Raw genomic sequence first — 72,089 nt, 5'->3', positions numbered from 1 at the left:
TCTTTTAAGATTTACAATGCTTCTAATAAAGCTATTATCACAACTGTGATTTTCTCTTAAGTTTAAGCTTAATCTCACTAAGATATTACAACAGCAATGTAGTGAGTTTGATGATGAAGTTTGAGAGCTTTTGAATTTGACAGCATTTCTGTATATTTGCGCAAGTGTTGTATTTTGCTTCTCATCAGAACTTCATATATATAGGCACTTGAGAAGATGACCGTTGGGAGCATTTAATGCTTTGCGTAATCCGTACAGCATTGCATTTAATGTTTCACTCTTTTGTCAACTACCTCGAGCCTTGCTTTCGCTGTGTCTATGACGTTGCCTTTAATAGCTTCTAACGTTCCTTTTGTCAGTCAGCGTAGCCTGCCATCTTGTACTTTCTTCTGAGCTGATGTTTGTGTAAACAAAGTTTGAATATCATCAGAGTCAAACAGCTTGGTGTAGAGCATCTTCTTGTCTTCTAACCTTGAAGTGCTTATGAGCGTGATACCATGAGAACTTCAGTGCTTCTGCTTCTGATCTCAAGTTCATCTGATGCTTCCATAGACCTATGTTCTGCTTGACCATCTTCTGATGTCTTACCAGACCATGTTCTGATGTTACATGCTGAACCTTCTGAGTCAGTGCTTCTTACGCTGATTTTGTGCATACTCTTTATATAATTCTTGAAATGGAAATTGCATAGTATTAGAGTACCATATTATCTCATACAAAATTAATATGCTCGTTATCATCAAAACTAAGAATATTGATCAGAACAAATCTTGTTCTAACAATCTCCCCCTTTTTGATGATGACAAAAACATACATAAATGATATGAATTTGCAATCAGAATTTCAGACGGCTAAAGACAATTACACAGCTATAGCATAAGCATATAGACATTGTGTGTGAATATGTCTCCCCCTGAGATTAACAATCTCCCCCCGAGATAAATAATCTCCCCCTGAAATAAATACTGGAAGAAATTTATAAATAAAGGACTTCCCTGAGTATTTTCCATTTTAGTTGAGACGATCACATATGCTTAGATCTTCAGAACATTCATAGCTTCTAATTCTTGCTTCCATAGGACAGCTTCAGAGCTTGAATTTCTTCTTGAATCATTGCATGCTAGATTGTATCAGAACATTGTTGAATGTACCAGAGCATCATCAGAGCATCTCTACATCCTGAAATGTTACAGAACAAACTGAACGACAAAAGTCAGAGCATGAATGAATCAGAACATAAAATATGTATCAGAACATATAATATGTATCAGAACTTCATATTTATAGGCACTTGAGAAAAATGTGAAGAATGGGATTCAGAACAGGTGTAGAAAGAGATGGTGGAGGAGGATTTGGTATGGTAAAGGTGTTTTGTGGTTCAGAAGGAGGAGTGAAAACATGCATGGAAGTGTTGGCAGTCCTTGAAGAGCGGAGAGATTCTCTTATGCGCTGCTGTTGATATTCTGGAGTGTTAACCTTGTCAGGATCATAGGTAACCCTCTGCTTCTTGGCTTGCTTGGCCTCATCTTCTTGAGCCTTTCTTTTTAACCTTGCTTCTTCAGATCCTTCTTCTGAAGATCAGCCAAAGAAGAAAGCACTCTTCCACGAATCCACGCCGGATCAACAGAAGATTGAGTCCTAACAGAAGCTTCCAAGTAATGCTTGACAGCCTTGTGAAGTTCTGCTTGGAACAATGTAGCAAAGCCTTCAACAGGAATTCTTCTAGACAGAATGTCTGGGAAGCCTGCAGGATCAGAAGTTACCTCCCTGATAAGATCCAATCTAAGCAGATCAACACCATTGATGACAGAACCATGAGTAACTCCAAAGAATTGGGACGTTCCAGTAGTCCTTAGAGAATCCATCAAATCACTTTCGATCAGAATATCTGAGATCATTCTAGCGAAAGGAATAGTATCTCTTGGCAGATGAGGACACTACGCACGTTCTTCATCTCTTGATTCAGTAATAGACATCTTCGAATTCTGAAAAAGAATGTTGGAGATGTTGAGTTCAACTCTTCTTCCAATGCACAAGAGAGTGTATTTGTGATCAGGACTGATGTAGGAGGAGGAGAATAATTTCCTTCTGTGATGGAGAGAACCCAGAATAATTTCATCCCACACTTGATAAAACGCCCTCAATGTACCGGTTTTATGAGATTCAAGACCAGTAGCAAATGAGATTTGTTTTTCAACCTGTAGCCAGTTAACTCTACCAGGAAGAGGACCAGTGCATCCTTCTTCATCATCCAAGTTGTATAACTTCCTTATCAACTTCTCAGTGACCACAACTTCATGCCCTAACACGAAGTCTTTCACAAGATCCGGATAAATTGGTCCAACTAATCTGTTAAGATAGTTTGACCATCCTTGTGCTAAGATTCTCACATCAGGGTTAAAACCATAAGCTTTTTGATTTTCAAAGTCCAAAGCGGACTCACAAAGAACTTCCAAATCTTCAGTTGGAATGGTGCATGTCTTTAACGGAGCATACCCATGCTTTCTAAGAAGCATTTGTGTGGAAGTGATTTTTGCTGGGCTAGAAGAGCTTGATGAAGAATACATGACGAAATGCTTGGTTACAGATTAAAGCTAGGGTTTGTGCGATGAATGCAAAGAGAGAGAGAGACAGAGGAATAAAGAGAGAGCAAAAAAGATGAAATGAAGATGAAGCGGGTTATTTAAACGGTTGAATAAAAGAAAATAATATAAAAAAATGTTTAAATGAAATGATTACAGAAAACATGACATCAATTTGCATTTAATGAGATATGACGTTAGGAGAGATAAAGTGACAAAATGAAATGATATGCACAGTTACCTAGGGTGGCGTCTCCTCAACTGCACGCATGCTTGTCCAAAAATAGTGAACACGTGTTCATTTTCTGGAAAGACTGGTTATAGCTGTTTTGCTTTAAAAGAACTTCTGAATCAACTTAGATAATGAAACGTTAGTAATAACAAAATCAGAACTTCTAATTGATCATTATCTTAACTTCTTATAAACACTTAGTCTTGACACATTTCAGAAGATAACCATACATAAGATATTCTCATCTTCTCATTCTGGGCATAAATCCATACTGATATTCTTCAGAATGAACTTAAACCTATCTTCAGCAAGGGGTTTTATAAAGATACCAGCCCATTGATGGTCTGTATCCACAAAGTTCAAAGAGAGAACACCCTTCTGAACATAGTCCCTAATAAAATGATGTTTAATCTCAATATGTTTAGCTTTGGAATGTAAGATAGGATTCTTAGATAAACATATGGCAGAAGTATTATCACAGAAGATAGGAATGTTACTCTCATATATTTGATAATCTTTTAGCTGACTCTTCATCCAGAGCATTTGTGTGCTACACCCAGCAGCAACATATTCTGCTTCTGTTGTTGAGAGGGCTATGGTAGCTTGCTTCTTGCTGTACCATGAGATCAAATGACTTCCAAGAAATTGACAACTTCCACAAGTACTCTTCCTTTCAATTCTATCTCCAGCATAGTCAGCATCACAGCATCTTACGAAGTTGTATTCTTTAGATCTTCTGTAGACTAAACCAACACTAGTAGTACCTTTCAGATACCTCAAAATTCTCTTAATAGCAGTTAAGTGAGATTCTCTAGGATCTGATTGGAATCTAGCACACAAAAAAACACTGAAAAGAATCTCAGGTCTAGAAGCAGTTTTATATATAAGAGATCCAATCATACCTCTCTACAACTTCTGATCTACCTTCTTACTTACCTCATCCTTACCTAGAACACACGTTGGATGCAAAGGAGTTTTGGCTTCTTTGCTTTCACAAAGATTAAACTTCTTCAGAAATTCTTTCACATACTTCGTTTGATGAACATAAGTTCCATCAGAAGTTTGATTGATTTGAATCCCAAGAAAATACTTGAGTTCACCCATCATACTCATTTCAAATTCAGCCTGCATAGACTTAGCAAACTCCTTTCCAAGTGAAGCATTAGATGTTCCAAAAATAATATCATCAACATAAATTTGACAAATTAAAATGTCCTTCTTAGACGTTTTACAGAAAAGGGTCGTATCCACTTATCCTCTAGTGAAACCATTATCCAGAAGGAAAGAACTTAATCTTTCGTACCAAGCTCTAGGAGCTTGCTTCAATCCATACAATGATTTCTTAAGTTTGAAAACATGTCCTGGAGACTTAGAGTCTTCAAAACCAGGAGGTTGATGGACATAGACTTCTTCATCTATATAACCATTTAAGAAGGCACCTTTAACATCCATCTGATACAGAGTGATGTTATGCTGAGTGGCAAAAGAAATTAAAATGCGAATAGATTCTAACCTGACCACTGGTGCAAAGGTTATTGTATAGTCAATCCCTTCTTACCGACTATATCCCTGAGCCACCAGTCTGGCTTTGTTTCTTACCACTTCTCCCTTCTCACTAAGCTTGTTTCTGAACATCCACTTTGTACCAATGATGTTGAATCCTTTTGGTCTAGGAACCAAATCCCATACATCATTCCTTGTAAACTGATTCAGTTCTTCTTGCATGGCAATTATCCAGTCTGGATCTTCTAGAGCTTGATCAACAGAAGTTGGCTCAATCAAAGAAACAAGACCTAATTGACATTCTGCGTTGTTCTTAAGGAATGCTCTTGTTCTTATAGGATCATCTTTCTTTCCAAGGATCACATCTTCTGAATGAGCTGAGGTGAGTCTAGAAGATCTTCTGACTGTTGGCTCTTCAGAAATTCTGAGATTCTCTAAAGATGCAGCAACTTGATCTTCTGATCCTTTGCTTTTGAGACTTTCAGCTTCTGGAACTTTGCTTCTTGGTTCTCCAGCTTCTGATATATCAATATCTATATCTGAAAAATTCTCAAACTGCTTTGGCTTTTCAAGACCAAGCATATCATCAAATCTGATATTGATTGATTCTTCTACAACCAATGTTTCAGTATTGTATACTCTGTAGCCTTTAGAGTGTTGAGAATATCCAAGAAGAAAGCATTTTTGTGCCTTAGAATCAAACTTACCAAGATGATCTTTAGTATTCAGAATAAAACACACACATCCAAAAGGATGAAAATATGAAATGTTGGGCTTTCTGTTCTTCCACAATTCATAAGGAGTCTTATTTAGAATAGGTCTTATAGAGATTTTATTCTGAATATAACATGCAGTGTTTATTGCTTCTGCCCAGAAGTGCTTAGCCATATTGGTCTCATTGATCATTGTTCTGGCCATTTCTTGCAGAGTCCTATTCTTTCGCTCTACAACTCCATTTTGCTGTGGAGTTCTAGGACAAGAGAAATCATGGGCAATACCATTTTCTTTGAAGAACTCCTCGAAGAATATGTTCTCAAATTCGCCACCATGATCACTTGTGACCTTTATGATTTTGCACTCCTTCTCAGATTGGATCTGAGTGCAGAATTCAAAGAACACTGAATGAGACTCATCCTTGTGTTTTAAGAACTTTACCCATGTCCAGCGGCTATAATCATCTACGATGACTAATCCATATTTCTTCCCTCTGACAGATGCTGTTTTGACTGGTCCAAATAGATCAATGTGCAGAAGTTCTAACGGCCTTGAGGAAGAGACAACATTCTTATATTTGAATGCAGGTTTGGAGAAATTGCCCTTTTGACATGTTTCACAAAGAGCATCTGATTTGTATTTCAAATTTGGGAGTCCTCTGACCAGATTTAGTTTGTTAATCTAAGAATTCTTTCTCAAACTAGCATGTCCTAATCTTCTGTGCCAGACCCATTGCTCTTCAGAAACAGACATAAGACAAGTCACCTTCTGCTTCTCAAGATCAGAAAGATCAATCTTATAAATGTTGTTCTTTCTCTTGCCTGTAAATAGGATTGAGCCATCCTTCTGACTTACAGCCTTGCAAGACTTTTGATTGAAGATTATATCATAACCATTGTCACTTAATTGACTTATGGACAATAAGTTACGCGTTAATACTTCTACAAGAAGTGCATTAGTTATGGAAGGAGAGTTACCAATACTTATGGTTCCAGAGCCAATAATCTTGCCCTTCTGTTCTCCTTCAAACTTGACTTCTCCACCAGACTTAAGCACTAGGTCTTGGAACATAGACCTTCTTCCCGTCACGTGTGGCGAGCACCCAGAGTCCAAGTACCATGACATTTTATGTTTTGTCTTCTTTGTTGCTAAGGATATCTGCAACAGAAATTATCTTCTCCTTAGGTACCCACAGTTTCTTGGGTCCTTTCTTGTTAGTTTTCCTCAAGTTCAGATTGAACTTGGGTTTAGCATGATAAGTAACAGGAGGAACAACATGATATTCTTTAGGTTTGGCAACATGATATTTTTTTGGTTGTGTCACATGCTTCTTGGTGTGTGTAGTGTTAAAGCTTTTGGCATGTGAAGTGAGCCTAATATCATGTGAGTGGCCATATTTGAACTGATCATACAATGGCTTGTATGTGATTTTCAAATCATCAATAGGTTCAAATTTATGTGAGGTATCACCCTCATAGCCAAAACCAAACCTTTTGTTTCCAGAAACACCATATATCATAGAAGCAAGATGGCTTCTGCCAATACTTCTAGATAGAAACTTTCTGAAGCTCGAGTCATATTCTTTCAGAATATGATTGAGACTAGGAATGGATTTTTCTGATTCAGAAGGAGATCCAATATCTTTGGATAATTTTAAAACTTTTTCCTTCAGTTCAGAGTTTTCCACTTCCAGCTTCTTAGTTTCAAATTCAAATTGCTTTTTCAGCTTTTTGTATTTGATACTAAGATGAGCCTTGAGTTCCAGAAGTTCAGTCAAACGGGAAACTAACTCTTCTCTAGATAGTTTAGAAAATACCTCTTCAGAATCTGAATCTGATGTAGATTCTGATCCATCATCCACTGTGGCCATCAGTGCAAAGTTAGCTTGCTCGCCTTCAGAGTCTGATTCTGATTCTGATTCAGAATCGTCCCATGTTGCCATAAGACCCTTCTTCTTATGAAACTTCTTCTTGGGATTCTCCTTCTGAAGTTTTGGACATTCATTCTTGAAGTGTCCATGCTCATTGCACTCATAGCAGATGACCTTCTTCTTGTCAGATCTTCTGCCACTAGAAGATTCTCCTCTTTCGAGCTTCTTTGAACTTCTGAAGCTCTTGAACTTCCTTTGCTTGCTCTTCCAGAGTTGGTTTACCCTTCTGGAGATCATGGACAGTTCATCTTCTTCTTCTGATTCTGATTCTTCAGAATCTACTTCTTCAGCCTGAAAAGCGTTAGTGCATTTTTTAAAATTAGATTTTAATGCAATAGACTTACCTTTCTTCTGAGGCTCATTTGCATCCTGCTCTATCTCATGGCTTCTCAAGGCACTGATTAGCTCTTCCAAAGAAACCTCATTCAGATTCTTTGCAATCTTGAATGCAGTCACCATTGGACCCCATCTTCTGGGCAAGCTTCTGATGATCTTCTTTACATGATCAGCCTTGGTGTAGCCTTTGTCCAGAACTCTTAATCCAGCAGTTAGCGTCTGAAATCTTGAGAACATCTTCTCAATGTTTTCATCGTCCTCCATCTTGAAAGCTTCATATTTCTGGATTAGAGCAAGAGCTTTAGTCTCCTTGACTTGAGCATTTCCTTCATGGGTCATCTTCAATGAATCATATATATCATAGGCAGTTTCCCTGTTAGATATCTTCTCATACTCAGCATGAGAGATAGCATTCAGCAAAACAGTCCTACATTTATGATGATTTTTGAAAAGCTTCTTTTGATCATCATTCATTTCTTGTCTAGTAAGCCTTACGCCAGTAGCTTTCACTGGATGTTTGTAACCATCCATCAGAAGATCCCATAATTCACCATCTAGACCAAAGAAGTAACTTTCAAGTTTATCTTTCCAATATTCAAAGTTTTCACCATCAAATACTGGTGGTCTAATATAACCATTGTTACAATTTCCATTGTATTGCTCAGCAGAGCCAGATGTAGATGTAGGGCTAGGATCTTCACCAGCCATCTTTTACTGCAGCGTTTTTCTCTTCCTGAATCTTTTCTAAACACGGTTAAGTGCTTGCACCTTAGAACCGGCGCTCTGATGCCAATTGAAGGATAGAAAAATACTTAAAAAGGGGGGGTTGAATAAGTGTAGCTTTAAAACTTGTAAGATAAAAACAATTTGCACAATGATTTTTATCCTGGTTCGTTGTTAACTAAACTATTCCAGTCTACCCCCTTGGAGTGATTTACCTCACCTGAGGATTTAATCCACTAATCACACAAGATTACAATGGTTTTCCACTTAGACAACTGCTAAGTCTTCTAGAGTATACTGATCACAACCTGATCACTCTAGGAACAATCTGCTTAGATACCCTCTAAGACTTTCTAGAGTATACTGATCAACAACCTGATCACTCTAGTTCTTACAACTTAATGTAAAAAATTCTTTTAAGAGTTACAATGCTTCTAATCAAGCTATTATCACAACTGTGATTTTCTCTTAAGTTTAAGCTTAATCTCACTAAGATATTATAACAGCAATGTAGTGAGTTTGATGATGAAGTTTGAGAGCTTTTGAATTTGACATCTTTTTTGTATATTTGCGCAAGTGTTGTATTTTGCTTCTCATCAGAACTTCATATATATAGGCACTTGAGAAGATGACCGTTGGGAGCATTTAATGCTTTGCGTAATCCGTACAGCATTGCATTTAATGTTTCACTCTTTTGTCAACTACCTCGAGCCTTGTTTTCGCTGTGTCTACTGACGTTGCCTTTAATAGCTTCTAATGTTACTTTTTTCAGTCAGCGTAGCCTACCATCTTGTACTTGATTTTGATCTGATGTTTGTGTAAACAACGTTTAAATATCATCAGAGTCAAACAGCTTGGTGCAAAGCATCTTCTTGTCTTCTGATCTTGAAGTGCTTCTGAGCGTGATACCATGAGAACTTCAGTGCTTCTACTTCTGATCTCAAGTTCTTCTGATACTTCCATAGACCCATGTTCTGATTCTGCTTGACCATCTTCTGATGTCTTTCCAGACCATGTTCTGATGTTGCATGCTGAACTTTCTGAGTCAGTGCTTCTTGCACTGATTTTGTGCATACTCTTTATATAATTCCTGAAATGGAAATTGCATAGTATTAGAGTACCACATTATCTCATACAAAATTCATATGCTTGTTACCATCAAAACTAAGAATATTGATCAGAACAAATCTTGTTCTAACAACCCCAATGTTCAAGTAAATCCATTACCGCAGAATAACGAAGCCTCGGTAAACCCGGTGGATGAACACCCCAACATCATTCAAATCTTCGACATCTGTCAAATAGAGGAAAATCTTGTCAGGATGCATGCCCGACAAAGTGGTTACGGCCACATACCACCTCATAATTACTTCACATGTGAAATCTGTCCCAAGGACAATAAGGGTTGCGTTGTAGTACTGTAGCGGTGAAATTGGTGAGACAATGGGAAATACTTAGCTCATTTTTAAATAGAGTGGCCACGGCGCTTTATTTTTACCAAAAGGAATGGGTGAAAGAGTGAATAAAACCCACAGGAGTTTTTAAAATCAAAACTAATAAACTTATCAGAGATCTGACTACGGAGGGTTTGTTATACAAGGGGAAGGTTTTAAGCACCCCTCTTATCCATGGTACTCCATGGTAACCCCTTTGAAAATGTTATTGTATTTTTTTATACATACCTTTTGATAGTGAGCTCGATAAGACATCGCATCTTAAGCCTACATACCCCTTAAGTGTAAATAGGCAAGTCAGAGCTTCTATAGTTTCTCTTAAAAGGAAAAAAATGGCCAAAGTGGCCAAAATCTTTTTGGGTGTGAGCTTTAAAGTACTCACAAGTTTTTTTTAAAAGAGGGTTAAGCTTTAAAATACTTAACTAGTTTAAAAGGGGATTAGGCTTTAAAATACCTAAAAAAGGTTAAGCTTTAAAATACTTAATAATTTTAATAACAAGGGACCAACCTTTAAAATACAAGGTCAATGGGTTAGGAGAAGTTTCACCGGGAATAATTCTTCTATTAACACCAAGGTTTTAAAATAAAGAGACCTAGATTTAACAATACAAAGGTCAATGGACTAAGAATAGTTTCACCGAGAATAATTCTACTCTTAGAACCAAGGTTTAAAAACAAAGAGTTTGGTTAAGCTTTAACAATACAAAACCATTAAAAGACAATGTAAAAAGATTTAACAATACTTTAAACACAAGATAAAAGAGATTGGAAAGGGAGTTTGAGTACCCTGACAATTTTAGTCAATATCATTCCCATCCTTTTGCACAAATACAACAAACTTAAGCAATCAACAATGGACACCTCAAGTGTGTGTGTGGGATATCATGTGACACAAGAACAAACAATTGAATATGATAATCAATAAATAAGAGAGATGGATGTATCTAAACCCTTGGATTAAAACTCATGTATGAATGATGAATGATTGATATGATAAATAAACATAGGGATAAATAAACAACACATAAGATAAATTAATAAGATAATGGTTAAAATAACAATTAAGTACAAGACAAGGATTAGATCAACAAGAATGTATAAGATAACAAACTTAATTAATCATGGATAAACAAATATCAACATGTTTCTTTTCTTTTTGGGTTAGGGTTTTAAACCTAGGTTTTTTGAATTAGGGTTTCAAATTAGGGTTTCACTTAAACACCTAAACCTAATTGATTTTAATTGTTAAATACCTATTTCTTTAAGAGAAATGGTCAAAGGGTACATGAAGAAGTCAAAGACATCCTATTCTAACCCTAAACAAATATTTACAAACATTCATAAAGGTCTATAAAAGGAATAATCAAAACAAAACTATTTTTTAGTTGATTTTTAAGCATAAAAGACATGTTTTTGAATTAATTTTTAAATAAGGAAATAATAAATATTTTTGTGATTTTTTAACATAATGTGAAAATAAATAAAATAAATAAATCACACAAAAAAGAAGGGTTTAAAAAAGATTAATCTACTAATTTTAACGATTTTCTGAAGTTGTGAAGAAAACCAAATAAATTAGTGATAAAAAAAAGTTTTGGTCCCAAAGGGACTTAAACTCAGGACATCTAACACCCACCACAAAACACCCACCATCAGGCTGGCGCGTGTGAGTTGATAAAGATATGCATGCATTTCAAAATATGTGAAGTTTGGTTGTAGATGCGAAAAATGCAAATCAAATCAAAAAGTCTTGGGCGAGGGGGATTCGAACCCCACACTTTGGGCACACGCGCAACACACAAACACTTAACCAATTCAGCTATAACGATGTAGTCATAAGTGATACGCTTTCATAACATTATATTTTAAAACAAGCCCTAATAAGAATTTTTCCAAAAAAACTTCATCTTCTTTACTCAGCAACGTGAAGAACAACAACATATAACCATGGTGCCAAATTCAAACTTCATCAAATCTTAATCATTTTTAACAATTCAAGATTCTAAACTGATCAGCATGAACACGTGATTCTAACCACATACTTAGCATTTACTTAAATTCATTCAAACTCACGAATTTCTGAGAAACAAGGATGAACCCTAAAAATCATTTTCAAAATTAAATTCTATAAACACACAATCAAGCCCCAAAACCTTAAGGCTTTTATTCCCTACATGATTTCAAGTAGAATGGTAACAAGTTTCAATCAAAACAGAGCTTAAACAGATATGCCAAAGTTTGAGTTTGATACCTCTGAAAATGGAGATCGTGACTTGTGTTAGAGCTGTTACAAGACTGCTTCAACTATCTGGAAAGCTTCAGTAATGTCCAAGGAAGCTTTCTGGGAACTTGGAATGGATTGATAACCTCTTCTTCTTCAAACCTGATACCACCTACAAACAAAAAAAAAATATGTCTAGAACTCCATGTTCTAGATGTTACAGATCCAAAACAGATGTTTTAATAGCTTCTATATGTGATATAGAATATATCCAACATAAAAAATCAAGAAACGCACGAGCCAATTTCAAAATGACAACTTTGGTTCAAAGGTGTTCTTTAATGGAATTTTGAAGAGTGATTTTCTGTTTGAGGCTTTTGGCAAATGTTTGGGGGTTATGGATAGTTTCTATATGTGATATAGAAACTATTGGAAAGGCTAATTTGGTATTGTCATACCCCAAAATTTTCCCATACCATTTCTCTTATTCAAGCTCGTACCAAAGTGCAATGCTCAAAGACACACTCTCCTAAACAATGGCTCAAGGAGCTAGGGTGTTGATTTCTCTAAAGAAAATCAATGAATCAAAGTCTCCAAAGGATTTCATATGGCCTATGATGTTTCAAACTATCTCCATGACAAAATTCAGGTTTCAATTCCAAGGATTGACCATTCAATTGCTCAGAAAGTCAACAATCGACTAGTTATACCTAAAAGTCAATTATGGTCAAAGTACTGTTAAAACTCCTGATTTTTTGTCAACAACCTTATTTTGAAGTATCATTCATCATTTGATCAAGGATTGATCATGATTCATCAAGAAAAGATCAGAAATCAACAAAACCTAAAGTTTCTAAATTAGGGTTTTCTAGAAGAAAGTCAACTAAACTTTGATCAGCCATAACTCCCACATGGAACATCAAAAATTTCCCATCCAAAGCTCATTTTGAAGGAAATTGAATTCTCTACAATTTTGTCTCTCACAAGCCAAGTCTAAAAATGCATCATTTGAGAGATATGGATCAAAAGATTATAGGTCCTTTTTGAAAGTCAACCAAAAGCAGTTTTTTGTTAAAGCCAATATCATCAAGATAAAATCATCAAAGGAAAAAAAAATCTTTCAAAGTGGGTTGCAGAAGACATCTTGAGGTTTCCAAAAATTCCTAGAAATCTTCCATACCTTAAATATTGAGGGAGATATGCCTTGTCAAAGTTGGACAATTTTAAAGGAAAAAATGTGAAATAAAAGGCTTCCAAATGATTTTTTTTGCAAATAGGCCCATGACTTTAAGAGTCAATCTTGCTATACAAGTCATCTAGAAGTCCCAATCTGAATGCCACGAATTTTTAATCATTATTTGATTTTTTTTAGTGAATTTTATTCATTAAAAAATGGATGGAAATCAAAGATTTGGAAAAATTGTGAAGAGATTTGATTTAATTTTGATTATCAACCAATTCCAATCATCATTTATGGCATATTTTCAGTTCAAATTCGTGCATAGGGTAATTGGAAGAGATTGAAGCAATTTGAGCCAAATTTGGAAGTCTTAAAACCATATTTCAATCAAATCTCCAATGTTTGATTCAAGAAGATTTAAGCCAATTTTGATAATCTAATACCTTGCACTATAAGTACAGAAGGTATTCATAAGGTTTAGAGAACAAGGTTCGGCCTCCAAGCTCCCCCCAAAAGCTTCAAAATGTCAAGAAAAATTGAGATTCGAATTCCAAGATAAAAGCCAATTCAAGGTATTGTGGAGGCTCAACCGTATTCCTAGACATTTTCTGAAGCTGTCTGGATCATCCCCGAGGTTTCACACATTCAGAATCGACTCCCATACGCTACGATTTTCCAGTTTTCATTTGAATCTGATTCTATGAATTCCTGCATTGCTAATCAATTTCGTTTGCATATTAGTGTTTAATAGGATGTTCTTAACATATGTGCATCATTCGATTGAATTTTAGAGGCTAGAGTTTACTTATGCCATTGTTAGGGTTCATGGATATCGAATTAGGGATTTCGTGTAGAGGTAATTGCAGGTCAAATTAAGGAGCTCGTTGAAATCGCAGGGTGTCGATTAGTCGATCTGGGTTTTTGGTTAGTGTTTATCAGTGGAGCAGGAATTGCTATGAATATGTACTTAACCCCTAGGTACATGGTTCGATTCCTGCGGGAGGCAAAAACAATATTTCCTGGGCAGCCGATAAGCGGACCTAGGGGGGATTATTGATTAAGCCGGTAACATGCTCGGTTGGCCGACACGGTTGATGCGTGCAGCGGATATCGGGGTGTTACAGTCTGCACCAATTTGTTTTTTGCAATTATTTCCTTATGTTTTCTCACTTGTAGATCCTATATATGTGGTGCGTGCACCCTTATCATGAGCCTTCGCCTCCCCATCACAGGATCTCGTCTAACATAAATCCAAAAGACCAGAAGTGCTAGTCCACCATGCACCTTCAGGAGCCTACCACACCAAATCGCAAGCTAAGATTTCTAGTTTTTTTCATTTTTATTTATTTGATAACTATTATCTATTTACTTGTTTTTTGTTTTGTTTATTTATTTAATAAAACTTCTTCTATTTTTTCTTTTTCTTATATAAAATCATAATAATTTCTTTTTTTTCATTTTATAAAATTATAATCATTTTATTTTTGATAACATTTATTTTATAACTAAATGATTAATTTCATTTAATTATAAATAATAATTTTGATTTGATTTAAGTGATTAAATTAATTTAATTTTTTAAATATTTAATTAGGTTAATATCTTTTAAATTAATCAAATTACTTATTAGGTTAGATAATTTAATCGAAAACCTATTTTTTCCGATTTAATTAATTAGGTTGAAAACCAATAATTAATTCACTTGTTTTTTATTTATTTTATTAACCATGGTTAACTTGTGCCCTAAATTAGGGTTTGCGAGGTTTATCGTTAGATCATTCATGCAATAAAAATTCTTTTCTTTGTGCAAATTTTCAGGGTTACCTCAGGATCCTTCAGACACGCGCCATACCAATCGAAAAACTAAGTTCTAATTCTTTTCTTATTTAAATATCATTTTTACTTTTACTTTTGCCTTATGGGTTAAATTAGGGTTGGCTTCAACCGTCAATGAATTACTCCTACACTCACCCCTCTTTTTTTACCTTCATTGATTTTCAGGGTTAACTGACTAATTAAAGCTCAAACCTTCGGTAACCCTAAACTCGTTTTTTTATTATTTAATTTCCCTTATATTATTACTTGTGTTTGACCCATTGTTTTATGGGGTCATATTATTGCTTTTCCCCCCTCCCCATGGCTATATTTTGTAACTGCTCCTGGTTTGTATTGTGTGGCCTTGAAGGCACTTAAACTGTTATGCATTATATTATAACTGCGTGGTTAGTAATTTAGGGAGTGAAAACCTCGAACTGAATTTAGAATAACTAATTTATAAGATAATATTATTTGAATTGAATCATGTGATTGTGCACCCACACACCTTTTATGGTAACCCCTTTTGTTGCCTGTTGCTTGTTACCTTGTTGCCTTTTCAGTGCAGAATAGTCAAGTCCCTCGAATACGAGGACGCCTCAGCAAATGTTGCCTTCAGTTCATTCTCATTACTAAAGATCATACGTCCCTACGATGCTCCCTTCGATTATATGATCTCGTCCTTTGAGGTTGCCTACAAATGATGTGATAGTCTCTTTCGATTGCTGAGGTGTCCTCTTGGTTGCCTAATAATGACTATTCTTATGCTTCCCTTAGACTACCTGCCCTCTCTATGGCAAGGACAGTCTTATGGCGAACAATAATTTCGACGACCCTTCAACCTCCAAATAAAAGGACTTCCTACCCTCCTATGGTATGGATAGCCTTGAAAGGCTAAAAGAACTCTTTTACAATGTTAAAGTAATTAGCTCCTAATTGCTTGCTCAGGATTAAATTCTTTTTCTACTCTTTTCTCAAAAACCTTCAAAAAGCTACGCTTATTTACAAGCTAAAGTCTTATTTCATTTCTACACTTTTGAAAACTAAAGAGCAAAGCAATTAAGAGCCCATGGAAAACCATGGATGCAAAGGGTGCCTTACACCTTCCCTTTGTATAAATTACCCCCTGAACTCAAAATTTCTTTTAAAGGTTTTTTTTGTTCTTATAACCTTTCTATTAATTTGGATAAAATAAAAGTCGGTGGCGACTCTTGCTTACCGCGACATTTCTTTAAAGTCAGTTCATCGTATTACATGTATGAAAGTGTTTGGTTTGGATTTTGGCTAGTGGTGAGCTTAAATAAAACTTTAATAGAGGTAAAAATGTGATTTTTGGTTAGGGGAACTTTGAGAGGTTGAGGAAGGTATGGAAAAATACTAAATGATGTTTAGAAGTTGTCTAAACCTTTGGTTGACACCCAGAACTTGTGGAACTTAAAATCACTATGAAAATGCAAAGATTGAAAAATGAGAATTTCAAGTGAGGTAGTGTGTAACGCCCTAAATTTAATTAATTATTTAATTAAATTGATCAAGGATTTTTTCGTTGGAATTAGTTGAAGTCGAGGTTTATCGATATTATTCTAAAGGTTTAGTTGGATTAATGTGTTGATTTGAGCAGTTAAGTTGTGATCAGATTAGTCAGAGAAATACAATTGCGAGTTGGTATTATTTTCGTTATGGATCAATTGTAGTTGTAGAATATTATTGGAAATATTATTCGTTATATTATGTGATTATTTATTTATGTGTGTTATTTGGCTTAATTGAGTAATTTGAGGAATATTATGAATTGGGCCTAAGTGGTAGAACATGTCAATAGATGGATTATGGGTTAAGCCCATTAGTGAGAATAAGTAATAAGAATTAGGGTTTTAGAGATTTAGTCTCATAACTCTTTTTATGGAGAAAGAAGATAAAGAAGAGAAAGAAGAGAATAAGAAAGGAAGCTTGGGCATGAAGGGGAAGAACTCCATTCAAGAAGGTGAAGCTTTTTCTAAGGTAAGGGTGGGGTTCTTACTCTCTAAGGGTTGGCATGATGATGGGTGTGGTATAGGTTAGGCTTCATAGTTGAAATCCATGAATGTGTGAAGATTCCCAATATTGATGATGATGATGAATGTTGAAATTAATGAATGATTTGCTGAGATTTTGATGAGTTTTTAGAGGTTTATGTGAGTGAGCAAGGTTATGATTGGTGTATCATCTTTAACCTTTCAATTTCATAGTTTTGTATTGTTAGGGTTTATGATGAAATTGCATGAATTTGTGGTTAAAAACATGTTTTAAATGATGATTGATGATGAATGATGTTAGATGTTGTGATTATATGTGTTTAATTGATGTTTGGAATGAGTTTTGGATGTTGTGATTATATGTGTTTAATTGTTCCACCAATGCGCTCTGTTATTTTTCTGCATAATCGCGCGTCCGCTAAGCGGGCTCTGGCTTGCTAAGCGGGTGCTGCTAAATTTGGAAAATTCACGAGCTAGCTAAGCGGAGCTCTAGCCCGCTTGAAGCGCACTGGTGGGCCGCTAAGCGGAGCTCAGCAAAGGTTCGCTACTGTCCCTAGCCGCTTGAAGCCGCTAAGCGGACCTGTTTGTGCAAAACTTGTTCAAACTTTGAAATGACGTATCTTTTGACCTATAACTCCGTTTTATGCGTCGTTCGAAGCGTTGGGAAGCTAATGAAATTATTTGTATGATAGAAGTAGAATGGTTAGCACATGATGAATTAATTATGATTATATTAACATGTAATTATGTATATGTGCGTCATAACTTGATAATTTGTGAATAGCATTGTGATGGCATGTTATGTGGTGTAATATTTATGATGTGTGTGAATGAATATGTGTTATTTGAATGTTCTTATGGAGAATGATTACTTTATGACTTAATCATGATGTGGTTGTTTTAATAACATGTATGTATGTATATATGTATGTATGTATGTATGTATGTATGTATGTATGTATGTATGTATGTATGTATGTATGTATGTATGTATGTATGTATGTGAATATGTGTTATGGCTTGATGAAATGTGAATAACATGTGTTGAAATGATACATTATAATTTATTCATATTGTATACCATAATGAATTGATGAGGATGTGCACAAATGTATTGGCAATTGTTTACTACATGTATAATGAGATGTTGAATTGGTGAATACTATGAGTATAATTTATATGTGAGTGATAACATGTTACTTTAATCGTATTTATGCAAATGTGAATTGGTGTTGATTGATAACAATATTGTCGGCATGATATGTGACGTGATATTCATGATGAGTGTGAATGATTATATGCTGTTTATTTTTGAAAAATAAAGATGGCTCGCTAAGCGGAGCCAGTCCGCTAAACGGAGCCTGGTTTGTATTTCGCTACTGTTTTAGTCCACTTGAAGTGGGGTTATTGAAATTGTATTTCCATAAGCGCGCTTGAAGGTCGCTAAGCAGACCTTGCTGTGTAAAACTTGTTTAAACTTTGACATGATGTATCTTTTGAACCGTAACTTTTTTTTAAATGCCGTTTGAACTTCCATGAAGCTCTAACTGATGTTTATCCATTGTATATGCTTTGAATATTCTTGGATATCTTTATGAACCCTTTCCTTGAATTTAATTGCTTTATGTTATGAATGTTTTTGTGATGTGAAGTATTGTTGTATGATGTGTGCATTATAGCGACGTGATTGTGAAGTGATGCATTCTTATGAATGATGATGATTTTGTTGTAGTTGAATTTCGACATTATATTGATAATGTTCTATGGTGATTTCGACGATGTTGTGACATATTGTTTATGTGGTATTTGTGGATGTGCATCATTGAGTCGCATCCATTGCATAATGCATGCCTGAAACTTATGGCAAACACGACGGCCTGAAAACTATGGCAAACACGACTTCCTTAATGGTAAATAGCGACGATGTGCCTAATGGAAAATTTTGAGACGTGGGAGTTTTACTCTAAATGGTACCAAATGCAATTTCATAAGTTTGAGTCACATTCTAGTTAGGGATGTCAATGGGGCGGGGCGGGGACGGGGGATACATTCTCATCACAATCCCCGCCTTCGAATTTATTCCCCATCCCCGCTTCGGGTCCCCACTACGAGGGAATTTTCTCTCCCATCCTTGTCCCCGCGGATCCCCAAGGTTCATGGGGAGATCCATAAACATGATTTTTTATTTATTATTTTAAATCAAATTAATAGTAAAAGCTTTAAAAACTAACCACAAAAAATTTAAAAATTATTCCTTTATGATAAATATATTGCTTTAACAATATTTAATCTATAATATTGAGTGTCATGACCACAAAAATTTCAAACTAAAAAAATATTGAAATAATAATTTAGATCCCACTCTTTTACTAACAATACATATATATTTTAAATTTGTGTATAAGATTAATTATATGAAATGAAAAACAAACTTACATAATAATTTAAAATTATACATAAATTAAGGACATTATGCTATTTTAGGCGGGGCGGGGGATATTTACGCCACCCCCGTCCCCGAAGTGCCTTCGGGGAGACTTTGTTCCCCATCCCCGTCCCCGTGGGGAGAAAATTCCCTGTCTTTGGGGCCCCAAACGGGGAATCCCCACGGGGATCCCCACTAACGGAGGCAAGTTGACATCCCTAATTCTAGTTGCATTTGAATTGCATTTGATTTGTGTTTGTATTGTTGAGATGATGAGATGTTTGTTGTGACGTGATGATGAGATGTTTTTCGTGATGTGTTGGAATCTTACTTGTGAATTGCATATATTGTCATGGTTGATTGTTGACATTGTTGCCATTTCATAAGTTGATCATGTGATTTAAATTATTGAGACGATGATATGTTGTTGTCATTTAATGATAGTATAATTGTGAATTTAAATATGTTGTCTTAATTTATTAATGACATTGTTGCCGTTTTGAAAGTCGTATTATATTGTTAAGTTATTTTGCGATGAAAATTGTTGTAAGATGTTATGTGATGCGAAGTGGTGAAATTATGTATGATCCATATCTCCTATAATATTTATCATGCATTCTTTTATATTGTAAGATATCTCACCCCTTTGCTGATATTTCCCCTACCATGGGAAATGGGAAGGTATTCAAGATTAGTCGTGGATGTTCGAGGTTATTGATGTGAAGTCTTTTGTTGCTTTACGGCAAGTCGAGTTGGTGTCCATTGCTCTGATACGTAGAACTCGGGGGGATTAGTCGTTATTATTTAATTGTTGTATTCCATGTTGACATTTGTTTTTAAGTTGAATTGAAAGATGTTTATAAGTTAAGTTGCAAGTGGTGAATGAAGTTTTATTCTGAATACTATGTATCTTTATTAAATGCAATATAAGTATGTTTGTTTGGTTAAGTCAAAATGTGACATCCCGTCGTTTGATGAATATTTTTAAATGCACTCTGATTTTCGCTTATAATTGCAGGGTAGATTTGTGGTGTTACATAGTGAATTAGAGAATTTTGGTATATTTTATCAAGGGAGTGATACCCTCTACTTATAGGCAATAATTAGGGTTTGTGGAGGGAAAAATCTCAGAAGTTTGAAGCTCACATGTGATCTTGTACCATCTTGCTTCTTTGTGAAGTTATGTCAAAATTGGAGTTCCAATGGCAAGTTACAAACTCAAGCATGCTTCCATGACTTTATTCTGAGTTGTAGAGGCTTGCTTGTGATGTTTAACTTACTTTTGGTGCTGAGGAGACATGGGAGAGGCTCAAGGAGAGTGGAATTTATGCATAAAGCCTCTTTATCAAAATGGAAGTGTGATCTTTATGCCATTAATGGAATGATCACTTGGATAATGTCTTAAACACTTGGATTATAGCTCAAAAGCAAGTCTAATCTTCTGATTATGGTGCTTTGAACAAGTTATATGGGCTGCAAGAAAGGAATCTTTGCATTGTAAATGATTTTGGTTCATAACTTCTTCATTTTCATTCTTGAATTCAAGTGTTCATGGTGCCTTATTCACAAAATCATAACTCATTGATCAAGTCACATATTTTCATGCTAGTGGTCTCTTTGGAAATCCCTTGCTACATACTTAAATTCACTTGCTGAAAGTTTCCTCAAACTCTTTTTGGATCATGGAGAAAAAAAGGCAATAAAGTTAGGAAAAAACTAGGTGAAAACACCCAGAAATTTTCCAAGTTTTTTGAACATAAACTTTCTTAATCGAAAATCTCTCAAAGTAATCACTTTTAGCCAAAAGTTGCATTGTGATAAGTTGTTTTTTTTTCAAGATCTACAACTTTCATGTTTGGAGATTTTTGAGTTTGTAGGCAAAATTTGATGTTCTCAAAATTAGGTCAAAATTCACTTAAAACCCTAATTTTGACTTTTGTTGACTTTTTGATTCTTGATGAATTCTTTGAATTTTCTTTGATCAAATGTCTTCAATATCCATATGATGATGATTTGGATCCTTAAAAGTCCATAGTTGACTATTTTCCTCAAAAGTCAAAGGTTGACTTGCATAGTTATTTTTTTCAAATGAACTGCAGTTTTGTGATTTTCATATGAATCAAGATCTCATCTTCAAATGAATGATATGAATGAACTATAATGTTGTTTTGGATGCCCTTGAATCATAGTTTGAGCCTTGGAACAATGTTCTGATTAAAAGTCAACCCTCTAGTGAAATTAGGTCAAAAACCCTAATTGGAGCTTCTAATGAATATGAAGGTGATTGATCTTGCTTTGAACCATCTTTGGACCTTGATATTGATTAGAGAATCCTTTGAATCATAGAAGGATGTTTAATTCCTTTGTGGTCCTCAAAACCCTAATTTGCCTAGCCTCTTCCTGATCCACTCTTGTCTTAGGGCACAAGCAACAAACAACAATCTTTTTTATATTTTTGTTAGCAAATGATAAATGCATGACGATTATGATGATAATGATGATCCTAATTTTTAAGATATTATGGGATCTCAGTGGTCAAAACTTGGGGTACAAGAGGTACAAGCTTTCTCACAAGTGTAAGTTTAAGAGTGCGCCTAAGAGGGGGTGAATTAGAATTTTGAAAAGTTATCTGGTTTTAGAATACTTATTCTTATTTTTCTGGTTTGGTGCAAGAGTTTATACACATGTTTCTTTCTTTTTTGGTTTTTGATTTGCGATGAAAGTGGTAAATGGAGAAAAGTAAAGAACAAAATGATATATCCTAGTTCCCCTTACAATTCGAGAGTACTCCAGTCCCCTTTCAACATGAAAAAGATTTCACTATTGTTAGAACTTTGTACAAGCATATACCAAGACTCCTCCTACAATATTCTAACCACAAAACCACCAAGAACAATCCTCTTGGATTTTCACTAAGTAAACTTAAGAGAACAATCCTCCTTTAATGACTTTCATGCTTCCAACAATCCTGGACAACAAGGTACAATCAAACAAGTAGAACAAGAAAACAATCCTTTCCTTTCTACTTTCTTGTTTCCAACAATCCTGGACAACAAGCAATTATAAACCAAATATGGAATTTATTTAAGTAAAGAAGTTTATGAACATATATCAATCACTAGGATTGATCTTCTCTTTCAAGCAAGACAATTTACAATGATATAATAGTGCTCAGGTGTGTATGTATGAATGAGAAACAATTCTGAATTGGTATGGAACAATGTGCAGAAAAAGTTTCAATGAAAGTTCAAGTATGAAACACCTGTATGAAAATATATGACCAAAAAGGTGGTAAATTGTAATGAAAGAGGTGAGTTTTTGAAATATGATATACATGGTATTTATAGATGACTCTACACCCTTAACAATGGTTGCATTTTGATGGAACAATGCAATGGTTAAATGTTTGAAATATAATTTCGGTTGGATTTAAAACAAGTTGAAAAAGTCCCACTGGCAGTGGTAACGGGTTACTTGAAATGAGGTAACCGATTACCATGTAATGTTACTTTCTGGAATTTGAAAATATTTCCCAGGTAACCGGTTAATTGGTTGAGGTAACCGGTTACTTCACCTAAAATTTGCCAAAAAAAAAGAAAACAGTAGCGCTGCAAAGTTGAGGTAACCGGTTACTTGCTTTCTGGTAACCGGTTACTCTAAAGCTAAAAGGTGAAAAATATGTGAAAATGGCTTGGAAACAAAAGCAAAGATATTTCTTGATAGCGTAATGCATATGTATGAAAAGGTGAACTATTTTGAGCACTAAAATATCAATGTTTAAGTTTTAGCTTTTACCAAATATTTGAAGATCAATCACAAGGCTAATCATCATAAAAGTTGCAATGTTGATCCATAGCTAATTTGATATTTTTGCTCATCCTTTATTGATGTATACTCACTGTCACACCCCAAAATTTTCCCATACCATTTCTCTTATTCAAATTCAAAGTCAAGGCACATGGCTCAAAGACACCCCTCCTAAACAAGGTTCAAGGAATTAGAGTTTTGTTGTTTTAAGAAAAAATCAATGGATCAAAAGATTCCAATTCATCTCATATGTCTTATGATGTTTTAAACTATCTCCATGACAAAATTCAGGCCTAAATTCAAAGGATTGGTCACTCAGTTGCTCAGAAAGTCAATAGTCGACTGATTTGACCTAAAAGTCAACTATGGTCAAAGTACAGTCAAAACTCATGATTTTTTGTCAACATATTTATATTGAAGTATCATTCCCCATTTGATCAAGAATTGATCATGGTTCATCAAGAAAAGATCAGAAATCAACAATTCCAAAAGTTTCTAAATTAGGGTTTTCATAGGAGAAAGTCAACTGAACTTTGACCAGCCATAACTCCCACATGGAACATCAGAAATTTTCCATCCAAATCTCATTTTGAAGGATATTGAATTCTCTACAATTTTGTCTCTCACATTCCAAGTCTAAAAATGCATCATTTGAGACATATGGATCAAAACATTATAGGTTCTTTTCCAAAGTCAACCAAAGGTCATCTTTTTCAAAAGAGCACACAAGGAGCATGGAAAATTATTTTGACATGGGACCAAAAACACTGGTTAGAGGACTCTTCAAGATTTCCAAAAAGTTATAGAACTCCTCCATATCCTAAAATTGAGGGAGATATGCCTTTTCAAAGTTGGATAAATTTGAGAAGGAAAATGTGAAACAAAAGGCTTCAAATTGATTTTTCTTGCAAAGGAGCCCAACTTTTTATGGCCCAATCTTGATCCACAAGTCATCCAAGGCCTCAAATCTAATTGCCACGAAACTATTATGAATATTTGATTTTGTGTGAATTTTTTTCATTTAAATCATATATTTAATCAATATTTGAAGAAAAATTGAAAAGATTGGATTTTCTTTTAATCTCAATCATAATCAGTTATCAATAATATCCCATAAATCAACCTCTTTTTATTTTATGATTTTATTTCTTTAGTTATTGATTTTTATTCATTTAAAAATCAATTTAAATTCAAATAAATCATAATGAAAGGAGAAAGATCATATGAAACATTTTGTCAATATCTAATCAAACTTATACTGATTCACAAGGCAAAACAATACGTGAGAATATTTGGAAAAGAGATTGGCTTGAACAAAATTGGAAAGTTTGCATTTGATTTTCAATCAATTGCCAATATCCAAAATCAACAAGATTTGGTTCAAGTTTATTGACCTTGAGCCTTCTCCATATATATTCATGGGAATTCATACGCAAGAGAGAATTTTTTTTCGCAGCCAAGAACCACAGTGCAACTCTTGAAATTTCAAGAAAAAAGGAGAGATCGAATTCAAAGGTAGAGGCTAATTCAAGGAGTTTTATGGATCCCAACGCATTCCTGGTGTCTTATTGAAGCTATCCCTATCGTTATTCGCAATCCAAGCCGTCAGAATCGCTTCCATACATCTTACGGTTTGCACCATTTTTTTGTTTTCGATTTGGATTATATATGCATCATAAATCATATTTGAATCCATGGTTGTGTTTAGAATCTTGTTTAAGAGCTATCTGTGCCATTTAATTCGAGTTTGACTGCAGATTACAGGATCCACCATGGCTAGGTTTTAGAGATTCTGATTAGGGGTTTTTAATACGAGCAAAATTGGTGAAAACTAAGGCCTCTATCATGTTTACAAGACAATTTCGGACCGAACCATGGTTGTTTTTGGGATTTATTCGCTGTGTGTTATGAGTTTTGGTTTTGCAGGAATTGGCTATGGATGAGTTTTGTAGCAAAACTGCGTCTGAATCGTAGCAGGAAACCAGAGTCTGAAGAAGGAAGAAGGGTCCCTGGGCGCGTTGCTGTTTTTTTTTTAAAAGTTTATTGAATAAGTTATTTTATATTATACTTATGGTGAAACTAGTTGACAGCGAAGAACCAGTGGCTGAATGGAAAGGCAGTGTTTCAAAGTTTACACGTGCAAGGGACCGAGTTCGATTCTAACGGTTCCCTTAGGCTATGTTTGGGAGTTTGGAGGGAAGGGGAGGGGAGGGCGTTAAAAAATAAGAAGAATTGGGTGAAAAGAATAAAAGGATTTTGAGTAGGAGGGTTTTGGAGGGTTTGGTTTTATTCATAACACCAAAAACCCCATAAAATGGGGGAACTCAAAAATTGTATTGAAGGAGGGTTTTGGAGGGTTTTGAAGGGCTTATATAAATTTTCCAAATATCTTTTAGGTTGTTATACTATTTTGAAAATTAAAAATTTTGTAATGATTATGACTCTTTTATCATTCTAAACAAAATCATTTTTTCAAAAAATGTCAAATATTTCTCTATATTTTCTTAAAAATTCGTTTTCGGAAGCCTTCCCCTCCCCTCCCCTCCAAACTCCCAAACATAGCCTTAATTTTTTTTAAGTTTTCTTGCTTACGGATCCGGTATGACACTCAAGCGCAAGACTACCTACCATGCGTCTTCAGCGTGGGCCTCGGGATCTCACCAAGAATTGATCTAACGAACACCAAGTTGCAGGCACATCGTATAGGCCTCCAGGCTGGCCATACCGAAGCAAAAGCTAAGGATTTTACAAATTTTTTTATTTTTTAATTAATTACACAACTTGTTTTTTATTTTATTTTATTATATATTGTTTGTATATATATAAGTCTTTTAAAAACTCTTATAAAAAAAAAACAAAACTCTTCTTAAAGCATAATAAATAAATAAAATATATTTATTTGTTTTAATTATTATTAAATAATTTTATTGTTTTAAATTAATTTAATTTGTTTAAATTATTTTTTTAATTTTTATTAATTGATGGAAATAAATATTAGGGTTAGGTTATTTTAATCGAAATTTTATTTTCACCAATTTAATTAATTAGGTTGAAAAACCAATAATTAATTAAATTGATATTATTTATTCTATTAAACTTAGACAATTTGTGCCTTGATCAGGGTTTACGAGGATCATTCCTACACTGAATTGTTTTCCTTCCTTGTGTACATTTTTCAGGGTTAGTACTAGGGTTTCCTCCGACTACGCGCCATATCAGATCAAAAGCCAAGTCCTGATTCTATACTTATTTAAATATTTATTATTTTACCTCTTTTATTTAAAATTAGGGTTTACCTTCAAGTGATAATGAACTCCGCCTACACTCACCCTTCTGTTTCTTTTTTCTTTTCAAATTTTCAGGGTTAACCAGCCGGTCAAAGCTCGATTAGTCGGTAACCCTAAAAGTTGTTCTCTTTTATTTTAATTATTATTTGTGTCAGACCTACTGCTCTATTGAAATTTTATTATTGTCCTTTTCGCCCATCCCCATGGCTGATTATGCAACTGTTCCCTGGTTGTATTGTATGGCCTTGAAGGCACTTAACACTGTATATAAACTGCATGGTTAGTAATCCTAGGGAGTGATAACCCTGAACTGAATTAGAATCGCCTAATATGATCTCGTCCCTCGAAGTTGCCTACGAAGTGCTGAGGTATCCTCTGGTTGCCTAACGAAGATGGCTATTCTGATCCTTCCCTTAGACTACTTGTCTCTCTATGGCTTGGGACAGTCTTATGGCGAACGATAACTCGACGACCCTTCAACCTCCAAGTTAAAGGACTTCCTTACCCTCCTATGGTATGGATAGCCCTGAAAGGCTAAAAGTACATTTTTCATCTAACCAGGTAATTTGCCTCTAATTGCCTTGCTCTGGCTTAAATCTTTTTCTCACACTTTTTTCATAAACCTTCAAAAAGGCTACGCTCATTTACGAGCTAAAGTCCGTATTATCTTCTTCTACATTTCTACACCTTTGGTTTTAAAAAAAGAGCAAAGCAATTAAGAGCCCATGGATAACCATGGATGCAAAGGGTGCCTTACACCTTCCCTTTGCATAAATTACCCCCCGAACTCAGTTTTTATTTAAAAGGTTTTTCCTGTTCTTTTAGCCTTTCTGATATTTGGATAAAATAAAAGTCGGTGGCGACTCATGCTATCCGCAACATTTCAAATAAAGTCAGTTCACCATATTACAGAACTGGCGACTCTGTTGGGGATTTTTTCGAATAAAAGAGGGGTTACCTTAAAAGCTTAGGATTCACTTTAAAATGTTTTCTATTGTTTGCTTTGCTTGCTTTATTTTTTAGGGTTGTTTTGGGAAAAGTGAAGGACGAATCCTACACCTGGATTCAAGTACACCTAAGATAGGAAGTGGCATAGTCATGGCGACCTCCTTCATATATGTGGAGGATTGGTCAATATGAGAGTTCACGCTTAAGTTAGGCTTTTATAGGTGTTCACATGCCTCTTTTGCATGAGAGAGGTTCGTGTGGATATCTGTAGGTGAGTCGGAGCTTAAGGACCTTTAGTTACCTTTAACCCATCTTGACTTTTAGGAACGTAGTGGGGGGACTACTCTTGATGTATGTTGAGAGCATAGTCGCTACCCGATACTACAACTCAGATAGGTTCTTTCTCAAAGTATCATTGCATGGTATGTATGTATCATGTTCGAGGGTGCTTTAGGAGGGCTGAAAATTCTGGGTAACTCGGTAGAACCCGTTGCTGATATCATCTTTATCCTTAGAAATACCTTTGGGGAAGGGTATCCCACATGATCTAAACTCCATGCAAGCCAAGCCTAAGGAAATTGTGTGACTTGTGTGACTTGTTTGTGTTTGCTACTAACCTTTGTTTCCCAGTAGGTTTTGTTAAAAGGCTTGTTTGCCCTTACTATCTCACATTGTGCAATATGAATTGCATTTGCATGACATCATGACATCATAAGCATAACATGATTTAACTAACCTTTTCAAGGATCTTAGGGATTTAAGGCGGATAATTTCAGGTGATCTTATCAAGGACGGAATTCCTATCTAGGGGCAAGAGGATTTACTTTCCTCTGGCCATTCGTCTTCCAAATCAAAGACACCGTACCTATCAAGGGGCAAAAGGATTTATTTTCCTTTGGCCGTATGCCTTCCAATTCAAAGACACAGTACCTATCAAGGGGAAAGAGGATTTATTTTCCTCTAGCCACATACTTTCAAATTCAGAGGTATCCCGAATCAGAGGCGATGACCCACTCGATATGGTGAGCTTGATTCTTAAAGAAGGACGCTTAGAAACGAAAGCCAAGGATCTTCAGACGAAGCTGTGACTGATTAAATTTTTAAGGTTGCTAACTTCATTAAAGATCATTGAAAACATTGCATCTGCATTCATAACATCGCATAACAGGTTTATTACAATAGGTCCCTCATCCTTTCTCGCTGTTTATTTCAGCATCATGGATCTCAAGCAATCAGTCAAAAATCTTCAGGCTCAGAACAACCAGTTCCAAGAGATGATCCTTAACTTGGCCAAAGGGCAAGAAGAATTAAAGACACTTCTGATCAAGAAAGAGAAGAGTCAACATAAGCTTCAAGGTAGTAAAGATAATCGGAAATCCAAACCTAAGCGATCATTTACTCCACTGCACATGCCGCTGTCTCAAGTTCTGCAACAACTACTCAATTAGAACTTAATAACTCTATTTCCTCCATATTCATTTCCTGCTAATCCTACTCCTGGATACAAGTACCATGCGAGATGTGCTTATCATTCGAATAGTCCTGGTCATGATATAGAAGATTGTTGGCAATTGAAGCACAAGATTCAAGACTTAATTGATGAAAAGATCATTGGTTTCAACTCACCCGAGAAACCTCCTATGGCTAATGTTGTGCACAACTCGAAAGGTCGTAATGAACGCAACCTATCCGTTGGGGCAGTTCTACAACAACAAAGGAAGTCAGACACTCCTAAGCGTCAATTCACCCAGATCAATATGTCATTGGCTCAAGCATTACAACATTTGCTGAAGGCAAACTTGATTACTGTAAGGGATCCTCCGGTGAAGCCCAACACTTTCGCTCCTGGCTATAAACCCAATGCGAGGTGCGCATATCATTCCAATAGCCCTGGACATGATACGAATGATTGTTGGTCATTGAAGAATAAGATCCAAGATATGATTGATGCTCGGGAAATCGAATTCAACACTCCCAAGACCCCCGTAGTGATCACTACTCCCATGCCTAATCACGACAAGACTGATTAATGTCTAGAAGGATGGACTTTAAGATCATTAGTTTTACTTTCAGTTGCAATTTCTTTTTCTATTTATTTAAACATTCGACTTATGATAGACATTATCTGTTTTAATAATCATCATTAGTGCATTGCATATGTTTATCTTGAATAAATTATTTCGCTATCACTCATTTTAAATTATGTCTTTACTTTGGATATGTTTTGTGATATTCAACTCCTGCTAAGCTGTAAGCCTTGTAAGGGAGGATGACGAAAACGATACCGCAACCTCATATAGTATGCTTTTGAACGGACTATGCTGACTATGTGTCGCGGGGAAAAATCGTATATTTTTTTCGGGATGAGACACCTGATGCCTTCTTTGGGCTCGAGTGCTCAAAAAAATGATTTTTCTTTTGTTTCGACCAAACTTTTTATTGTTTCCAAAGTAGGAAAAGGAAAAAAGCTGCAATAACCTTAAAAAGTGGGGAGAGATTCCGGGTAAGAGGGTTGGTTATACGAAGGGAAGGTATTAGCACCCAACGTATCTATAGTACTCTATAGGCTTCTTTTTTTTGTGTTTGTTTCATTCTATGTTACGGTGGAGGTTCTGTTGTGAGATAGGTGGGACCTAGGGTGTTTGTTTGATTATGCTCGCAAAGATCATCGCGATCCTCTGCATACATATCCCTTAGAGGGAATCAGAGCATCTGTAGCTCGGGGTCTACGGGTGCTAAGGTTTGAATGGTTTGAGGGAGAAGTTTTGCTCGCCAAGGATACGACCTTGTGCCTACGTATTCTCAAAGGGATGTTGAGAAAGTCAGAGCAATCGTAGTTCCCACTTATGCTAGTGGAAGCAAAGGATAAGAGACAAATGTCATCTAAATGTTCGATGTATCTAATCTATATCATCACATACATCTGTTTGATTTTGTTTGAAAATCTTTTCATTATAAGCCCTGGGCCATGCCACTTATGGCGCTTAGAATGATAAAGATGTTTTTTAGCCAGCCTTGTGGCAAAAACTTTCAATGAAGTCAACCTTGTGACAAAAAGTTTTGATTAATCAGCCAGCCTTGTGGCAAAAGTTTCAACGAAGTCAGCCTTGTGACAAAAACTTTGATTAATCAGCCAATATGGTGGCAAAAAGTTTGATTGATTAGCCAGTCTTGTGGCAAAAAAAGTTAAGTTGATTGATTGATTGATTGTTTGTGATGATATAGAAAAGATACTCCTATCATAGAGATGATAAATGTCTAATCTCCTAGGGTATTTGTTTTGGATATTGGGGATGCTTATAAGAAGTCCGTGGGTCCTTGTACGAAGCCCAAGAGGAGGCTATCCGAGGGTCCTTGCATTGTAAGCCCAAGAGGAGGCTATGGGAGGGACAATCCAGGGTCCTTGCATTGTAAGCCCAAGAGGAGGCTATAGGAGGGTCACTCGTTTGTACAAAGCCCAAGGGGAGGCATGGTATAGTTGGTTTGAGCTCTTAGAGCGATTTCACCGGGAAACCATACTCTATGTCCTAACCTAAACTAGGGAGATTCTTTGCACGAAGCCCAATAGGAGGCTATGGGGAACCTAGTGTTGTACTAAGTTGAACAAACGTATATAACACAATCACAAGTATGAACAAGTACGAACAAATATGAACAAGTACATGAACAAATATGAACAGTTATATGAACAGTTATATATGACAAAGTGTGTGTATATAATGGAGTTTATGAAGGAAATATACCTGTGAGCATGATCCATTTGTATACACGGGGCTCGGGACTTATACTCGGGGAGAGACCCACTTGAGTTTACTCAAAAGCTATGTAAACAGGTATTTACAAAAAGGGCTCGGGACTTATACCTACATGGAGGCCCATGGTATTTTTGGGAAGATTTAAAGAAAAACCTTCATTTTTGATTAGTTATTCAAGGTTAAAAAACAAATTGATTGAGATATGTACAAAAGGCGTACAATGAAATACCTAATTTCATGTACTGGAATGGGACTTATACCTATGTGGAGGCCCATGTTTTATTTTATAAAACATGGTTGATTATTTTATTAACAGACGCGTCGTTTGAAAAACCGTTTGAAAGTTTGTTTTGAAAGAAAGTTTATTTATTTTGAATAAAAAGACTGTGTAAAAAGAAAAAGGAGTGGGTCTTATACTCTCTAATATTCGAGAGGCCCCACATCGTTTTGAAAATCGATTGATCAATTACAAAGATTTAATCAAAAGTTTCCTTTGAAATCAAAAAAGAAATGGTTTATCGTTTTTTTGAAAAGAATCGCGATCGCTTGTTTTAAAATGGTTTGAATTTGAAAGAAATCAACTTAATTAATATAAAAACAAATTTTATGCTTAATTAAGACCTAAGCGATTAGGGTTTGATCACAAAAAATATTTACAAGTGATTAAGTTTGAAAAATCAAATGAAAAAACAATATTTAAAGTATTTAAAAATATTTAAAAACAAGTCATTTTAAACCTATTTAAAAATGTATCAAATAAATATTTTTTGATGATTTTTTGGTATTCATAAAATACATATATAAAATAAGAAGTGTGTAAAAAATGAATAAAAAATGAGTTAATTTGATTGGTTAAATAATTGAGTGAAGTTTGTAAAAAAAATGAAGAAAAATAGTGTCAAAAAAAATGGTTTGGTCCTGCCAGGGTTTGAACTCACGCCCTCTCTCTCACCAACCAAAACACTTGCCAACTGAGCCACGCTTGTGGCTTGTAATACATACGCTTCCATTTAATTATATTTTGAAATTGATATTTGAAACTTCTGAACCAAAAAACGCGCCAAGAACACAATCCCAACTGAAATTTGAAAATCTCTAAAACTGTGTTGTTTTGATCAAGTGATGGGTCTATCTCACTCGGTTTTTCACGAAGAACATGATGGTACCCTCACAATTCATTTATTTTTACTCTAAGGTGATCAATTTTGGGATGAACCTGAAGAACCCTAATTCTGAATTTGAACATGAAATCGCGTATGATTGATGAATTATGAAATTGACTGAGGGCTAATGATCAGTGATAGTGCAGAAACAAGATGGCAAAGCAATATTTCATTCATGATGCATGATTCATAGAGTTTGAAGTTCAAGTGTTCTTACCTCAAAAACGACAAAACTGGAGATTTGATTCTTCAATATAGGTGTTACAGATGCTTTGTATCGATCTGGATAGCTTCAATGATGATTATTGAAGGTGTCTGGATGCTTGGAACTTCCAAAATTCATCTGAGCATGGCCATGGTACCCGATCTGCAGAAGCTTCAAGAGTGAATCGAATTTGATGATGGAGATGTTTCAGGTCATGTGTGAGTGTTTGGATAGTTCACATATGGTATATGGAATGTGTTTGGATGATTAGCTTGAGCAGAATTGGCCTGGAATTGATTTTGGCATGATGAGGCTAAGGTTATGCATATTTGGGAAGTGAGGTAGTGATTCTGAGTTTTTGATGTTTTTGGAAGGTTTCAAAGGTTCAAACAACTTCCATATGGTATTTGGGAAGTGTTAGAAGCATCACTTTGCTTAGAAATTCAAAGGTTTAGAGATTGAGAATTTTACCTCTTTTGAAAACTATGAAACTTGCATTCTAAGAAAGAAAGAGAAAACCTATGTTTATGAGGTTTTGGTGTGAATTTGAATGAAGTTTGGACCTCTATTTATAGGCCAAGGATTCTGAACTCAGAGCTTTGCAAGTTGATCAAGGAATGGTGATTTGGCATTTGGAGATAAAATGGAATCTTTACATTTAATGCAAAATGGTTAAAGTGACTTAACCATGGTTATTTATTTAGCTTCTTATCCTCTTCCATTCTGATCTTCTAATCAGAAAATATCATTCAATTATTGCTTCTATGCATCATAGCTTGGATTATAGGTCATGTAGTCTTGAAACTTAGTGAAAAATGGTGAAAATTCAAGTGAAAAGTTCACTAATGTCAAAATTCAAAACCATGGCTACACTCCATATTTTTTCATGCTCTTGGACATTTTGGAAAGCTCATGTTATGTACTTCAAAACCCTAGTTGGAAGTTTCTTCAAGACCTTTAAGGAAATAGGTGAAAAAGATCCATGAACTTTGAGAAAAATGAGATTTTAAGTGAAATTTTCAAAAGAGGCCAACTTTGAAGCTCCATATCTCTTAAATGGTTGATCTTATGGAAAAAAATTATATGTGTCAAAGTTGTTTATTGGATCAAAATCTACAACTTTCATGTTGGAAGTTTTTTTCAGTTTGTAGGTGAAATTTTGAGAAATTTCCTTCCAAAGTTTGGAAAAAACCATTGAAAAACACTTAGAAAATTTTCTAAGTATGAAAGTCAAACTTTTGACTTTTTGATTCTTGATTGATTTTCTTGATTTTTCTTGATCAAATGACTTCATATATCATATATTGATGATTCAAAACTTCAAAAGTCATGGTTGACCAAAATTCCCCAAAAGTCAATGGTGATCTTGTACAGTTGACTTTTTCAGACGAATCGCGTTTCTGGAGATTTCAAATGAAACAGGCTATCCTCACCAAATGAATGGTATGAATGGATCATATTGAAGCATTAGAGGATATTGAGCCATGGTTTGAGTTGTGGCACCATGTCCTGATTAAAAAGTCAGTTATTCAGTGAATTAGGTCAAAAACCCTAATTGTCGACCTGATGAAATTGATGACTGTGGATCTTGAATTGAGATGCAATTTCCACTGGATATTGTCATAGGGATCATTTGAAGATGATTGAAACCTTTGATTGACTTCCTGGGGATTTTTAGGGTTTCCCAAATGTGATCCCTGATTTTGGTCCCTGATAGTTCAAAACCCTAATCTGATGATTTGAAATTTCACTGTTGATCAATCCTTGTGTAGGAGATGTCTTGAGCCAATGGATTAGGTCAAAATGATGCACTTGAGGTCTTGAGGTCATGTCCCAAGTCATTAGGTCAAATCCTGAGCAGAAGTCAGGAGTATGCTATCTTCAGTCAAAACCCTAATTTGGTTGATTCAGTGCCTTTGAGCTTGTTGAAATGAATCTCTGAGGACCAAATGTTGATTGTTGATGAAGATGATTCCTTTGAGATGAAGGGAAGACAAAACCCTAATTGATTGTTGCTTGTACTGATGAGTGATTTCTTGTTTAAATCCTGCTGAGTCACAGGTAACAAACACAAGCTATGCAATTTGTTAGAGATGCAAATGATGCATATGCAGATGATATGAGGTGGTATCTTAGGTCAAAAATTGGGGTATGACACTATGTACAGGCATTGTTTCAATTCCTAAACAGTGGAGATATAAGGATGTTAATCCCTTTCCAACCCCTTTGAGCCTAAGGTGTAGGAGTTTTCTTCCTTGAACAATTTGAGACCTTTGATCATAAGCTGGGGTAGGGTAGTTACTCAGTTAACTCAGTCATGCCAGTACGCTTTTACACAAATAATGATGGTTTCCTGTAATCATTCAGTCAGGCAGTCAACATCTATCAAAAGAACAAGCTATTAAGTCAAAACCTATGAAGGAGACTTATATGAAATTAAAAACATCCCGCTGACTGTAATCTCAAAATAAACAGTTCAGGCAAAAGTTAGGGATAACAAAGTAAAAAAAGAGGTCACTACAAATCCTCGACCAAAGCAAAAAGAATTACAAAGAAGGATGACTGACTGTCCAAAAAAAAACTTCTGGTGCTTTAACCATCATCGACATCAATGTTACAACTTCAAGCTTTGTTAAAAAGGCTTAAACGCAGAATTAACTGAGCATAGGATCGAAGAACATCACGAAGATTGGGATGGGTACAAATAAATTTTTGAGCCATTATCCTTTGTTTCTTAAACCGTGAACCAAGCCACGTTACAACCCTTGAAAGTCCTAACTGAAGCATGGTTAGTTCGAAAGCATACTGTCACCAAAAAGGTATATTGACTCCTTAAGGTTTACCAAAAATGCTGCGTTGATATCCTATTTTTACAAAAACCACGTTTTATAGACATCACGCTTTTACATCTCCTATTTTAATGTTTTTTTAAAAACTCAAGACAGACATATGCATTGCATCTCATGAACTCATTATTAAAGATATTCTGCTACATAATTTCAAGTGTTAGCATCAGAAAGAATCTGCACATGGTACAACTAATGACTAAAAGTCATCCCGACAGACGAAACTATAACGGATTCAGTTGACTAGAAGTCAATGAATACAAGGGGCATGACATGCTTTATCCAGTCAATACTGGGGCAATCAGGTCAAGATTCAAAGAATCTCTCAAGAGCACCAAACAATCAGGGGCATGCACCCGAGTGGGTTCGAAGCTATTTCCCGATCAGCCAGGGGCATCACCCTAAGTTTATGAGTACTAGGGACATCACCCATAGTATATGTCCAAAGATCCTCACAAGGCGAACCTCTTCAAACTCCCTACTAGCTGGGGTAAAGCTATACAAAGCATATTCGACACTCGCTGGTGTGTCCCAATCAATACAAGTCCAGAAATGACAGTTAATATAATACTGGGGGAAACGTTCGAGACATCCATGCCTTCCCACAAAGCCGGTTTCATAGGATGATCTCCCCATAGAGTAATCATTAAGAAGATATCTTCAAATGTTCTCGTCCCAACAAAGACTTAGCTCCTCAACAGAGTTTACATCTTCAACACTGCCGGTTCCCCGACACTTTTTCTTTCTCCAAACAGGGTTATTCACCTCTCTTATCCCTAGTCAGGGTATAACAAGATCAACCAGTCAAATGGCTATCATCCCCAAGCAGAAATCATAAATACCTAGCTGAGCATCTTCAAAACAAGATCAGACGTCAAAATCAAAACAATATATTTTCTCAATCAAGAAAAATCACTAATATACTCCAGATAGCATAAATCATGTTCATACATCATATATCATAGTAAATTCATACGTATTGCATATGCATAACACTCTCATTCATGTCGAAAATAAACATTATAATACATGCATCACGACATTGCATAAAACTAATGTTCCTTTTCCAGTCTATTTCTACAATCAAATGAACATTGTCTTCTAGATATAGTGCAGAGATAATCAAGTCAACAATTTAATTCTAACACTCATTCAAGACAGAGATTTAGTTCTGACGCTTAATTTTGGATATCTTCCAAAGATAGTTCAGAAATAATCAAGATAGAGATTTAGTTCTGACACTTAATTTTGGATATCTTCCAAAGATAGTTCAGAGATAATCAAGACCAAGATTTAATTCTGATACTTAGTTCTGGATATTCTCCAGAGATAGTTCAGAGATATTCAAGACAGAGATTTAGTTCTGACACTTAATTTTGGATACCTTCCTAAGATAGTTCAGAGATAATCAAGACAGAGATTTAGTTCTGATACTTAGTTCCGGATATTCTCCAGAGATAGTTCAGAGATAATCAAGACAGAGATTTAGTTCTGATACTTAGTTTCGGATATTCTCCAGAGATAGTTCAGAGATAATCAAGACAGAGATTTAGTTCTGATACTTAGTTCCGGATATTCTCCAGAGATAGTTCAGAGATAATCAAGACAGAGATTAGGTTCTGATACTTAGTTCCGAATATTCTCCAGAGATAGTTTAGAGATAATCAAGACAGAGATTTAGTTCTGATACTTAGTTCTGGATATTTTCCAGAGATAGTTCAGAGATAATCAAGACAGAGATTTAGTTCTGACACTTAATTTTGGATATCTTCCAAAGATAGTTCAGAGATAATCAAGACAGATATTTAGTTCTGACACTTAATTTTGGGTATCTTCCAAAGATAGTTCAGAGATAATCAAGACAGAGATTTAGTTCTGATACTTAGTTCCGGATATTCTCCAGAGATAGTTCAGAGATAATCAAGATAGAGATTTAGTTCTAACACTTAATTTTGGATATCTTCCAAAGATAGTTCAGAGATAATCAAGACAGAGATCGAATTCAAAGTTAGAGGCTAATTCAAGGAGTTTTATGGATCCCAACGCATTCCTGGTGTCTTAGTGAAGCTATCCCTATCGTCATTCGCAATCCAAGCCGTCAGAGTCGCTTCCATACATCTTACTTTTTGCACCATTTTTTTTGTTTTCGATTTGGATTATATATGCATCATAAATCATATTTGAATCCATGGTGTTAGAACAAGATTTTTTCTGATCAATATTCTTAGTTTTGATGATAACACGGATATGAATTTTGTGTGAGATAATGTGGTACTCTAATACACTGCAATTTCCCTTTCAGGAAATATATAAAGAGTATGCACAATTCAGCGCAAGAAGCACTGACTCAGAAGGTTCAGCATGCAACATCAGAACATGGTCTGGCAAGACATCAGAAGATGGTCAAAGTAGAATCAGAACATGGGTCTATAGAAGCATCAGAAGAACTTGAGTTCAGAAGCAGAAGCACTGAAGTTCTCATGGTATCACGCTCAGAAGCACTTCAAGGTCCGAAGACAAGAAGATGCTCTGCACCAAGCTGTTTGACTCTGATGATATTCAAACGTTATATACACAAACATCAGATCAGAAGCAAGTACAAGATGGCAGGCTACGCTGACTGACAAAAGGAACGTTAGAAGCTATTAAAGGCAACGTCAGTAGACACAGCGTAAACAAGGCTCGAGGTAGTTGACAAAAGAGTGAAACATTAAATGCAATGCTGTACGGAATACGCAACGCATTAAATGCTCCCAACGGTCATCTTCTTAAGTGCCTATAAGTATGAAGTTCTGATGAGAAGCAAGGTTACCGAATCTGTGAATACTAACTTGCTGAAACGCTGGTCAAATCAAAGCTCACAAACTTCATCTTCATCAAAGCTCACTACATTGCTGTTGTAATATATTAGTGAGATTAAGCTTAAACTTTAAGAGAAATATCACTGTTGTGATTATAGCTTTTCAGAAGCATTGTAATACTCTTAGAATTGATTACATTAATTTGTAAGTAACTAGAGTGATCAAGTGTGATCAGGATACTCTAGGAAGTCTTAGCTTGTGTCTAAGCAGTTGTAACTAGAGTGATCACATGATGGTCAGGATACTCTAGAAAGTCTTAGCTTGTGTCTTAGCATTTGTTCCTAGAGTGATCAGGTTGTGATCAGGATACTCTAGAAGACTTATTCGTGGGCTAAGTGGAAAACCATTGTAATCTGTTGAGATTAGTGGATTAAATCCTCAGGTGAGGTAAATCACTCCAAGGGGGTGGACTGGAGTAGTTTAGTTAACAACGAACCAGGATAAAAATAACTATGCAATTTGTTTTTATCGTTCAAGTTTTTAGACTACACTTATTTAAACCCCCCCTTTCTAAGTGTTTTTCTATCCTTCACATGGTTGTGTTTAGAATCTTGTTTAAGAGCTATCTGTGCCATTTAATTCGAGTTTGACTGCAGATTATAGGATCCACCATGGCTAGGTTTTAGAGCTTCCGATTAGGGGTTTTTAATACGAGCAAAATTGGTGAAAACTAAGGCCTCTATCATGTTTACAAGACAATTTCGGACCGAACCATGGTTGTTTTTAGGATTTATTCGTTGTGTGTTATGAGTTTTGGTTTTGCAGGAATTGGCTATGGATGAGTTTTGTAGCAAAACCGCGTCTGAATCCTAGCAGGAAACCAGAGTCTGAAGGAGGAAGAAGGGTCCCTGGGCGCGTTGCTTGTTTTTTTTTAAATTTTATTGAATAAGTTTTTTTTATATTATACTTATGGTGAAACTAGTTGACAGCGAAGAACCAGTGGCTGAATGGAAAGGCAGCGTTTCAAAGCTTACATGTGCAAGGGACCGAGTTCGATTCTCACGGTTGCCTTTATTTTTTTTAAGTTTTCTTGCATACGGATCCGGTATGACACTCAAGCGCAAGACTACCATGCATCTTCAGCGTGGGCCTCAGGATCTCACCAAGAATTGATCTAACGAACACCAAGTTGCAGGCATATCGTATAGGCCACACCGAAGCAAAAGCTAAGGATTTTACAATTTTTTTTATTTTTTAATTAATTACACAACTTGTTTTTTATTTTATTTTATTATATATTGTTTGTATATATAAGTCTTTTAAAAATTCTTATAAAAAAAAAAACAAAACTCTTCTTAAAGCATAATAAATAAATAAAATATATTTATTTGTTTTAATTATTATTAAATAATTTTATTGTTTTAAATTAATTTAATTTGTTTAAATTATTTTTTTAATTTTTATTAATTGATGGAAATAAATATTAGGGTTAGGTTATTTTAATCGAAATTTTATTTTCACCAATTTAATTAATTAGGTTGAAAAACCAATAATTAATTAAATTGATATTATTTATTCTATTAAACTTAGACAATTTGTGCCTTGATCAGGGTTTACGAGGATCATTCCTACACTGAATTGTTTTCCTTCCTTGTGTACATTTTTCAGGGTTAGTACTAGGGTTTCCTCCGACTACGCGCCATATCAGATCAAAAGCCAAGTCCTGATTCTATACTTATTTAAATATTTATTATTTTACCTCTTTTATTTAAAATTAGGGTTTACCTTCAAGTGATAATGAATTCCGCCTACACTCACCCTTCTGTTTCTTTTTTCTTTTCTAATTTTCAGGGTTAACCAGCCGGTCAAAGCTCGATTAGTCGGTAACCCTAAAACTTGTTCTCTTTTATTTTAATTATTATTTGTGTCAGACCTACTGCTCTATTGAAATTTTATTATTGTCCTTTTCTCCTATCCCCATGGCTGATTATGCAGCTGTTCCCTGGTTGTATTGTGTGGCCTTGAAGGCACTTAGCACTGTATATAAACTGCATGGTTAGTAATCCTAGGGAGTGATAACCCTCAACTGAATTAGAATCGCCTAATTACTAGATAATATAACTGAATCTGATCACGTGATTGTTGCACCCACACACCTTTAATGGTAACCCCTCTTGTTACCTGTTGCTTGTTGCCTTGAGTTTTTAATGCAGAATAGCCAAGTCCCTCGAATACGAGGATACCTCAGCAATGTTGCCCTTAATTCATTCAAAGATCATAAGTCCCTAATGATGCTGCCTTCGATTCACTAATATGATCTCGTCACTCGAAGTTGCCTACGAAGTACTGAGGTATCCTTTGGTTGCCTAACGAAGATGGCTATTCTGATCCTTCCCTTAGACTACCTGTCTCTCTATGGCATGAGACAGTCTTATGGCGAGCGATAACTCGAAGACCCTTCAACCTCCAAATCAAAGGACTTCCTTACCCTCCTATGGTATGGATAGCCCTGAATTGCCGCTAGATGGCTATTCTGATCCTTCCCTACCTGGCTAAAAGAACATTTTTCATCTAACCAGGTAATTTGCCCCTAATTACCTTGCTCTGGCTTAAATCTTTTTCTCACACTTTTTTCATAAACCTTCAAAAAGGCTAAAGTCCGTATTATCTTCTTCTACATTTCTAAACCTTTGGTTTTCAAAAAAGAGCAAAGAAATTAAGAGCCCATGGATAACCATGGATGCAAAGGGTGCCTTACACCTTCCCTTTGCATAAATTACCCCCCGAACTCAATTTTTATTTAAAAGGTTTTACCTGTTCTTTTAGCCTTTCTGATATTTGGATAAAATAAAAGTCGGTGGCGACTCATGCTATCCGCAACATTTCAAATAAAGTCAGTTCACTGTATTACATTCACAATAGTTGTCTTCATCAAAACATAGTGTTATAGAGGCTTGCCTTCACAACAAGAAAAAATGGATTTGGGTTGGATCCATCACACCCAAGTAAGGGATGTCAACATGGTTCAAGGATTCCCAGGTGAATACAAAATCTATAGAGTGGAAGATCTTGAGGGATTAGTAGTCAGATTCCATAAAACATTAAATGGGCTTGCTTACTTTAGGACTAACTTTCACCCGTACAGTAGATGCAGAATATGTCGAAGAGATCCACGAGGATGTCCACGTGTCCGAAATGACACTCAGAAACTAATGGATGACAAAACAATAACAGTTCTCGAAGACAGGGACACTATGCTAGAAAACACAGTTAATAGCTCTTTTTTTTGGCCCTTAATATCTATTTAAAACACTATTAAAGCTGCTCCTATTATAGGATGGCTACTTTTAATAGCGTTTAAAAAGCTCTATTAATGTCAAGTTTTTAATAGCATATTCTCCAAAAGCGCTATTATAGATTCATTCCCCATAACACTTTCTTTTTGTGTAAACTAATAGCGACGCTATCATATGTATTTCTTTAAAATAGAAATTATGAAACAAATTTATATGTTAAAGAAGAATTTAATTAATTATTTTAATTATACAGCTTATACGTAAAAAGAGAAATCATAGCTATTAAAAAGTCACATGCATAGCAATATATATGTAACAATCTTATATGTTATCATATGATCTCTATGATAAAGAAGTTTGATTTCCAACTTTCTCTTAGCATCAATCCTATTATCATATACTTCCATAACCTTTTTTATGCGACAACTTCTTCTATCTCCAATTTTGTTGCACACCTACACATAAAATAAAACTGATTTCTTATTAAAACATGAACGAAAAATCAAATTGAAAATGAATTTGACAAACTATTTAGTACCTTAATGGGACTAATATGTTTAACTTCTTCATCTTGTTCCTTAATTGGAATACGTTGTTTCTATTCTTCATCTTTTTTATTAACAACTACTACCTCCTTGACAACTTCAATAAGTTTAAAATACTTAAAATTAAAATATTGAAGTGGTTAACAAATATGTGTAGATATAAATACCTAACAGGGAAAAGGCCTTACTTCAACATGTTGTCCAAGTAAAACATGAGTTGAAGGCTTTGCAACACTTATGATTGGGTTGCTCTTAACTTCAGCAAACTAGATGAATCACTGCCATAAAATGTTATGTTGCTGGTTTGTTTATTGACATCGCTTGCTCTTACGATTTTGAAATCAAAACATGTTGTCAAACTTCCCTTAAAAACATGAGAACAAATAACAGTATAGCCCACAATGATAAAACAAACAAAAGTGACATGATAAATATTATTTTGTTTATAGTCCTTAAAAATATACAAATTATTACTATTGGTCTTTGATGTTTTGTTTTAGTCACTAAAATTTATTCTATTGGAATTAATCCCTGTAATATGTAAAAGTTATGATTTTTGTCCTTCAAAATAAAGAAAACATAATATTACATATCAATTTCAATATAAACATATTTTATAGAGATTAAAACTAAACAACAAGGTAAAAAAATAAATTGTAGTATATTTGCAATGACTAAACATATATTTCAAAATGGGACATCACTATATAACCTCCTACTAATAAGCCAAAAAATTCAAAATCACTACCTAATGAACAGTCAAGCAATGTTCATGTCTCAAATGAGTTGATTATGAGGCACTACCAAAAACACAACACAACAATGATGTTGCTTTACTAGAAACACAACATATTATTGAAATGGTTATATTTGAAACATAACAAGCAATGAGGTGGTCATTTTAGAGGCACATACCATTAGTGATGTGGTCATGACTGAAACCATGACTGGAAATGAGTTGGCCACTTCCACAATGATTTCCCACAATCACAATCACCTTTCTCATCCTGAAACTCACTCTCATAATCATCAATTTTCTGATTTCCATATAATTCCTAAAGATAATTTCCCTTAACATGAATCTCTACCCAATTGTGATCCACTGCCATGTTATGAACAAACTTGAAGACAGAAACATCAGAAGCATCAAACTTGTACATCATCATCATCTTGCTCAATATGATATAGTTCCCAGCACCCATTTGGACCATTATGAGATATTGTGCAACCATCAACTAACCAATTTTGAGACACTATCCCCTAGACAACTAGCTAATTCTCAAATGTTGCATCATTATGAGCTGGAAAATGGTGAGATACTACATGAAAATCAGCTTGTTAATTCTCAAGAACACTATGGAATTTTCAAATAGAGTGATATACCTGTCATACCCTAATTTTTGACCCCCCCTGAGATGTCACATCCTAGGCGTCAAATTCAAAAATGTTTCTTGATCGGTTTGGAAGCCGTGATCAAGATTTTATTCATTCACTCATTCTTTGCGAAATAATTCATGCTCATGGAGGTTTTCAATTTAAATGCGCCTTTTCCAATTTGTGCAATTCAAGAGGATTGTTTGGAATTTATTTCATGACTTTTTGCCTATGGATTCATCATAATGAAGAAGATTGGCTCATGTGAATTATTTGGTCATTCACGGGATTTTCATCAAAATTGCAAGAAATAATTTTAGTCCATTTTGAAAGAATTGTTTCAAGTATGGTTCATGACCATGGATTCAAGGATTTTAATTCAATATCATTCCAAAAATCCGCAATGGCAAAGAACATGTTTCAAGGCCTAAAATTCAAAGGATTTCCTATCATTTTTCTATTCAAAAGGAATTGAATTTCTAAATTCAAATTCATTCAAGAATATTCAAAACTTTATGTTTGAATAACAATTTCATTCAAAGTTCCAAAAGGAAATTCAAGCATTACAAGTGAAGTTCTTTTGCATGAACCAAGTTCTAAATTCCAAATGAATTACAAGATACAACATTCAAATTCTACACAATTTTTCAAGAAATGCATGAACCAAAATTACATTGATATTAAGTTCAAGAATTACATCAAAAGAAAAATACAAAGTTTTCTTGAATTTATTCTTCAATCTCCAAGCTTCCATTCTTCAAGACCAAGTTTCTTTATTCTTCCTTCAAGAATCCTCATGCAACATGAAAAAGAAACAAAAAGGGTGGAATTAGCAAAAGTCTCACAAAAATAATTCAAGGGGGCCCAAAAGCCCAAATCAAAGTCAAAAGTCAAAGAAAGTCAAAGAAAGTCAAAGAGAGATTTTTATGTCATAAATTTCTACAACTTAGAGATATCATAAAATGACATGAAAATTTTCTCACATGGCTTATGTCATAAAGGAATCTTTTGGCTTATGTCATGTGGAATCTTTTTGCTTGTGTCACAATGGATATTCCTTTCTTACAAGAATCACAAACTTGACTACCAAGTTACATAATACCTAACATATCCTAATTTTTGCCTATAAATAGAAGGGCTCTCCATAGTATTTGTGACACCAAAGCAACTTAAATTCTTGCTTTCTCTCTTCTCTCTATTGCTCATATATTGTTCAATAGACCTCTTGGCAAGAAGAAATTCTCAAGCCAAGAGATTCTCTATTGGAGGTGAGCATTCTAGTTACAAAGTAAGGAAGAAGGAAAAGGTAGTTCTTCATACCTTTCTTGAAGATCTTCATCTTCAAGCTTCCAACAACTTGAAGTTCCATCTTCAAGGCACTCCCATAAGTCCAAAGAGGTGTTGTGGCATCACCTTCATCAAAAGCCTACAACAATTTCAAAGAAAGAGAGGTTGTTAGTAACAACAATTCAAAGTTGTTTCATCATCAACAACCACACGGTTTCAATTCAACAAACCGCAAGGAGGGAGAAAAGAGAGCAACTCACAGTTTTGTTCATCTTCATATCACCTTCAATCAAACTGCAGCAACAACATAATCACTTTAACACAAAAATTCAGCAACAACAACAGTTGCAATAACAACATCACCAAAGGTTCTTGCTCACCTGCAGTCAAAACACCGACGCTGCAATCATTCACAGTAGGCGGCAACAATTCAGCATCACAACAAGAGATTCATAGCATAAATTCCAGAAACAGAATCGATACATACCTTCAACAATGATCCGGCGAAAATCTCCTCGCCGTAGGTAAGTCATCTACACTCCCGGTCTTAAAATTATTGTTGCTGTGAACTTTAGTTTTCCTGTAAAACAGAAATCGCCCAGAATTATTATGTTTGCTAGCTGTAGGTTCTTGTGTGTGTTTGAGTATGAATATGAATAAATGTGATGATAAGTTTGGGGTTTAACTAAATGAACTCGTGTTCCTACTTCGATTGAGAGCCGAGTTAACAAAAAAAACATACCGGTTTACATCTGTTTACGAATTCGAGTGATAGATTATTTCGTTCTCTTCCATGGCCGCTGTTTGTTGCCGTTACTCAGTAAGGAGAGTCTTTGTTGTTGTTCTTCAACGAGAGAAAGCCGCAAGAATTAGAGAGCGATTCAGAGAGAGACAATCGGTCGGCGAGAGAAAACGAGAGAGGAATTTGTGTTGCTGTTGTTTTTTTTCTTTTTCTCTTGCTAGCAGAAGCGTGAAAATGATAGAAAGGAAGAAGAGAGGCGATATGCCTCTTCTGTCCAACTCTTAGGGTTTTCTCCAACCCATCTTGCATATTGGAACATGGGTGGATCCGGGTTCCTCATAAACCGACCCGGTCCGCCCCATTTTTATTTTAATTATTATTCAGCTTGAGTCATTTGGGCCATACACCCTCCTATCCGGATTTCAACACCTCCTGGCCCATTCAATTACTAGTTTTTATTATTATTATCTCTTTAATTTTCTTTAAAAGATTATTATAAATAAAACTTAGTATTTTAATTTAATATAGGATTTAATTTGATTTTCTAATCCTTATTAAAAATGCCAAAAAAATATATATTAGATACATACTTATATTTATGTTCTAATTATTTTCTTATTCCATGAAAAATCACAAAAAAGATATATTTTCCTAGATTAATTTCTTTTGAATTTAATATTTTTATATTATTGTTGTATAGTTAATCATTTAAATTTCTATTTGATTACTGTTGCATATATTACTTGAATTTTCTCACTTTATCCGAGACTCCGAGATTATTTCTCTGTCGTCTTCGGACTTTGTCTGTTTTGTTTGGTCTTCCATTTGCTGTAGAAGTCCATAAACAATTGCTGGAAAATCATTGAATGCTGTAAGCTGTTGAGCTTATCCGATGTTCTTTTCTGCTGGTGTGGATGCTCAATAACTTTTGAGATCCCAATTTATTCCAAACATATCACTTGATGATCAAGGTAACACCTCAAACTCAGAAATCCAATTTCTCATTATTCGAGGTAAGCCTAAAACTCATAAAACTGTTTTCACAACAGTAATCATTTCAAATCACAAAATCATTTCCAACTGTTTTTATAACCAGTACTGTAAAGTACTGGGCCTCTAATAGAGTGTAAGTCCCAAAAACCTTCTCTTCTTAGCTTGTTTTCAAAACTGTATTTTCAAAATCTTCTTTCTGTTTTCAAAACATTCTTCTGGTATTTGAAGGGCATTATTCCCGGTGAAACTCTTCAGATACCTATGTGACCTTTGTCCATCTTCACTTCTTCTGTTTTCAAAAACCATTAACTGTTTATCATATATATATTCAACTGTTATCAACAAAACAACAAAAATTACTGTTGAGGCTCTGTACATACTTCTTCAATGGCCTCCACTCCATCCAGGTTAGGCTTTACAAGCTTTCAATTTACAGTCTTTATTTAAATTACTGTCAAATATAAACTGTGCATATATATATTAGTTTAGAACTACGTTTGAGTATAAACCTTAGGACAGTTAAACTATATATATATTATAGGAATATGGCCTAGGATTGAGAATGTCTTCCCGGTGAAGGCTCTTTCCTAATTAGAGATCTGTAGTTCAAACCCCCAAGATGAATTATTCCCGGTGAAACATCTTGGCAAAAACCTTAGAATCCAAATAAATAGGACACATCCACCCAAAGAGGAATTATTCCCGGTGAAACCTCTTACCCATTTGCTTAGAGCCAAAATAAGTTCAAAACTACATAGCTTTCTCTTGTGCTATAACAAGGACCCTCGATTAGCCTCCTCTTGGGCTTTGTACAAGGACCCACAGGCTTCTTAAAAGCATTTCCAGCTTCCTCTTGAGCTTGTATACAAGGACCCATCAGGTTTCTTATAAACATAGGAACAGGTCTTTAGTCACCTTTTAGCCTACCCTGGTGAGTTTCTTCCAATTTAAACCAGACTTTAAACAAGCTAAGTTTGTCTCAATTTTGCATTGAGTACACCTTTTGGAATGAGAGACATGGACAGTCTCTGTCGACCTTATCTTCATCAATCTTCCTTAGCAGAGTCTAGGATCCATGCTTTGGGTCATCCTCAGCATTGTGTCAGCCTTCATCTTGGGCTTTAAACAAGAAGTCTCCATTAGATAATCTTTCTGCCATTCATTTTCAATAAAAACCCCTGGAAAGGGTTAGCCTCCAAAGTCAATTAAAATCAACCTCCATTTCAATAAATCCCTGGAAAGGGTTAGCTTCCACACAATTCATCATTTCAATAAAAACCCCTGGAAAGGGTTAGCCTCCAAAGTCAATTAATAAAAAATGTCAAAAAATAAAGATTCATTTCTCTTAGGAGATAATTTCCCCAAAAGAGTCAAAACCCCTGGAAAGGGTCAGCCTCCAAAAAACATGATAAAGTCAGTCTTTTAACAGACAAATTCACCAGCTGAGTCAAAATCCCTAGAAAGGGTTAGCTTCCAAAGAAAAACAGTCTTTTAAATAAAACCTCCTCAGTAGAGTCAAAACCAACAAAAACAGTTAGCCTCAACCTTGGGCTTCATACAAGGCACCCAAACAATAAAACTCCCCTGTCAAGAGTCAGCCTCAACCTTGGGCATTGTACAAGGCAGATAATAGAGTCTCCCCAGTGAGTTCTTCATCATTCAGTAGCCACAACCTTGGGCTTTGTACAAGGCAGATAAACCATACTTTCATGTGTCAAAGATTCCTAATACCTAGGATCTTTTCCCCTTAGAGTCATCCATACTCAATTCATTTATTTAAAAGTCTGCCACAACCTTGGGCTTTGTACAAGGCAGAAAATAATGTTTTCCCTAGCTAGAGTTAGCCACAACCTTGGGCTTTGTACAAGGCACATAAAATAGAGTCATTCAATTATCCTCAAACAGTTAGCCACAACCTTGGGCTTTGTACAAGGCACACAAATAGAGTCTCCCTAAATAAGAGTCAGCCTCAATTCTGGGCTTTGTACAGAACACAAAAATACCCTGTAATTAATCCCCAGTGGAGTCATCTCCCAGAGTCAATAATATTAATCAATCAATCAAAAAGCCTCAAGCTTGGGCCTCATACAAGCCAGCTAAAGTCAAATCTTTTATACAGTAGATAGACATAGCTTATCTCTATAGAGAGATATTTTTACTACTCTACCACATTCAAACAAACAAACATTTCAATTTCAATTTCAATCAAAGTCTCCCATTTAGGACTCTGAAAGACATGCTCTGGCACATCCCCAGACTTGTACACTTTCCCTAATTTGGACGAGCATCTTTCTTTCATTTAAGAGGCATCTGACTGGCATACTTGCACACACAAGTAAGGTCCCCCTCTTGAATGAAATGAATCCAGTTATTCTGTCACTCTTTTAAATGTTTGTGGTAGAATAGTACAAATACCTCTCTGTAAAGATGATTTCATGTCTCTTTACTGTAAACAGAGATTTAATTCCAAGCTTCAACCTTGAGCTTCAAGCAAGGCACCAAAAACATTTAATTTCCCTAGTTAGTTCCCCGAACTACATTAAGCTCTGACTTCCACTAGGGATATGTAGGCATGAGGTTCACAAGGAATCTCAGCGAGCTAATAAAATACCAAAAATAGTCAGTCTGTCTATCTGTCTGTCTTTTAAAATCAAATCAATTCCTTCTCCTAACACAAAGGAGAAACTTTCCCAATCATTAGCAGCAAACACAATCACAATGACACAGAGAAGGTTCCTGTAGAGTACTACAGATATGTAGGGTGTTTAAACACTTCCCTATGTATAACCGACCCCCCGGACTCCAGAATTTCTAGTCTAGGTGAAATCCCCACACTTAGCAAACTCCTAGGGTTTAGTTGAGATCTTTTTTCCCCTTTCCTACTCGTAGGACAAATAAGAAAGTTCGTGTGATATCGTAGGAAGAACTGAAATAAAATTCATCCCACCACGGGCGCATTCTCCTTCCAAATTTCGCGTGAAGGGTTTAGCGTGCCGTCCTCCCAAGTGAAACGGGGAGGTAAAGAAAACGACACCACAATACCCAACTATGAGATGATAAGTGATGACACTCCTTTCAACTGTGAGGAACCTACCCTAGACACTTAGCCAAACAAAAGGAGGGAAAAGAAGTATATAGTCCGGGAACACTTTACCATAGAAAACGTTGATCCATGATGTAGAAGAGCGTATTGCAATCGATGCAATCAAATTTTTGCCAATAGTACTGGTTCAAAGGTTGTGGTACCAGCCACCTTTAGAGACACATTGCTAAAGGGACATACACAACTCTTCTCCATGGCTAATATTAGAACACATATGCCCCACAAGCAAAGGGAACTAGTGGTGACAATGCTATTGGTACGCGAAATCGATGTTGTAGAATTGAGGGGTTCAATTCAAATACTCTGAAAATGTAAATTTTTAATTGTGAAAAATGCACGAAAACCAAATTGAACAAATTGATCGGTATTGCACAAAGTAGATTTAGTATTATGTGTTCAAAATTATTTAATGGAGTATAGTCAACAACGAAGGAGCAGGAAACCCTACGAAATTGAGATTTGGAGAAAACGAGATTTTCACATATACATACCTAAATTAGATTTCAATCGCCACTGACACTACGATACAACCGAACTATCCTCCTCCATATTCTTGAAACCTTCACATACAGGTTGGAGAAGAAGATTGAAGTACCTCTTGGAGGAGGTGAATGAAAATCACATATGAGGATTTGCAAGAGGGTTTCAAAGAGTGTTAGATGTTAGCGGGTGAGAAACCTGACAAAGTAGAACCGCTACAACAACATCGAGAGACAGAGAAACAATGAAGGTATCCTTTGTGAAGATTTCTAGAAACAACTCAACCGATCTCTAAGTTTTAGATTCAATGAGTTTTTAGAATTTCTAAGTTCTATGCTCAATCGAAATTGGTTTTAGGGTTTCTGAATTCTTGAATGGAGGCTAGGTATAAGAGAGACAATAAGGTTTCCGAGTTTGATAAATACGAGAATCGTTGGGGAAGAGCAGGAAGAGTTTGATGAGGGAAGGTGAATTCCATGGTGGGGTTTCGAGTAGTGATGGAGGTGAGAAGTGATGTATGCGAAGGTGAAAGTTTCTGCGTTCTTTTTTAATTTGGTAAAGTTGTGGTTTTTGGAAAACACTGAATGGAATAATTTTAAAAAAAAAATTTGGTCGTACTCCTAAGATAGCACTTTTACGAAAGTGCAAACAAATATGTATTATTATTAATAGGGTCATGCTAACATGGGCTCTTAGGGCACATGTTAAAGATACTATAATTGGAAAAAGTTAAATATAATTAAATGCAATAAAGTCATATTTAAAATTTCGATACATTAAATGCACGCGTTCCAAAAAAAAAAGACTATAAATATGTCATTAAGATGTGCCTCAAGGGCACATGTTAGCTTTTCCCTTATTAATATTTTAAGGCTTTAAAATAGCGTTTAATTAAAGGTGCTAATATAAAACACCTTTTCAATAGCGCCCGACAAAAAAGCGGTATCATATGTTAGTATGTAAAATAATTAATAGCGCTTTATTAAAAAGCGCTATCAATTTGGTGCTATTGTTGCTCAAAATTGTAGTAGTGTTAATAGCATATAAGACAAAATATTTATAAATGTGACAAAGCTTACAAACATGACGAAACTGAAATGCTTGGAATACTCATGTCTCTGAGTCTGCAGTGATGACAACGTCAAAGTAATTAATTGAATATGCACTGATTCGAAACTAATTTGTCAATCTGAACCGAACAAACTCTGCACAAAGACGGAAAAACAAAATAACTTTGCAATAAGACGACGACCAACACAATTGAAGGTGGAGAAAAACACAAGAAAGGGGGGATTGAATTGTGTTCTTTAATTTATAAATCCCTTTGTTTACTTTCTTTTCTTTCATATCTTATCTCATCTTCTGGATATGCTTTTGTGTTGCAGAAGCATGCTTTGAATGGAGATGCATAACAAATGAGATGTTCATTATTAACTTCGTTGTGTTATTAGAACTTCTGACTTGCTCAGTACAACTCTGAACTTGTTTACATGATTAGAACGAAGTTAAATGGATTTTATAGAAAGTAAAGAACACGTTTATTTTTATCCTGGTTCACCTTCTGAATAAGGCCCCATTCAGTCCACCTTCTTCAGGTGATTTGCCTCTCAACAAAGGTCTTAATCCACTATAACCAAATCACGATTACAACTGCACGATCCTTTGTAACAGCCCGATTTTATTCGTTATTATATTAGTAATTATATTGTTTGACATTTTAAATAATTCTTTATTTATTTAGTTATTATGTGATATAATAATTATTTAAGTATTTAACTATGAGTGTGTGTTTGTGTTATTTGCCTTAATTGAGTAATTAGAGAGATATTATGAAATGGGCCTAAGTAGTAGAATTCTAATACTAGAAATGGATTGGTGGGTTAAGCCCAATTAACATAAGTGAGATAGTAAGAGGAAGTTAGGGTTTTAGAGGTTACTATTTTTCATTTGGGGTGTTACATTAGTGGTATCAGAGCAGGTCGGTCCGTTCGGCCAAGTTGTCGAGTCAGTTGAGTTGTATGACAGTTGAATGTTGTTAGTGTTTTATTCCTTAGTATAGGACATGTGTGTGAAACACTGTTGGTACTTGATTGTTTTGTTGCAGGATTTAGTTTGAGCGAAGTGGGGGATAAGTTGTGCTACTCGGTTATGTTTCGGTTGAATGTTGTTGGTGCAATACACTGTATAAGGAGAATGATCAAGAATTGTTGATGTGTACTCTTCGAAGGATGAAGATTAGTGTAGCAGTTGTTGATCTGCAAGTATGGTGGATAAGTGGTGAATGTGGAGGAAAGTATGAAACTTAGTTGAAGCTTGTGAATCGTATAAGTCGATGGAAACTCTAATAAAGGACGGTGAATTAAAAGGGATGATCAGAGTTGTGTAGTTGAAGCATGATGTGCCAGAGTGTTGAGTTTTCTTGTGGGTAGTGCGGATTGAATTAGGATGTTCTTATAAGTTATTGGTTAATGATGAGTTGTATGGTTATTAGTCGAGTTATGTTATTAAGTTGGTATTATGATAATTTTGTCGCTGTTGCAGTAATGTAGAAGTTTGTTGATTCCCGAATTCGAAGGTATCATGGAATTAAGGTTTTGGTTGCTTAACAAGTCGGAGCGTCTTGGAAAAAGGATAACTTTCATAAGATGTGATTTAGAAAGTTAATACGTTCAGCATTATTGGTGGACTGTGAAGTTATCAGTTTGAGTAACCGTTGCGTAAGATGTTAACGTAGGAACAATGATTAGGTGACGGGTTACAGTAGACTTTGTCGTAGAATCCTTGGCAAGAGATTGGAAAAGTTGTTGAAGTTGTTGGGACGTTCTGAATCTCAAGTCAAAGTTAGAAATGCGAAGGGACGAGTATGATTCCAAGAATAAAAAATGTTGATAATGGTGTAAAGGAATTATGTTATGATGTTATCACGAGGTGTGTGTCAGCATGTTCGGATGATTTTGAGAGTTATTGAAGTATGGTACTTTTGGTGACGTAAAGGATTCTATTATAGTTGGTAACGATGGTGTATACTCCATTATGGTTGCCGGCTATCTATTGAAAAATTGAGGAACTGATCACCCTTAATCTCTTGTTGATAGTAGACGGAATCGTATTGGATGGGATAGACTTGTCTTGCCAGTGTGATAATATTAGAAGTGAATGAGTCTGTGCAAGATGGTGTGATGTTATTTATGTTGTTCGCAACTTTGGATGTTCATGAGGAAAGAATGATTGAGGAAATTGCCGATAGTTGGCGCATTTGCATAAATGTTTCCTGAAGACGTAAGTGATTTACCGCCTAAAAGAAAAGTTGAGTTTTCGACCGATTTAGTTCCTGGAACTAGTCATGTATCGATGGCTCCATATCGGATGTCAACTTCAGATTTGAAAGAGTTGAAGAGTCAACTTGAGGATTTGCTTGAGAAGAGGTTTGTTTGTCCGAGTGTGTCACTGTGAGGTGCATATATTTTTGTTGGTTAAGAAGAAGGAATGATCTATGAGACTTTCCGTTGATGCAAAAAGGACAAGTTGTAGCTTATGCTTCAAGGCAACTTAAGATTTGTGAGAAGAACTATCTGACGTAAGATTTAGAGTTGGCTGCCGTTGTGTTTGTTTTGAAACTTTGGAGGCATGATTTGTTTGGATCGGGATTTGATGTGTATGCTGAACACAAGAGTTAGAAGTATTTGTTTGATTTGAAAGAGTTGAGTATGAGGCAAACAAGATGGTTGGAATTCTTGAAGGACTATGATGTTGGTTTGAATTACCATTTGAGAAAAGCGAATGTTGTAGCTGATCCATTGAGTAGGAAATCATTGTATATGTCTTTGTTGATGATTCGAGAATTGGAATTGTTGGAACAATGTCAAGATTAAGTTTGGTTGAGAAGCGACTACTTCGTGTGTTAAGCTTGAAGTTGAAGCTTACTTGCGGTAATCTTGATGAGATTAGAGAAGGTCAGAAATCGGATTTGAAATTGGTTGACAAGATGACATTGATTAATTAAGGAAAAGGTTATGATTTTCGGATCGACGAGAAAGGTGTCATGAGATGTCGTGATTGAGTTTGTATTCCGTATGTTTCAGATTTGAAAAGGAGGATATTGCGGAATTTGTGTATTTGTGTTTGACTTGTCGGAAACCGTCTGGTTTGATGCAACTGTTATCCATTCTTGAGTGGAAGTGGGATAGCATTTCTATGGATTTTGTTTTGGGTTTACCGAGATGTTTACCCAGAAAAATGGTAAACAAGCGCTAGTTTCCTTTTTAAAGATTACTTCTGCGGAGTCAACTAGAATACTCCAGGACTAATTGCTTTATTTTGTTATATTATGTGTATCTGGTTTGTATTAAATGCAAATAGTGACTTTAAAGTAAAAGTAAACACTGAAATTAAAGGCTTTAAAGTAAATCAAAGCAATAAAAAAAAGCAGTAAATGTGCACTGAAAGATGAAATGTAATGTAAAATGATTGCATTAATTAAACTGGTACGCATACGTACATTCCAAAGTTGCACTCGTCACTCATTATTGCACAGAGATTTGAGTTTACTTGTGTTTATGTAGAAAATGCGAACCCCTAACTATTCCTATGGAACTTGCTTAAATAGTAAAAATAAAATAACTACTACTAACGGTCGACTGGTTATCAGTCAACACGTGTCTTCGACATGCAAGATCTTCAATTGTGAGACCTCCACGCGTCCTGTGAGAACTGCCAGAAAACTGCTTGAAACTGCCTCTTAACTTCTAATATCTCTCGACTTCCACTTCAGTTTCTGCAGCAAAATTCTTAAGTCTTCGCATACTTTTGGTCGAACGCTGAAGCCTCTGATAATCTTCCTAGTCGAACAGCTTCGACTACTAAGCATTACTTAGTCGAACTGCTTCGACCCAAATGGCAATGTAGATATTTGATTGAGGCCCAATTACCAATTTAGGGCCTTTTTACCAAATTGAGGCCCAATTACCAATTTTGAGCCCCAGTTGCCCATTTATTGTTAAGTCGAAATCTTAGGGTAACAAAATGCCCCCCAAGCGACTTCTTTCGACTGACTTTAGGAAAGAGAAAAGATGGCGTTTCAGTTCTTTCTTGGGTTTCGACTTTTGTTAATTCCCATTACGCCATGATTACATTTCATTTTCCCAGGCACTAACTATTACCTAAACGATAGGTTAGTGGGCTATAACTGCTCCCAGCTTGCTTGTGTCAGTTTCCAAGACATTTAATACGACATTTGATTTTCTAACTTCCTTTCCCATGTTTGTCTTGCTGAAGTAACTACACATTCTCTATATATATAGCCTCATTCCTTCCATTTCCTTTTACATTTCCCTACGCACAACATCTTAAACATTTTCATCCTTCAATATTTGTCTTCAAACCATGGCACAACCTTTAACAAACGCCAACATAAGATCCTGCATCAAGAAAGAATTTAAACTTTCTGAAGAAGAGTTTGATGCGAACCACGTCAATGTTCGTGCTCTTTATGCTAGTCAGGGACTTGAATTTTATCCTGAAATTTTAGATGGTAACATCTATCCCTGCATGCTGATTGAATTCTAGAGATTTGCATCTTTGCGCATAGCTCCAGAGGGGAGGACTACTATAACCTCCAACATTCGAGGGGCTCATGTCATCATCACTCCCTCAACAATCTCTGATTTGTTGAAATGCAGCAATACCGGTGAAACTTTTGGTGACGATATTTTCGACATGAACACTTCTAATATGTTAAGGGATCTCATGGACAATGACCCCCTTTGTGCCAAAGTAATCAAAATTTGGCACCAACTTTTGGTGGGCAACTTTCGTCCACGCAACCATGATGAAAATAGCATCATGGTGGAAGACTTGGAATTCATTTCCTGTGCCCTTCAGGGGAAGAAAATCAACTTTCCTCTATTGATTTTTAAGCAACTCGTGGAAGCTGTCTCTTTGACTGCCTCTCGTCAAGGAATGGTGACTTGTCTTCCTTATGGAAGATTTTTATCCTACCTATTTCTCAGGCAAGGTGTGGTGAGGAAAATGCGCAAGACCGGACGTATGGATATGTTCGAAGCCGAAAGTCTGCCTCTATTATCCCTGGAAGACATCGACCGAAGAGTTAACTAATATTGGATATTTTAGTGGCTTTAGGCTTTTTTATTTTTATTTTGTAATGACTGCGCATTTTATGAAGGAACTTTTTGTAATGACTGGCCAAGTTTTTAGCCATTTTAATATAATCTCTTCAGTTTTTTTATTCTCTTATGTGAATTTCTTGAAGTATAGGTTTATATTTTTTCAAATATTTACCATTTATCCTCAAGATTCGACCATCTGAATTTAGTTCTTCAATTTCATATGCATTATTTGAAAACACTTGCAAAATTTTAAACGGTCCTTCCCAACTTGGGGACCATTTACCCAATAACTTATTCCTTTGATCCATGGGTAAAATAACTTTCCATACATAATTACCTACCATGAATGTCTTCTCTTTGACTTTCTTGTTGTAGGCCTTCGCTACTTTTTCCTTTTGTCTTATTAACCTATCCAACGCTATTAGCCTTTCTTCGTCTAATTCTACTAACTCATCTAACATCATATTCCAGTATTTGTCAGACGAAAGACTGTTTTGTCGTTGAATTCTTGTTGACTGTAGATGAATTTCTGCAAGCAATACAGCATCATGCCCAAATGTCAAACGAAATGGGGTAGTTTTTATTGCTTCCTTTGGTGACGTTCGACAAGCCCAAAGGATTTGGTCGATCATTTGATGCCAATTTCTTGGCTTTTTTCCCACATGCTTCTTTATTAAATTTATAATAACTTTATTAGCAGCTTCGACCTGACCATTTTCCTGGGCGTAATATGGAGTGGATGTTAGCAATTTAAATCCTGTCTCTGCTGCAAAAGCTTGCATTTTTCGACCAACAAAAACTGATCCTTGATCAGTAGTAATAGTTTCTGGAATCCCATATCTGTAGATAATGTGTTTTGTATGAAACTATTCACCGTTTCTTGATCAGCATTAACTAGTGGGATTGCCTCTATCCATTTAGTAAAATAATTTATTCCTACTAAAATTAATCTTTGTTGCTTAGAAGATGCAGGTTTGATTTCTTCTATTAAATCCAAAGCCCATCCTCTAAAAGGCCAAGGTTTGACAATGGCATGCAATTCACTGGCTGGAACATGTTGAATGCCTGAAAATTTCTGGCACTCTTGGCATCCTCTTGCATATTCAATACAGTCTTTTAGCATTGTTGGCCAATATAAACCTTGTCTAAACAACAGCCATTTCATCTTATGGCCTGATTGATGAGCTCCACAAACACCAATATGAACCTCTGACACAGCCAAATATGCTTCAGCTTCACTTAAGCATTTCAACAATATACCCTCAGCTGTTTTCTTGTAGAAATCATTTCCAAATATCACATAGTTTAGAGCTCTGTATTTAATCTTTTGATCAGTTCCTCCGACTGGATTATTTAGGTATTGGTCCAATGGGTTTCTCCAATCAGCATCAGTCATATTGTCGATGGCAAAATTTTCCAAGGCATACAAATCTTTACTTTCAACTTTACTTTCAACATTATCACCTACCCCCTCGAATTTTGACGTCGACAATTGACCTAATTTATCTAATACTTCATGGGTTTCTTTGTTCTTGATCTCGACCATATCTTCTAACTTGTCTTTAGAAACTCTATACCCTGAAGCAATTTGTGCCAATTCATTGGCAATGTAATTGTTAGATCTTGGTACATGCAAGATCTCAACATGTTCGAATTTTTCTAATAAGCGTATCACAATTGCATAATACATTATTAGATTTTCTTTGATGCATTTATACTCTTTTTTGATTTGTCGAATCACTAACTCAGAATCACCTCGAATCTCAACCCGTGTTGCCCCTAAATCTATTAGGGCCTTTAAACCAATGATCAAGGCTTCATATTCGACCTCATTGTTAGAGCATACTTCTTTCATTTTATAATGGGACTTTGTTGGAAGCCCTTTGGGAGAAATAATCAAGACTCCAATGCCTGATCCATTTTTGTGACTAGAACCGTCAAAAAACAGTTTCCAGTTAGTTCGTTCGACTTGATTTACAGACAATTCGACTAACCCATGGTCGACTATAAAATCAGCCACAACTTGTCCTTTCATAGCTTTTAAAGGAACATATGTTAAGGAAAACTCAGTTAGCGCTAAGGCTCACTTACCAATTCGACTATGCAAAATTGGTTTAGACAACATATGTTTAATAATATCAAAATGAGAGGACACACACACATCAACAGGCTTTATATATTGCTTAAGTTTGTTACATGAGAAATACAAGCATAAGCATAATTTTTCAATATCATTATACCTAGTTTCAGCATCTACTAGGGTTCGACTTAGATAATATATAGCTCTTTTGACGCCATTATCATCTTCTTGGGCCAACATACTCCCAATTGTCGAGCCTGATGCAGCTATGTACAATTTCATACTTTTTGTCCTATTGGGGGGCAACAAAATAGGAGGCTTAGTTAAATAAGCTTTTATTTGGTCGAATGCCTGTTGATGTTCTTGCTCCCATTTGAATTGATCTTGGTTCTTGAGCTTCACAAGTGGTGAAAAGATCTTCGTTTTGCCACTTAGATTTGAGATAAATCTCCTCAAGAAATTAATCTTCCCCAACAATGACTGGAGTTGTTTCTTTGTTTCTGGCGCCTTTAGCTCCAAGATTGCTTTCGTCTTATTTTGGTTTATCTCAATGCCTTTCTTGTGAATCACGAAGCCCAGGAAATCCCCTGCATGTACACCAAAAGCACATTTTAAAGGGTTCATTTTGAGTACATATTTCCTCATTCGTTCAAAAGATTGTCGAAGATGGTCTAAGTGACCATTTTCAGAGTTAGATTTTATTACAATATCATCAATATAAACCTGCATAAACTTGTCAATAAAATCATGAAACATGGAATTCATGGCTTGTTGGTATGTAGCTCCAGCATTTTTTAAACCAAAAGGAATTACTACCCATTCATAAGTTCCTAAAGCACCTGGGCATCGAAACGCCGTCTTAGGTACATCTTCGTCAGCTATAAAAATTTGGTTACAACCTGAATATCCATCCAATAAGCCGAGGTATTCAAATCCGGCTGCAGAGTCGACTAACATTTCAGCAACCGGATGGGATATTCATCTTTAGGAGTAGCCTTATTTAAATATCTGAAATCTGTGCATACACAAAGGCTACCATTTTTCTTTATGACAGGCACTATATTAGCTAACCATTCAACATACCTCGCAGTTCGAATAAACTTGCTTTTCAGCAATCTTTCAATTTCTATTTTGATTTTTTCCATAACCTCTGGCGCAAATCTCCTAGGAAGCTGCTTGATAGGTTTCTTCCTTGGGTTTAATGGTAGTCGATGCTCCACCACATGTCGACTTAAACCAGGCATTTCATTGTAATCCCATGCAAAACAATCTTTGTATTCTTTCAAAAGTCGAATCAACTTGGTCTTTAGGTCACTTGTAAGCCTTGTACTTACATAAGTAGGCCTTTTAATGACTCCATCACCTAAATCAATTTCCTCAAGAGGATCTTGAGCTTGCATCCTTTTTACCGATCCTGATGGATCCATTTCGAAACCTAAAGGTTCGTCATCGTATATCCCGTCGAGTCGTTCGACTTGGTGATCGACTTCTTGATTGTTTTCATTTTTTACCATCATCATGGCCTGAATAGCCATATTTTTCTCTAATTCGGCTTCTAAAGCCGCTCTTTCTTTGTTTTCGGCCAAATAGGCCGTTATTCGAGCCAGGTATTCTGACTCAGTGGTCATCGTCTTTGACTGTTGTCCTCTGCTCTGGAGGACTTTCATGGTTCAATGGTTCATTAGGATCTTCTTTATTCCAAATGAAACCATAATTTGGATCTAAGTTCAGATACTTAGACACACTTTCATCAGAAGGATATACATCTTCTGCTTTGTAGCAAGGAGCTACATTTGCCAAATGTTGGTCGAAGTGTCTGCGACCACTTTCAGTTTTGTAATAACTTTGGTCAGCTTCAATATTCTCCACTATACCATCTGGTCTCCAAATGGCCACACGCTGATGTAAGGTGGAAGGAACTTCCCCAATACCATGGATCCATTCCCGACCAAGGAGCAATTTAAAATTTGCCTGAGATGCGATCACCATGAAGACGGTTGACCTGACAGACGAACCAACAGCTAGTTTTACTTGAATTACTCCAAGTATTCCACTTGTCTTACCCTCATAATTCGACAGTACCATATTATGGGGTCTTAAGTCTTTATCAGACTTTCCTACTTTCTGGAGTGAGGAATAGGGCATTAAGTTTACAGCAGCCCCACCATCGACAAAGACTTTGTTTATAGGCACTCCATCCACTTTTGCCCTTATGAATAGGGGCTTCAAATGATACATCATTCCTCGACCTGGCCTCTCAAACACAGCCTTTTGCTCTTCTACCACTCCTTTTCCCATCACATAGTAACAAACAGGTGTTTCTTCCACATTCTCGTCAGGAAGAAAATCATCTTTGTTCTCAGATACCTCAGATACTCTGTCGAACTACGTTGGAAGTACAGAGACAATTCCACAGTCGATTAGCAACTCATATGACTTTATGTCAAAGTTGTCATCGACCTCTTCGTCCGACAGTGGAGAATACTCAGGCTCTTTTTCTGTATTGAGGATCGGAGCATCATCGTCAACCAATTCTTTAATCAGTTTCTTTCCTAGGATCATCCCAGCAGCTAATCTTTCATTTGCTATTTTAGCCTGCTCCTCAGTCAACTTCCTGTGAAAAGGTTTTGACTGATAGTGAGAAAATCCTGCCTGCACCATTTTCGAACCTTCTTGTCCATTCTTGTGGCTTCTTTGGTAGCGCCTCCACTGCATTCGAGTCATGGGGTTCTTTCCTTTGTAGTTTGGAGATATGTAATCCTTTGTTTTAGATCCACTATCCGTCCAAGAACCTTCAGCATTGGTTCCATCGCCTTGAATCTGCCATACTGGGCGTTTACCTCTGAAGTTAATGGGTTTCACCCATTTGTCTTCAGGGACATCCGTTTTGGGACGGAAAGTCCTTGGTTTTTCAAACATCTTCCTGTATTCTCCAGCCCTTCGGCCACTGTTTTCTCCTGTGTACATGAATTGACGATTCTTGCCTCGACGAGGGTCGAACCTCACTTTGTTTGCAGCATCGACGTTGAAAACAACATCACATCTTGGGCATAATCCAACTTGAGAGTTGTTATTGTGGCATCTCTCAAGGAATTTCAAAAGACTTTCTTTTGGTTCAGGATAAACCATGTTCAAAACTTTGCCATCAGTAGCGCCGTTTTGCTTTCTAACGAAACCATCAGTAGTCTCGACCATCATCACGTCAACAAGCTCAGTATAGTGAGCCTCTTCGACATGCAAAGGATCAGTATCAACTTGCATTGATGACTTTGGCTTTTCTCCAAACTGTAACCTTCCTTCTTTCAAAGCTTTTTGCACCAAATCCCTGAAAAGGACACATTGAGAAGTTTTATGACCCAAGAAATTATGAAATTTACAAAATCCTCTTTTTTTCTTTTGTTCAAGAGGAGGATTTTTAAGTCCTGGGGGTACTATGATTTGTCCATCAGAAACCAACAAATCAAATATTTCATCACATTTCGTTATATCGAATGAATACGTTTTACTAGAAAATTTTTCATTTTTACTTTCAACCAGATTGTTATCTTTTGAAGGTTTAAGAAATTTACAGATATATGGTGGCCCTGGCTTTAATTCAGCCACGTTGACCTCTCCCTCTTCGTATTCACTGTCGCTATTAGAGTCGAACTCACTTGTAGTAACATAAGCTATTTTTTCTTTCTTATGATATTTACTAGCTCTGGCCTTTTCAGCTTTTAGCCTTTCGACCTGGCGTACTCTATCTGCCAGTTGTGCCATATCTCTCAAATGTTGGGTGTCTAATTTCTTCCTTATGGAATAATCTAACCCACCTGCAGCCATTTCGACTAACTCATGTTCAGGAATTTGTGTAAAACATCTAGCTTTCAGTTACCTAAAACGGTTTAGATAGTCATCGACTGGTTCTGTACCCTTTCGCCTAACTCCAGCTAATTCTTTCAAACTGATTTTCGACTGTCCCATATAAAATTGTTCATGGAACAATCGTTCTAATTGGTTCCATGAGAACAAAGATTGGGGAGTTAAGGTCGTGAACTAAGTAAATGCATTTTTCGTTAAAGAACTTGGAAAATACTTCATCTTTAGATTTTCATTGTTTGCTATTTCTCCAGCCTCTGTCTGGAACCTAGCAATGTGTTCAACTGTCGACTCGCCAGTCTCACCAGCAAATTTGGTGAATTTTGGAACTTTCCAACCCCTAGGCAATTCTGTTTGCCTTACATATTCTGACAACGGGGAAACGAAATTTGGTCTATGCAAACCTACATTTATTCCATTCTGAACTAAAATTTGTTCGACTACATTAGAGATATTATTATGTCCAACATTGACATCTTGCTGGATGTTCCTAAGAACCTGGTCAGCATCTTGATGCCTTTGTACTATTCTAGGGATCTCTTGCTCAATTTTATCTCCTTGTCCTATAGGTTCGACCCCTCTCACATTCGACCCTTGAATAGTCAAAAGGTTTGGTTGTGGGGGCGCTCCAAAGAAATCTGCAATTCTGGACATTTGTCCAGCCAATATTTCATAACTTTGATTTGTGTTATTTATCATGGGAGTAAAAACAGTTCCCATTTGTTGAGTAAGGGCATTCACCATTTCATGATTACTTTCGTCCATTTGTTGTCGAATTGACAACATTGACGTAGTACTTAAAGATGGCAAAGTCTGGTGATTATATCCTATGCCTATAGGTCGACCCCCTGGATTTGATGTGCTTGTAGCCATCATGCTGTCAGAATATAATGAAGGATTTGTGTGCAAACCTTGCATCATAGACGTGGGCATTCCAAACTGAGGGTTAAAACCTGGTGGAGGTAGCATTCCCTGAAACGGCGGTCGTAATGGATTAAACGGTGACCGTACATTTGTTGGTGATGATACCAATATTGCTGCCGTCGATCCACCAGTGTTTGTTGTTCCAACTGGGGACGAATCTGCGGCATTTTGTGGTGTTGCTCCGGTTAGAACACCTCCTTGATTTCCAGAAAGATCAGAATTATTTGTATTAACTTCAGCCATGTTAGTTAATTTCCGACCACTTCTCAATATCGTACATAACTATTATACTAACAAATATAAAACAAACAGCAATTGACGTGTCCCACCAGGTGTGCCAATTTGTTTACCCAGAAAAATGGTAAACAAGCGCTAGTTTCCTTTTTAAAGGTTACTTATGCGGAGTCAACTAGAATACTCCAGGACTAATTGCTTTATTTTGTTATATTATGTGTATCTGGTTTGTATTAAATGCAAATAGTAACTTTAAAGTAAAAGTAAACACTGAAATTAAAGGCTTTAAAGTAAATCAAAGCAATAAAAAAAAGCAGTAAATGTGCACTGTGTAGCGGGGAAAATCTGATATCGAAGCCATAGGATTGACTCGAATCAATATTCCATTTGAAATCGCCACCGCGCTTTATTTTTTCAAAGGAAAAGGGAAAAGAACGTAAAACCCAAAATTTTGTTTAAAAAAAAAAGCAAGAAAGAGATCTCAGGTACGGGTGTTGATTATATGAGGGGAAGGTTTAAAGCACCCCTCATATATGTGGTACTCCACAGGAACCTTTTTGAAAATCTGTGTTGTGTGTGCTAAAAACGGTTTGCTTTATTTTTAAAATAAGCTCGGCAAAGCGTTAAGCTTTGGGCCTACATACCTCCTCGGTGCAATGGAGAAGTCAGAGCTAATGTAGTTCCGCTTAAAGGGAAAACGGTTTTGAAAACGGATAAACACTTTATCGTCGTCGGAGAGAAATACTCAGCCATTGATCTTGAGCATGAGAACAAACGAGTTCTTTGCATCGCAAATGAAAGAAGGGCTCCAACTCGGATAAAATCAACGAGTATGCCACTATCTCTCTCACGCGGAAAAGATCTCATTATATCAATCAATTTCAAAATCGTGGGGTATAACCACTCGTTTCGACAATTAACGGTGTCTAAACTTTGAAGAAAAAAGCCACTAAGGGGAAAAGATATTTTTAAGAAAAGGTTTTGAAAAGATTGCAAACATAAGAATATTTTGGAAAAAGGGAGAAGATTTTGAAAATTTTAGAAGTGGGAGGAGATGAAGAGGCTAACCTAGTGCATAAAATAAAAGCTAAGGAAAGAAACGTTCTAACCAAATAAGAAGCCAACACTTGACATTAAGAGTCAAGGTAGTTTTCCCATCCTTTGGAATTATCAATACCAACACATTAACACTTGGGGATCCAGATGAACTTATTATCTTAGCACCACTTTGCATTAAGCACATTAAGATTCTGACGAAAATCGGGCAGAGTAACGGCTGTTTTGGGGTAAAATCCTTATCTCAATGCCTTGGAATTAACCATCAAGGGCTTTCAAGGAAATACCTGCACATACAAACAGACAACAATCCAATGCCAGACAGACAGAACAACCACAGAGTAATAACAGAATAAGGGTCCAGAGGTACTAAGTCCATAAGTCCGAATCTCCAAAATGCTAGGGATAGTAACCAATAGTCCAAAACAGAGCCTTATGTGTTTTTTAGATTTTGGTTGTTTATTAGTGTCTTAGCATAAAAAGTAAAGTATGGTCCAAGTGGACAAAAGGAAAATAGCGGAAACATAAACATATGTCCAAATGGACAAAGAGAAAATAGCGGAATGTAAATATGATAAAATGATGAAATAAAGCGATAAAGCGAGAAATATAAAGAGCAATATAATAAAAGTGCGGAAATTAAAGTCAATTGTTAGATGTTAAAGATAACCATCTTGAAACTTGTCAAGTATGTTATCAAAGTTAGTAATGAAGATCGATGGTGAGTGAAGGATGTACTCGGATTTAAGGTCAACGGAAACTTATCAGAAGCTTGATAAAATCATAGCGACTACACGATAAATTTCCATAAGTCATAAATCAATCGCATACAATTCTCTTCCATATTTGATCTTTTATCGAGTCGGGACAAATGTAGGAGAACTCTCCATGTATCAAGATCATCAATCAAAAGAAATAAGAAGGAGAAGAAGAAATGATCTAGTCTTTATCAAGAATCCATAGAATTCTCAAGATATTAAGACTTTCATCGATCAAAAGAAAACAAGAAGAAAGAGATAAGAATGGAAACATAAATTGATCTAGTCTTTATCAAGAATCCATAGAATTCTCAAGATATTAAGACTTTCATCGATCAAAAGAAAATAAGATGAAAATAAGAATGAAGACATAAATTGATCTAGTCTTTATCAAGAATCCATAGAATTCTCAAGATATTAAGACTTTCATCGATCAAAAGATAATAAGATGAAAAGATAAGAATGAAAACAAATTGATCTAGTCTTCATCAAGAATCCATAGAATTCTCAAGATGTCAAGACTTTCATCGATCAAAAGAAAGTAAGATGAAAATAAGAATGAAGACATAAATTGATCTAGTCTTTATCAAGAATCCATAGAATTCTCAAGATATTAAGACTTTCATCGATCGAAAGAAAATAAGATGAAAAGATAAGAATGAAAACAAATTGATCTAGTTTTCATCAAGAATCCATAGAATTCTCAAGATGTCAGGACTTTCATCGATCAAAAGAAAGTAAGATGAAAATAAGAATGAAAACATAAAAGATAATCAACTCACACTATCATTAATATCATTCATCCATTTTGGTGGATTAGGTCACTTCAAACCTATCAACACCCTAGATCCAATAATATTAATGAAGTGGAGGAAGAAGGAAGCCAAAACAAGCACAAAAAAGGCAAAAAACCACATTCTGCCTGCTGGAAATCGATTTCATGCAGGGGGAAATCGATTTCCATAGTGCAGTTTTCAAAAAAAACAAGTTACGTTCAGCAGGAAATCGATTTCAGCCTTAAGGAAATCGATTTCCTCAGTGTAAATTTCAGCAAAACAGCATTTAAAGGCATGAAACTTGACTTGAACAAATATACAAACACCTTATGATCACACATCAATTGGAGCATGAATTTTCCATCAAATTACCATCAAATAGCACCAATATAGCATCAAAGATACATTGAACACAAGCAACAAAGAATCACATTATGATATACAAAAAGGATGAAGAAAATTACCAAATCTTGAACAGAACTTAGATCTACTTCAAGAATCACCAACACAAATCTTGATCTCTCAACAATTGAAGAAAAAAGAATGAAATGGATGGTGGCTTAGCTCAAAGTTTGTGAGGTTCAAGGTGTGACTCACAAACTTTATGAAAGAAAAAGAGCTTTGGTGAATTTGGTAAGGATGAGGAGAGAAATTGCAAGGGATTTTTTGGCTCTCCAAGCTTGAGAAATGAGAGAGTAGTGGGCTCTATTTATAGGATGAGATCAAGAGTAGTGGTAGTTTGGTCTTTTTGCATTTGGTAATTAGCTTGTGTTTAATTGGTGATTAAAGTGGCACTTAAATGGTAAGAAATGGTAAAATGAGGTTTAAGTGGGTTTAATGAAGGGGTTAATTTTGATGAGGTGGAAAATTGGTAAAATGATCAAAAATGATCAAAGAAAAAGGTGCCAAAATGATGACAAGTTTCCCTCCTTATATTTTTTTGAATTTCGCCTTAAGGAAATCGATTTCCCCAGGAGTGAAATCGATTTCACTCTGTTCCAGAAGAGAATTTGGCGCAAAATACACTAGGGAAATCGATTTACCCAAGAGGGAAATCGATTTCATGCTGTCCAGAATGTGATTTTGTTGAAGATTGCTGCAGGGAAATTGATTTAACCAGTAGGGAAATCGATTTCATCAATCAAAAATGTGAAAAATGCCTTGTTTATTGCATGTCTTGGCTTGGTACCTACAAAACAAAAGCCTACAAAGAAACAAAGCAATGTTTTTGGTATTTGGGTTAGTATAATATGCATACAAGATAAACAATCATTGGTGCTTGATGGTCCCTCTTATTGATGAGGTGAGTGCAACACCATAAACAAAACTTCCAATTGAAGCTCTTGATTAGTGATTGAGATATGAATGATATAGGATCTTAGGTTCAAAAATTGGGGTATGACACACTGAAAGATGAAATGTAATGTAAAATGATTGCATTAATTAAACTGGTACGCATACTTACATTCCAAAGTTGCACTCGTCACTCATTATTGCACAGAGATTTGAGTTTACTTGTGTTTATGTAGAAAATGCGGACCCCTAACTATTCCTATGGAACTTGCTTAAATAGTAAAAATAAAATAACTACTACTAACGGTCGACTGGTTATCAGTCAACACGTGTCTTCGACATGCAAGATCTTCAATTGCGAGACCTCCACGCGTCCTGTGAGAACTGCCAGAAAACTGCTTGAAACTGCCTCTTAACTTCTAATATCTCTCGACTTTCACTTCAGTTTCTGCAGCAAAATTCTTAAGTCTTCGCATACTTTTGGTTGAACGCTGAAGCCTCTGATAATCTTCCTAGTCGAACAGCTTCGATTATTAAGCATTACTTAGTCGAACTGCTTCGACCCAAATGGCAATGTAGATATTTGATTGAGGCCCAATTACCAATTTAGGGCCTTTTTACCAAATTGAGGCCCAATTACCAATTTTGAGCCCCAGTTGCCCATTTATTGGTAAGTCGAAATCTTAGGGTAACACGAGAACATCGAGTAATCGTGAGGCGATTTTGGTCATTGTGGATAGATCGACGAAATTTGCATACTTTATTTCGATAAGAATGGATTATCCGATGGAGAGACTTGCAAAGTTGTATTTTGAGAAGATTGTGAGTTGGCATGGTATTTCGTCGAGTATTCTTTCTGATAGAGATTTACGGTTTACTTTTAGAATTTGGGAATGTCTACAAAAGGCTTTGGGGTACAAGTTGTGTTTGAGTTCTGCTAATCATCCGCAAACTGATCGTCAAACGGAGAAGACGATTCAGTCCCTTGAGGACCTTTGGAGAGCTTGTAATTTTGAAGCAATTAGGTGCTTGGGATAGTTATTTACCGTTGATTGAGTTCACGTATGATAACAGTTTTCATTCTAGTATTGGTGTGGCTCCTTTTGAAGCTTTGTATGGTCGAAGGTGTGGAACGCTTTTGTGTTGGTACGAAGATAGAGAGAGTAGGTGTAGTTTTGGTGATGAGTTGGTTGTGTCGATTGTATTTTCAAGGATGAAAATATTCTAAGTGGGGGAGAGTTGTAATAGCCCGATTTTATTCGCTATTATATTAGTAATTATATTGTTTGACATTTTTAATAATTCTTTATTTATTTAGTTATTATGTGATATAATAATTATTTAAGTATTTAATTATGAGTGTGAGTTTGTGTTATTTGGCTTAATTGAGTAATTAGAGAGATATTAAGAAATGAGCCTAAGTAGTAGAATTATAATACTATAAATGGATAGGTGGGTTAAGCCCAATTAACATAAGTGAGATAGTAAGAGGAAGTTAGGGTTATAGAGGTTACTATTTTTTATTTAGGGTGTTACATACCCCGTCGTGACTCACAACCTTCACAGCCAACTGCAGTGACTAACCATCTGGACAATGACCCGTTCAGTGATCTTCGCGAGATATAACGTCCATTGACTCAGGAACCTGCACAAGCTACCTGTCATACCCCAATTTTTGACCCTAAGATTACACATCATTTGCATACCAATCACCAATCAAGAAGTTTTAACTTAGAGCTCTACTGGTGATGTTGTGCACAATTCATCTGCAAGGGAATCATCGAGCACCCATGTTTTAGTCTTGTATATATTGTTTTACTAACCAAAATACCAAAAATATTGCCTTGTGCTCTTGTATGTTTGTGTTTTGCAGGTATCAAGTCAAAATATCCATCAAAGGAGCAGTTTTCAACATTTTCACTGTGCAAATCGACTTGCATAAGGTGTAAATCAATTTACACAACAGATTCTGCACCAGATTTGTTTCTGCCATCAGTGCAAATCGATTTGCATAAGACAGCAATCGATTTGCATAACTGTTTTTGCCCCAGATTTTGCCTTTTTCAGCAATGTAAATAGATTTGCATAAGGTGCAAATCGATTGCACCAGTGCGAATTTAGAAAAATGAAGGCAAATTTCAGCTTTTTGAAGTGTTGACATCATTTGCAAGCATGGGAAGCATGACTTAGCTCTTGTATTTGATTACCTACATCATTTAATCATAAACCCTCATGTGATTGCATCAAGACCATTGGATCTTTTTTTTGGCTCCAAAACCATTTCCCAAGACTAATTCTATTTTCCAATCCTAACTCCTAGCCACAAAATTTCCCAAGCCTAAGTGCTATAAATTGAGGCACTCCCCTCTTCATTTTTCAAGCTTTGATAGCCAAGAAAACTCTTGCTCTTTCTCTCCTCACCTCTTCCAAACCCCTCACTCAAAGCTCTCATTTCTTCCACAAAAATTAGTGAGTTACATCTTGAACCTCACTAATTTAGAGCTAAACCTCAACATAAACACTACTTTCTTCATCAATTGTGAGAGATCAAGGCTTGTAGTTGTGTGTTCTTGAAGAAGATTCAAAGTTTGTGAAGATTTGGTAAAATTCTAGATCCTTTCCATGATCCAAGATGTGATCCATTGTTGTTTATGCTTGATGCACCTTTGGTGCTACATTGATGAGATTTGCTTGCTTACTTGATACATTTTCGTGCACAAATTGATCCAAGATCACAAGGTGTTTGGTTTTATGTTTAAACAAGTTTTCTTCTCTTTATTTGCTGTTTTTTTTTTAAAACTGTGTTGTGCAAATCGATTTTCATCTGGTGCAAATTGATTTACATAACTAAAAACTGCGCAGATTTGAAAACAGAGTTATGCAAATCGATTTACACTCTGTGCAAATCGATTTACATCTGGGTAGAATGCTTGTTTTTGTGGTTTTTGACTTATTTTTGGTTCTAACTCATCTTCTACTCCATTCTTTTGATATTTTCTTTGAATCACAAGTTAGAGGCCTAATTTCTCTCTAATTTCAATGGACTTAGGGCGTCGATAGGATGAGAATCCAAATCCGCAATATTAAGTGATTGAAATTATGGATGAAAGGAGCTTTTAATGTGGTTCCATCTTTTGTTTATCTTTATTTTGATCGATGAAAGTCTTAACACCTTGAGAATTCTTATGGATTCTTGGTAAAGACTAGATCACTCACCATTTTTCTTTTCGTGCGGTATTGCTTTCGGAAAACGATCTACATATCGTTCTTCTCGCATGCATTAGCACATAAAGTTTTGACCGGCCTCGTTGTAGGGTGATTTCTACATAAATCACTTGGCGATCTGCTTAACATAGCACAATATTTCGTGTCCCGAATAAAAAAAAAGATCAAATATGGAAGAGAATTGTATGCGGTTGATTTAAGACTTATAGAGGTTTATCGTGTAGTCGCTATGATTTTATCAAGCTTCTGATAAATTTCTATTGACTTTAAATCCGAAAACATCCTTCACTCACCATCGATCTTAATTACTAACTTTGATAACATACTTGACAAGTTTCAAGATGGTTATCTTTAACATCTAACAATTGACTTTAATTTCCGCAATTTATTATATTGCTCTTTATATTTTGTTTTATGCTTTATTTTATCATTTCATCATATTTACATTCCGCCATTTTCTCTTTGTCCCTTTGGACGTTTATATTCCGCTATTTTTTCTTTGTCCATTTGGACACTATGTTTATGTTTCCGCCATTTTCTTTTGTCCACTTGGACCATACTTTACTTTTATGCTAAAACACTAATAATCAACCAAAATCTAAAAAACACCTAAGGCTCTCTTTGGACTAATGGTTACTATCCTGAGCATTTTGGAGATTTGGACTTATGGACTTAGGACCTCTGGAGCCTCATTCTGTTATTACTCTGCTGTTATTCTGTCTGTCTGGCATTGGATTGTTGTCTGTTTGTGCATGTAGGTATTTCCTTGAAAGCCTTTGATGGTTATTTCCAAGGCATTGATATAAGGATTTTACCCGAAAACAGCCGTTACTCTGCCCGATTTTCGTCAGAATCTTAATGTGCTTAATGCGAAGTGGTGCTAAGATAATAACTTCATCTGGATCCCCAAGTGTTAATGTGTTGGTATTGATAAGTCCAAAGGATGGGAAATCTACCTAGACTCATAATGTCAAGTGTTGGCTTCTTATTTCGGTTAGACCGTTCTTTTCCTTAGCTTTTATTTTACGCAATAGGATAGCCTCTTCATCTCCTCCCACTTCTTAGATTTTCAAAATCTTCTCCCTTTTTCAAAAACCTTCTTATGTTTGCAAACCTTTTCTTTTAAAATATCTTTTGCCTTCAATGGCCTTTCTTCAAAAAGTTTAGACACCGTTAATTGTCGAAACGAGTGGTTATACCCCACGATTTTGAAATTGATTGATATAATGAGATCTTTTCCGCGTGAGAGAGCTAGTGGCATACTCGTTGATTTTATCCGAGTTGGAGCCCTTCTTTCATTAGCGATGCAAAGAACTCATTTGTTCTCATGCTCAAAATCAATGGCCGAGTATTTCTCTCCGACGACGATAAAGTGTTTATCCGTTTTTAAAACCCCTTTAAAGCGGAACTACATTAGCTCTGACTTCTCCATTGCACCGAGGAGGTATGTAGGCACAAAGCTTAACGCTTTGCCGAGCTTATTTTAAAAATAAAACAAACCTTTTTTTAGCACACACAACACAGATTTTCAAAAAGGTTCCTGTGGAATACCACAGATATGAAGGGTGCTTAAAACCTTCCCCTCATATAATCAACACCCGTACCTGAGATCTCTTTCTTGTTTTAAAAACAAAACTTTTTGTTTTTCGTTCTTTTCCCTTTTCCTTTGGAAACAATAAAGCGCGGTGGCGATTTCAAACGGAATATTGATTCGAGTCAATCTCATGGCTTCGATATCAGATTTTTCCCCGCTACAGAAAAATGGCGACTTCACTGGGGACCCAGTTTTAAGTGTGTTAAGCCTATTTTTGTTTATCTGTGTGTTTTTATATGTATATATTTGTTGTGTGCTTTGTTTGTTTATTTTCTTCTTTTTTCTTTTGGTGCTGGATGGTTCCTCTGTGATGAGATAAAGTTCTAACCCGAACTTTGGTGAGTAACTTGAGATAGGAGGTGGTAAGACCAATAGTCGCATGTCAGGAGCAATCCTTACCATGA

The sequence above is a fragment of the Vicia villosa genome, linkage group LG4 (assembly GCF_029867415.1).
Source record: "Vicia villosa cultivar HV-30 ecotype Madison, WI linkage group LG4, Vvil1.0, whole genome shotgun sequence".
NCBI lineage: Eukaryota > Viridiplantae > Streptophyta > Magnoliopsida > Fabales > Fabaceae > Vicia > Vicia villosa.
The sequence above is the reverse complement of the archived record's forward strand: the minus strand, read 5'-3'. Positions refer to the sequence as shown.